This window comes from Pinus tabuliformis, chromosome X (assembly GCF_031772625.1).
Source record: "Pinus tabuliformis cultivar Carrire ecotype Pingquan chromosome X, CPIR1, whole genome shotgun sequence".
NCBI classification, from domain to species: Eukaryota; Viridiplantae; Streptophyta; class Pinopsida; order Pinales; family Pinaceae; genus Pinus; species Pinus tabuliformis.
This window is the reverse complement of record NC_142308.1, coordinates 872,280,262-872,352,350: the sequence shown is the minus strand read 5'-3', so window position 1 is coordinate 872,352,350 and position 72,089 is coordinate 872,280,262. Positions and strand designations below refer to the sequence as shown.

At 38.4% G+C, this 72,089-nt stretch overlaps 1 protein-coding gene and 1 pseudogene across 1 annotated transcript; one reads left to right on the top strand and one right to left on the bottom strand.

Annotated features, from left to right (window-relative positions):
- Window positions 1-16,889: 16,889 nt before the first annotated feature.
- On the top strand, window positions 16,890-52,106 carry LOC149142479 (aspartyl protease family protein 2-like; annotated as a pseudogene).
- Window positions 52,107-68,580: 16,474 nt separating this feature from the next.
- Window positions 68,581-69,177, bottom strand: LOC149142478 (uncharacterized). Its single transcript, XM_089451494.1, has one exon. It carries the CDS (start codon window positions 69,175-69,177, stop codon window positions 68,581-68,583), a length of 597 nt encoding a protein of 198 aa, XP_089307620.1.
- Window positions 69,178-72,089: the final 2,912 nt, after the last annotated feature.

The window sequence follows — 72,089 nt, the reverse complement described above, 5'->3', positions numbered from 1 at the left end:
GTACTTAATCAAATTATTTGCATACCATTATCTGTGATATAATCAGAATTACGTAGATAACGGGGGTTGTCTAGTTCTGGCTTACTGCAATCGGCCATCCTGCAGGGAATTTTGCAGCCTGACAAATCCCTGGTACACTAAAACGAAATACAGCCTGCAATGACAGCCATCCCATGACTGTAAGATCCTGATTTCTCTCGATTGCATGATTTTCACGCCACATGCATGCTTCAACCAATTCAAAGAAACATTTGTATACATTTTTCTCAATTCAAAGTACGTCATAGATGCATGGACGGACTTGAAACGTGGTAGGTGTTTATCAAGTTTCCTAATTAATAAAAATATATATGGAATTATTTGGATTTCTGAAGAAGAAAATTCAGATAGAATTATTTGGATTTGGGATGAAGAAAATTCAGATAGCTATGATGATTTAAAAGATTAAGAAGGAAAATCATGATAGTTTTAATGATTTAAAAGTTTAAAAGGTTAACAAAGTATGTGTTGTGACAAATAGTTTGGTGTTGTAATTACATTTAAGTATGTGTTAAACATTTTAAGAGAAAGTGTTTTTATCTTCAATGCTTTTAGTGTCATAAATATGACATATTTTTACCATAACACTATGTAATAATGATGATTTTCTTTACATTAACCAAAACAGAGAGATACTTTTAAAGATCTTTTACATTATGGTTGACCACCTTCTTGTAATATCTTAATTTTTCTTTTACCCACTATATCTTTATCTCAGTATGATTCTCATTTTAGATTATTTACAAAATTACTTCTTTATTTATTGCTTAATGATTTAGCTCAAACTTGGCATCATTATACCATCCCCACTTCAGCAGATGGTTTTTCTTGGAGTTTGAAGCACTTTTGAGGAACCTCCTGTCATCCATATTGTTAATCTTGTTTTTGTACATTAAGTACTTAATTATATCAATGCTCTCAATGCAAAAGTGCTCACTTTAATGAGGAGGATATGGATTGCCTTTAATTTTGAGATTATAACTTATGAAATTATTTTGAATTGAGTACTCTATCTTTCTCCATGATTCTTTAGATATATTGCACTCCCAAACTTCACACCCATATAAGATAACATGGGTGATGAAAGTTTCAAAGAGTCTAGCTTGTTCTTATCACATAGCCAAAAGTCCTCAAATTTACAATTGTTTTCAAGTCCATAATAAACTTTTCATTGCTTATCATTTTCTCAATGCTATAATTCCAATTGAGCTTGTGATAAATATTGATTCCAAAATATTTGTATGAAGACACTTCCTCGAAAGTGTTGTTGTCATATACCAAAATGCCAACTTTTTGGATTTAATTATCATAACCTTTGTTCTGTTAATGTTCATAGTCAAAACAATATTAGAGTAGAAGTCCTAGTTCCCTACTAAGGTCAGGGACTTCTCAATGTAAGAGCAATAACATCTATATAAAGAAGAAGAATCGCGATTGTTCCATGACTATACTAGCAAGAATAGTGCTAACACAACCTACATCTTCCAAACAATCTTCTAACTTATCAAGATATATGCCAAAAAATGTTAGGGATAGTGGGGAACTTTTCTTGTCCTAATGTTATAAGTTAATTTCTTCCAACCAGCCCTTTGTATTCCTTATCTTAGAAATAACAATATCATACAACTTTTCCATAGCAACACTCAACTTAAAAGGAACTTTTAGCTCTTCTAACCTATTCCAAGGGTTATTCCTAGCCATGGTATCAAAAGCTCTTCTATAGTAAAACAAAACAACAAACACAACTAATTTTATTATTGTGACACCCCTTCATAATGATCCTAAGTATAAGAAGGTGTCCATGGTCGAATGATATCGTCTAAATGTGAATTGGATTTTAACTCTTTTTCAATGTATTTATAGCCCTATGCCAATATTTGTTTCCAAAAGCTTCCATATTGCTTGGCTAAAATGGGGATAATCACAATGATCTTATAATTAGAGGGATTGTTTTTATCCCCAATTTTAAAAATAGGTATAATGGGGGTTTGAGTCCAAGGTTTAGGGAAGTGTTGTAGCTGCTACAACACCCTCCAAATTTTTCCTACATTCAAATTTTGGAGCCTCCTATTGATCATGTGAATTGTCTGTTTAAGTCATTAAAGTTGTTCCATGCTTGTTATTCGAGTTCTATAAGTGTTCGAGTTCCTTTCCAACGAAGCACAAAGTGTCTTCTTTTGTTAGAACCAACCATGGCACACCTTTTAGAGGTATCTCCAACACACTCTCTTTCATTAGTTGATCATATCTATCACAAGAGCATGCACTCGACACACTCCCATGGCATAGTGCATCTTTTGATTGCAGTCGATACTTGTGCCTTAACTGTCACACTTGGAGATTAGTGTCATTTTCTTGTCATTTCAATGTATACATGTTGTTTTTGGTACTTTCCATATCCTTTTCATGTGCTTTATTGTGTATGTGTGTGTGATCATGTTTGGGACCTATTTGTATGCTCTTACTCTCTCTTGCTCGTCCTATTGATCTTACACTTAGTCAAATTTGGAGTTCTTCCTTGTCCTCACATGATGCACAAGTTATGAGAACATTCAACTTCTTGCCAATTGATGAGTGAATTGTGCACTTCCAAGCCTTAGTGGTGAGACTCTTGTCTCCTAAATCTGTGCCTTGCACCTATCTTGAGGATAGCTCCCTTCATTGTGCATTGTGCATCTCTAGAGCACAATCACCCAACTCATTTCTACTTACACTTGCCCTCTATGCAAATATTTGATGATTGTTTCCTTCATGAGCACATTTCACACTCCCAATGAACGGTAAGGTCACCCCTTGACCCTTGTAGATGTGACTTGCACTCAACCTAGAGACTCCCTCTTAGTCATTGTGCACTGTGCATCCTTAGACCTCATGCTTCTAGCAAATAACTCCTGAACTTGTGCTTTGTTCCCAAGATTGTCCCCCTCTCTCTTGACCTTGTGCAATGTGCACCTCTAGAGCCAAAACCTCCACCTCTTACCTCCTGAACCCGCACTCGATGCCAAAGAAAGCCTCTCTCTCAATCCAAAAGTAATTCAAAACCTACTACCTCAAGATTAAAGGTAATACTCCCTACCCCATTCTCTTAATTGAAGCTAGCCTTTCCCCCATTGAATGCATGGACTATGTTTAGGTATCTGATGTATAAGAATAAGTTGTACAACATGGAAGCCAAGAGGCTCCCAAAAATTCTCTTTAACTCTATTCAAAACCACCTTTGGCACAAGCGAGGGTGGCATAAGAATGCCAAGTACTAGCTCGACCATTGGGATATAAAGGAGGAGATCATCATGGAGAATAAGGATAGTATTAAAAACATCATTGCTTCCAAATTTAAGGATAAGTTGTGGAGTGATAAGGAATTAGAGGGGAAAATGAATTTAAGATACTATAAGGAGGTCATAAACCCCACTCTTTCTAACCAGAATTACCTTTTTGTCTTAACCAGTGCTAAGAAGAGAATGCATATTGCAAAGATTAGAACTAACTCTCATGAGCTTTGGAGTGAAACCGAACGTTGGTCTATTCCCAAGACACCTTGGGACGAAAGAATATGCCTCCTCTATGATACTAAGAGAGTCGAAGATGAAAATCCCTTTCTCTTGGATTGTCCGACCCTTACTCACATATGTTCTCATCTCCAAAAAAATTTCCCCACCACCAACCTTCTTGACTTATTCAGCCAGCAAAATTACAATGTCCTTGGAATGCTTCTTTCCCTCCTTTTATATCCCATAAATAAAATTTTAAATAATCTAAATTATTCGCTTCTTTCTTAAGGTGAGAGAGACCATATTGGTCTTAGTAGATGTTAATCATCATCATCATATATATAATTTTGAATTATATATATATATATATATATATATATATATATATATATATATATATGAACATATTATTTATAAATATGGGATGATTGAGTGAAAGCTCTACAACTTAGTATAGGGGTAGATGTGTAGGCGTAAATTTTGTATTTAACATAAACATTTAACATTTATATGTCACCTGAATTAGAAAGAAAAAAAGGTTAAAAGTAATATAGAGTCAAGTATGGTGGAGATGTATTGTAAACTTTTAAATCTTGGCTCAATTAATAATAAGTTAAAAGTAACAAAAATGATAAAATTCAATTTGTTATATTGTAATTTTGTTTTGCACTATGGGAAAAATTGCATGAATATTTTTAAGTTACATTAGTCAATGCTAAATTAACAAGTGTTGCACGACATCATAATCCTACACTAGTCCATGCTAAATTAACAAGTTGGCACATATACACTTTTACTCCTACATGTTAAAGCATTGAAGAAAACATAAATAATGGTAGGTAGTAACTCCTGCTAGGTATATTTATTTTCATCTTCTTCCTATTCATTTTTATGCAAATACTTGCTTAAATTATGGCGGGCCATGGTAAATAGGTTATTTACGTAAGTATGAGATACTTTCAAGGATTTAATTATAAAACTTAACAATAAAAAATCATTGCACAAATATTTAAAAGTCATAGCATACATATCACAATTACATCCAGAAATTATGGAAAAACAATATGAGGTAGCTATTGGCACATGGCACAAAGGCTAAAATAAGACCTTCAAAGTTATGATCAAATCAGATGTTCACAACTACATCTAGAAATTATGGCAAAAAATAATGAGGTAGTTATTGGCACATGGCACAAAGGCTACAATAAGATCTTCAAAGTTATGATCAAATCAAATGTTCCATAATTTTTTCAATAATCTTGAAAAATAACTATTTGTTTTTCAAAGTTAAAAATTATAATTTGGATTGGTCAATTCTAAACTAATAGTGGTCAACAGGAAAATTGATTGTGATAGTCCTACCATGGCAGAGACCTACACATTTACAATTTCACTCCTGCATAAGTGCTAAAGAAAACATAAATAATGGTGGGAAGTAACTCAAGTAAGTATATTTTTTACATCGTCTTCCTATCTATTTTTTATGCAAAGACTTGCTTAAATTATGGTGGGAAGCAATTGATAGTACATATGTTTTTTACTTAAGTATAAGTCATTTTCAAGTATTTTATTTTTGGATGGATTTGGTGACAAACTTAAGAATAAAATATCACTACACAAATATCTAAAAAATCATGCATGAATATTGCAACCATATTCATAAATTATAGCATAAAATATGTAAGGCAGTTATCCGTGTAAAGGTTGCTAATTGTTAATTTTTGCAACTGCAATAAAATTTCACTTTGGACATCTCATATGATGAAGATAATAATTAAAATAGATTCCTATTTGAGAGGACCAAAATCGACCTAAAGATCACCTTATTTGGACAAGAAGAAGTTGGTTTTTGAATTTATTTATTTACTCATGTATATTGGGTTAGGTTGGCCCTAAACACATGTTAAATTGGACAGGTTGGCCTCAAATCCAAGTGGACCCTCATGAAAGACTTTAAATATAAGAGACCTTAAGTTTTTTTGGATACATTTGATGAAGCCATCTTCTCTTCTCTTATTGTCTTGGTTCGCATAGGTTTGACAGAGGATAGCTCACGCAAAGGGTTCGAATCTACAAGGTCGAAGCTCGCACATGTCTAGGATTTCTAGATCTCAAACGCTGGCTCATAACTAAGGTTTTTCATCCCTGGATGTTGGCATAGTATGGTCTTGAGAGCGTCTGGGGAGTCTTGGACGCTGGCACAAAGTGCTTATGGGAGTGTCCAGGAGGCTAGGGTTTCCGCAATCTAGTTTGGTCCCTGGACACACACACAAAATGGTCTAAGGAGCATTTGGGCTATTATATATGCTCACACATAAGCCTTGTGAGAGCGTCCAGGGTTTGAGGTAGATATGAGTATGTTTGACCCCGGGCGCCCTCATCCAATTCATTTGGGAGTGTCGAGATCTGTTCCCGACGCAATCATTCGGTTTTGCAAAGAGCGTTCAAAACTGCTATAGACACTTGCACAACCCCTCCTCCCCGTGTTTGAGACTCAAAGATGAGATTTTAGTAATCTGAAGTTTTCGTCTAGTGAAAAAAATGTTCAGCAGTGTTCAACATAGTGACAACAATATCCAATAGTTGCTACAATTAGTGACAACAGACTATAGTCCTCAGAATTAGGGTTTTGATTATAAGCATGATTAGATATGTTTCATGGATATCATGGTTGTTTTGTTGCATATACAAAATTATGTATCATTGTACTCTCTTTTTCTAAATCATTTGATGGCAATTTAAGAAGAAGAAGATTTGCAAGGGTTTTCCCCATAGTGGGTTTTTCCCTAGTCTCAAACCAATCCTGGTGTCTCTATGTGTGCATGTGTTTCTTCTATTATTCCTTTATGTTCTGCTACATTGATGATTATGATGTTGTTCTTTCTATATAATTTCATATGTTGATGAATAATGGTGTAGATCTGAATAATATAATGATGATATGGGTGAACTTAATGTATGAATGAAGAAATGAAATTATCAAAGCAAAGAACAACGTAGCCCTATGAAAAATTAACACTAATAAGACCTTCAAGTTATGTTCGAGTCAAATGTTTGAAAATTATTTTTTTAATAATATTGAACAAAAAATATTTATTTTTCAAAGTTAAACATTATAACTTTCATTGTTCAATGCTAAACTAATAGTGATCAACAGACAAATGATTGTTATAGTCCTATCATGGCAAGGACTAATAATGATTCCATAACCATTTTTAAATTTAATAAATATGCACATAAAAACTTAATACTTACAATAAACTTACAATATAACAAGTTTCTTAACTATGGATATCCACCCCCACTTTACCATGGGTATTATTAACTTGTAAATCAGCTTTGTTACAATACCATGGGCCAATACCATGGCATATCAATACCACATGCCAAGAAACCATCACTCATCTCAGAATAAAAAATCAATAAAAAATAAAAATGTAAAATACTTCAGACATTACATATAGCATTGATTACATGGATGAAAATTCTCCATCATATAGATGAAGAGAGGGGGAGACAGAAGGAGAGAGGGAGGGAGATAGTGACAGAGATCGAAGGCAGAGAGAGAAAGAGATATTGTTGGGGAGGAGAGAGAGAGAGAGAGGGAAGAGAGAGGAATGACGAGAGAGAGGAGAGAGGGAGGGAGAGAGAGGTGGAGTTGGAGGTGGCGAGAGAGGGAGAGAAGAAAAAAGACATATAGAGATAGAGGTAGAGGCAGAGAGGGAGTGACAAGGGAGAGATGGATAGAGAGGGAGAGAGGGGATGAGAGAGAGAGGGTGAGAAAGGGAAGAGAGAGAGGGAGACATAGAGATGGAGCTAGGAAAGAGGGGGAGAGAGAGAAGATAGGGAAGGAGATAGTGATAGAGTTGGAGGATAGAGAGAGAGATATGGGGGGAGAGATAGAGAGAGGTGAGAGAGAAAGGGGGAGAGAGGAAGGAAGAGAGAGAAGACTTAGGAGAGAGGAGAGGAGGGAGAGAGTAAAACAAGAAGGAAGAGAGAGAGAGGGAGAGATGGATCCAACCAAGATATGGTATGCACGTATATAAAAACTAGCTTAGATCCATCTCAACCCTAGATCTATCAAGTGCTGAGAGGGATCAAATATATTTTCACTTTAAAAGAGGTTTGTATCTCAAGAGACTTGATCCCTCTCGACGCTTGATAGATCTAGGGTTAAGATGGATCTAAGATGGTTTTATTTACTAATACAAGGTTATCTTTATTTCCATAAATGATAATAAAATATGTTATCATTTATTTGTATGTATTAATGTTTAATAAGATGTTATTTCACATTTTTTAATTATTTGCATTGATTTTGTATTTCTAATATAAAATAATTTTCATTTTTATAAATATTTAAAAACAACTTTTTCATTTGTTGAATTTAGGCTTCTGTGATCCATAACAATTTATTTAGAAGAGTTTTCAGCAAAAATCACATCATAATTCATTTGTCGACGCATTTTGAACCAACAAGTGTGGTTCATCGTCAAGACAAGTTGAAGAACCAGATCATGGTTGCAGGATAAATAAAGAGAGCAAATCATCTAGCGGCTATATTTGACTAGGAACAATAACATTTCACCAGAAAACGACTACATTAGTCTGGGTAACAGGACAGGATCGAGAGAACAAGAAAGGGACACATAAATAGCTAATTAATTAATTAGTTAGTTTTATTATATTTATTTATTATTTTTTAATCTTCAAAAACTAGATAAAGAAACGAGCTGTGCACGCTGCCTAGGGTTTCTACTGTGCACAGTTCGGCCTTCAGCCCATCACTCATTGACCATGGCCCCCCCGGAGGCTCCACCGAAGGGGGTCGATACCAAACAAGCATTCTCCAATCTGGTAAACTCACTGCCGCTGCAGCACCCTCGCCCTACTGTTTCAAAATTTATCAAAAAAATAGATGGTCTTCAAGAAGTTATTTTGCCTCCTACCCTACCTCACTTGGTGGCTCTGTTGTTGGTAGAAAAAGGGCTCATCAATCAGTTTATGGGCCTCTGGCCCTCTCCGAAAACCGTCCAGAGATGGGTTGAGAGAAACTGGTCTGATAAAATACAAGGCAAGATATCCATCAGATTCTATGGCAAAGGGTACTTCACATTTCATTTCGAATCCAAAGAAGACAAGGATTTAATTTTCAGAAACGGACCCTATTTCATGGATTCCAGGGGCCTGTACCTCAACAAATGGACCCCTGATTTTGATCCTGAACTTGATGTCGCCAGTGTTGTCCCAGTCTAGGTCCGACTCCCTCATCTTCCCCTCCACTGCTGGGGAGATCATTCAGTCCGAGCCATTGGAATGCAGTTGGTAAATACGTAGATCGAAGTGAGCCAAAAGAAAACATGCAAGCTTGTGCTTGGATTTGTGTTGAAGTGGATCTCAGAAAAGGCCTCCCGGAAGCCATCAAGCTCAAAGTGGACGACTGGAGCCATGTTCAGTAGCTAGACTATGAGCAGATCCCGTTCAAATGCAAGGTATGTCACAAATATGGCCACTTTGCAAATCGATGTACTAAGCTTATTAATGTAGAAAATGGTCCTCAAGAGGAACAATGGGAAGTGGTTAAGCATCTCTAAAGCTGATCCATCTGCCTCTGTAGTAGGTCATCCGTACCCATCTTCTCCTGCTCCCTCCAAATCTCCCCCCCGCTCCCCTCCTCCGCTTCCTTCATCTAATCCCTTCTCTATCCTTTCTCTCCTGGAAAGCCAACCCATAGATCCCCCTTCTCTTGAAAACCTCCCCCAAACCTCTTCCAAATCCTCCTTTCCCTGATCATCTCCTCCCAGCCCCCTTTACATCCTCCCTTAAACAAAATCACCAGGAGCTCTTCCAAAGAACATGGAGGATCTAGTCAAACTTTCAAGAAGCCTGGACTGGGCAGGAAATCTTCCAAACAGCATCGGGATGAGAACGCGCAGAAAGATATTGCTATGGGAACTCAGACACCCATAGAATCCTTCATCCTGGGTCAGCATGACAAAGATACAGACAACAAGGAACAAGGGGGGCGAGCTGTTGGCATTATGATTCAAGTGTTGTCCTTGATGGCAACTCACTCAGAGGTTGGTACAGATGCTCAGAAGTTGGTACAGGAGATGGCAACTTAATCAGAAGACAGATCCTAGTACAGCTTGCCAAGGAAGTTCATACATGCAGGTTTGTTAAGACCAAGTCGCGTGTACATGCAGGTTGGCTTCAGAAAAAGCGCGTGTATGTGGAAAAGTACCTTTGGTCCATGGCGGTTAGTCCTTGGAAGTTGTGCCTATGGTTTCGGACCATTATGTCTCGACGGACGTGTTGATCCCTAGTTTCGGGGTTGATGGTATTGTGTTTCTATGGTTTTGGCTCTTGGTATTGAACAAGGCCTAAGGCTATATAAGGAGAAGATCACTAGGCAAAGGAGCATGGATTGTGGGTGTCTGACGCAGTGAGAAGATCTGGTATTGCTGGTTATCTGTTCGGGACGCTTGGCAAGGGTCGGATCTGACAGCAAAGGCAGAAGTAATCATTTCTAGATCTGCACGCGGGTTGCCTTTGGAGAAAGCGCGTATACACGCGGTTTTGGTACAGTGAAGTAGCGTATGCATGATAAGTGTTAATATTTCAGGTTGCTGCTGATTCTGGTGGTTGTTGCAGAGTTCTAGATTCTGGTTTGGGTTCTGTGTTCTTGATGACAGGGTTTCAGTGATTCAGTATTGGGTTGTTTAATGAATTATGATGCAAGTATAAGTTGATGATTGTATTGCGGTAATGTTTGCTTTATACTCTTGGATCTAGTATGAAAATGTATGAAACGTGGTCCCTGAAGGTTGTAGGGTCAGCACCTACGTACTAGTAAATGGATCAGCTAGTACAAGAGCTGAGGGGGTTGTAGCTCCCTTCCAAAAGTAGTTGGAAAAACGAGAGAGGGTTGTAGCCCTCTGCAGGTTGTAGCCTGCGTGCTGGTAAAGGACTGCACCAGTACATTGTAAAAGAAGTTTCTCATTAAAGAAGAAAGAGACAAATTGCAGCAGGTGGTTTTCACCCACATTGGGTTTCCACCTTATATCATGGTGTTCATGTGTGTGGCTTTTGTGTGATGATCTATTCTGTTATACTGCATCTGTTTACTGTTAATATGCTTAATAATATCTTGATGCATTTACTGAAGATAAGATTAACTGAATCATAAGATCTCTGCATATACGCTAGTTGCTTTAGACACAGTCGTGTGTACACGCGGGTTCACTTAACTGAAGTCGCGTATATGTTTCTGAGTATGAAATTGAAAAGTTTTATCTGATCTGATAATACTGATTCACCCCCCCCTCTCAGTATTATTTCCAACAATTGGTATCAGAGCAGGTCCTTCAAAGAAAGCTTGATCGCTTGAAGGAAAAGATCCATCAAATGGCTAATCCAGAAAGAGAGGCACACATCAGGCCACCAGTCTTTGACGGGAACAATTTTACTCACTGGAAGATAAGAACCACTGCATATCTACAGTCGCTTGGAGCAGAAGTTTGGGGAATCGTAGAAGGAGGATACAAATTCCCATCAGCAACTCCTACAGATCCAGCAGAGAAAAAGCAATATGAGCTCAATGCCAAAGTAGTTACTGTCCTATTGAGTACTTTGACTCAATCAGAATTTATGAAGATCATGCATCTCAAATCAGCTAAGGAAATATGGGACAAAATCGTTACAAGCTACGAAGGAGATGATCAGGTAAAAATAGCAAAGCTTCAAACTCTCAGAATCCGATATGAAACTCTTAAGATGCGAAGTAATGAAAGCGTAGCTAATTATTTCCTGCGTATGGATGAGATTGTGAATTGTATGAGGGATCTGGGTGAAGAATTTGAGGAAGTCGTCTTAGTTCAAAAGGTTTTGAGATCTCTGTCTACTAAATTTGATTCTAAAGTATCTGCCATAGAAGAAAAGGAGAATGTGCGGAAAATTACCATGTCACAGCTTCACGGGATCTTAACTGCTTTTGAAATGCGACAAGAGGTACCACCAGAGGCCGCATTCGAAGTGTCAGAGGAAGAAGATGAGGTAAATTTTGTCAAGAATCTTGAACGGGGATCTGGACGGTTCAAAGATAAGCTACCTTTCAAATGTTTTCTATGTGGTAGAGTTGGTCACTATGCTGCTAGATGTCCTCATAACAAAGAAAAGATATATGAAGAAGATGGTAGAAGCTATTATACCCATATTAAAAGTTCACTAAATGATAGTGAGGATATTAGAAGTCTCATGGCACATAAGAAGAAGAATGCTTCATCCAATAATAGCGAGGATATTAAAAGTCTCATGGCACATGAAGAGACGAATGCAGAAACTGAAGAAGTTGCCAAACTAAAAGAACTATTGGAGACAGAAACCAGGGTAAGGGAGAAATTGCAGGATATAGCAAAAGATCAGAGCACAACTATTCAGAGACTTGAATCAAAGATCCTCTCTCTAAAAGAAGATCTTGAAGATCAAGAACATGAAGTGATCAAACTAAAGCGACAAGTGGAAGAAGGGAGAAAAGTTGAAGAAGACCTAAGGAAGAAGTATCTGAAAAAGGAAGAACAACATCAAGTTGAGGTAAATATCTTGAAAGGTAAACTAGAAGAAAAGGATAAGCTTTTACGATTTCAAGATAGTTCTAAAGTCTTGGATGATATTCTTAATAGTCAAAGATCTCCTGCTATCAAGACTGGTCTTGGTTTTCATGAATATGTTGAAGGTGAATCTAGTTCACAAGGTGAGACAAGAAACTCTAATGAGAAATCTGAAATGCTCAAGGAACAACCAAGGAAAGAAATTCCTCAAGGAAGATCCTTTACTCCTAACTATGGACGTGATAGACGATTATTTCCTCCGCTGAATAATGTTGAATGTTATGTATGTCATAATCTTGGACTTGTTGCAGCCAGATGCAGAAGTAGAATGGTTCAAGAAAGATCATCGCATCCCAGGTACTTCAGAGGGTATTGCTTTGCCTGCAATGCATATGGACACAAAGCAATTGATTGTGATAGAAGGAACATGAAAAATATAAGGTGCTATACATGCAACAACTATGGGCATAAAGCAAGGGAATGCAGGAGCAGATTTCAAAATTCAAGACAAAAGGACCATACATCATCACAATTGCAGGAATTAAAGAAGACAGAGACAGAAAGGTGTGGGATAACTCAGTCAGCTGACATAACAGACACAGGGGAATCTGAAAGTGAAATTCAGTATTCCATCCTGCATACGCTTATATAATGAAGACAAGTCGCGTATATACGCGAGTTACAGGCTGCAAAGTCGCGTATATGGAGAAAGGGCAGCAGAACAGACTCAGGAAATGGTTCAGACATGGTTGGCTTACACTCAGGGGGAGAATATTCTTCAAATAATGCATTGTTGGCATTATGGTTAGAAGGTGTTGATAAAGTCTATGAAGCTAAATGATACATCTTACTGTTTAGGAATGGTATTGCAGGCTGATGCTTATGGTACAGATCATGATGCTGTTGGTGGCTTTCATAAGTCTTGGTCTAGATATTTCATCACTATGTCATGTATCTCTTTTATGATGTCAAGGTCATGTAACGGCCTATGTTGGTTTCCCCACTATGCCTGGGATGAATGATGAAATGTTCATGTATTATCATGTATCTTCACATGGTTAGGTGGATGAGTCAATATTGGTATATCCCCACTAGGTTGGGTGATGAATGTATGTTGAGTCTTTTGGTGATAGGAAGGTCTTCTATGATGTATAAGTCTTTGTTCTTCTTGAAGAACATCTTTTGCAGATCTTGCCTACAGTCAAGGGGAGCATGAACAGCACAATTCAGCAAGAGCAGGATGGATAGATTGGTACACTTTGGCATACACAAAGGGGGAGCACATTTGGAGATTTCAGCATGTACTCAGGGGGAGTATGGACAGCAGTATGGACAGGAGAGGGTATACCAAAGAAGAGAATATCTTGGTCCACCCTTTGCCCTTGATGTCAAAGGGGGAGAGTGACTTGGTGTGGTGGTTGCCATCAAGTCCAAAGGGGGAGATTGTTGGCATTATGATTCAAGTGTTGTCCTTGATGGCAACTCACTCAGAGGTTGGTACAGATGCTCAGAAGTTGGTACAGGAGATGGCAACTTAATCAGAAGACAGATCCTAGTACAGCTTGCCAAGGAAGTTCATACACGCAGGTTTGTTAAGACCAAGTCGCGTGTACACGCAGGTTGGCTTCAGAAAAAGCGCGTGTATGTGGAAAAGTACCTTTGGTCCATGGCGGTTAGTCCTTGGAAGTTGTGCCTATGGTTTCGGACCATTATGTCTCGACGGACGTGTTGATCCCTAGTTTCGAGGTTGATGGTATTGTGTTTCTATGGTTTTGGCTCTTGGTATTGAACAAGGCCTAAGGCTATATAAGGAGAAGATCACTAGGCAAAGGAGCATGGATTGTGGGTGTCTGACGCAGTGAGAAGATCTGGTATTGCTGGTTATCTGTTCGGGACGCTTGGCAAGGGTCGGATCTGACAGCAAAGGCAGAAGTAATCATTTCTAGATCTGCACGCGGGTTGCCTTTGGAGAAAGCGCGTATACACGCGGTTTTGGTACAGTGAAGTAGCGTATGCATGATAAGTGTTAATATTTCAGGTTGCTGCTGATTCTGGTGGTTGTTGCAGAGTTCTAGATTCTGGTTTGGGTTCTGTGTTCTTGATGACAGGGTTTCAGTGATTCAGTATTGGGTTGTTTAATGAATTATGATGCAAGTATAAGTTGATGATTGTATTGCGGTAATGTTTGCTTTATACTCTTGGATCTAGTATGAAAATGTATGAAACGTGGTCCCTGAAGGTTGTAGGGTCAGCACCTACGTACTAGTAAATGGATCAGCTAGTACAAGAGCTGAGGGGGTTGTAGCTCCCTTCCAAAAGTAGTTGGAAAAACGAGAGAGGGTTGTAGCCCTCTGCAGGTTGTAGCCTGCGTGCTGGTAAAGGACTGCACCAGTACATTGTAAAAGAAGTTTCTCATTAAAGAAGAAAGAGACAAATTGCAGCAGGTGGTTTTCACCCACATTGGGTTTCCACCTTATATCATGGTGTTCATGTGTGTGGCTTTTGTGTGATGATCTATTCTGTTATACTACATCTGTTTACTGTTAATATGCTTAATAATATCTTGATGCATTTACTGAAGATAAGATTAACTGAATCATAAGATCTCTGCATATACGCTAGTTGCTTTAGACACAGTCGCGTGTACACGCGGGTTCACTTAACTGAAGTCGCGTATATGTTTCTGAGTATGAAATTGAAAAGTTTTATCTGATCTGATAATACTGATTCACCCCCCCCTCTCAGTATTATTTCCAACACGAGCACCTTCCCGGACACCACATTTACAATGCTAAAAATACTGTCTTAGAACAGTAGGGATTTGGGCACCCCTCCAAAATAGTAGCCCTGAGAGATCTAATTCACCAAGAGAAACCCGGAATTATTTTGCTGCAAGAAACAAAGCAAGGTCAGAGGGAAATGAACACTATCATAGAACAAAAGAACTAGTATAAAGGAAGTATCAGTGAAGCAAGAGGAGCTTCAGGAGGTATAGCCACTATCTGGAACCAGAATATATGGAACTGTAATTCGGCAACCATCAACCAACACTGGATCAAAACAGTCTTGGAAAATAATGAGGACAGGCAAACTGTAGTCATTTACAATATTTACGTGCCCAATCACTACAGGGATAAGGATTGTTGTTGGCATGATCTAAAGTCCAGCATTGATGAAGAAGGGAGCTCCAACATCATTTTTGGAGGCAATTTTAACCTTATCCTCCATGCCAACGAAAAGAGGGGCGGCAGTTTTACTTCTGATCCTTATAGAACATATCTGGAAAACATCATGCAAGAATTCGAACTTGTGGACATTGCACCCCCAAACCGGCGTTACACATGGAGCAACCGCAGAATTGGCACAGGTAATATTATGGAGAGATTAGATAGAATCTTAATCAACATTTCGCTTCTCTCTACGTTCTCTGTTGGATACGCCAGCGTCTTAACTTGTCCTGTCTCAGATCATTTCCCTGTCACGCTAACGCTGGATAAGCACAGCAATATCGGGCCTATCCCCTTCCGATATAACTCCCTATGGAACGACAACCCAGCAGTGGCCAAAATCGTCCTCACTACTTGGAGACAACATGTCGAAGGGTCCCTGGATTCATATGGGAAATCAAACTAAAAAAAACCAAACAGGCAATTAAACATTGGGCCAAATCGAGCTACAAAGAGCCTGAAGAGGTAAAAAAGGAAATTAAAAATAACCTCAACAACACGTAAAGAGCAATTGAGGAATTTGGTCTCTCCCAAGAAAGTAAACAATAGGAAAGTGATCTCTATTCACAACTGTGCCAAGTTAAGAGAGCAGAGGAGCTAAAATGGAGGCTAAAATGGAGGCAATTGTGGCTATAGGGAGGAGACAGAAACTTAGCCTTTTTTCATAAACAAACAATAGCCAGAAAGGTAAGGAACAACGTAAGCTCCATAACAGATGCTGAAGGTAACAGGCAGGTAAGCCAAGACGCCATCCGGAGGGCAGCAACTAAACACTTTAGAGACCTTCTAACTGAAACTAAAGAACAGGAGGATTATACTGAGCTATTGCAACATCTACCTGCAGGGATAAGTAAGCAAATAAATGATAGTTTAATCAGAGAGATTGATGAGGAAGAAGTTTCCAGAACGGTATGGGCCTTTCAGCCTGACAAAGCCCCAAGCCCTGATGGATTTCCAATATGTTTCTATCAAACATTCTAGGGAATCTTAAAAAAATACCTGATAAAAATGTTAAAATGGATCCAGAGAAAGTGTAAAATAGGGGGTACACCAACGCCACTCATCTAGCCCTCATACCCAAAGAAAACTGGCCTTCTTCATTTGCCAGATTCCATCCTATTTCCCTATGTAATTCCTCCTACAAAATCCTGTCCAAAATCATTGCCTCTCGCCTCAAACCCTTCCTTCCTTCCCTCATTTCTGAAAATCAAGGGGGGTTCTTAGCAAACTGCCATATTACTGACTCCATCCTTCTAGTACAAGAAGCTATTCACTCGAGCCAATCCAGGAAGGAGAAAGGATTTATTATCAAACTTGATTTGGCCAACGCTTTTGACAGAGTGAGGCACTCCTTTGTTGTCCTAAAGAAGATGGGTTTTGATGCAAGCTTCCTTAACCTCATCAAAGCCTGCATCTCCGGGCAATGGATCACCCCTCTTGTTAATGGCAGACTAGGTGAAGCTTTCCAATCCTCCCGTGGCCTAAGACAAGGATGCCCTCTCTCACCTTATCTTTTTATTCTAATGGCTGAATCATTTAGCAAAGCGCTGGATTTCCATCGGAGGGTTGGTCTCATAACAGGAATAAAATTTGGGAATGGTGTCAAGAATATAAATCATTCTCATTTTACAGACGATACCTTGCTAAGTGGGGAGGCATCTATCACAATAGCCAGGAATTTCAAAGTTCTCCTGGACAAATTCATGGATTACTCTGGCAGTCTGGTCAATCAGCAAAAAAGTTGTATCTACGGCTGGAATACAACTTTGCAGGCCCTTCATAATATTGCTGCAACATTTGGGGTTTCTTGCCACTGTGATTGGACTCACTTTTCATATTTGGGCATTCCTGTAAGCACAGGACCTTTGAAGGCTGAAGTCTGGGACACCATAATCGATAAGATGAAAAGGAAAGTATGGCAATGGGGCTCAATATGGCTCAACCCAGTTGGTTGCCTCACCCTTCTGAAATTTGGTATATCCTCTTTGCCCTTATATCAATTTACTCTCCTTCAAGCCCTTTCCACCTTCCATCACAAAATGGAAGGCATCCTTTGCCATTTTTTGTGGCAAGGAGGGAAGCAAGACAAAAAGAAGTTTAATTTGATCAGCTAGAAGCAAGTAATTCAGCCCCAAGACTGTGGTGGCCTTGGCATCAGATCTCCCAGATATCTTAACTTAGCTTTTGGAGGAAAAATGGTTTGGACATTCATAACTGGTCCTTCTGCATGGTGGAAAAGGGTACTGGAAATTAAATATTTGAATTTTCCAAGGCATCAACTCCTTGATCAAGACATACCCATCAGAGACTCCACCAAAATCTGGCGCTTATGCAAAAAAGTAATTCCTATAATTGCCCAAAACACTTCCAAAATTCCTAAGGGAGGAGCAAGAATTAATATTGGAACAAACAAAATCATGGGACAACATCCTATTAATATGCAAGCTGGGGTCAATCCCATCCTCTCTTTTTTTGAAAGAATTGGCATCCAACATTTGGATCAGATTTCTCAGTGGGATCCTTCATCCCTTCTATGGTCCGGATGGTCCTTCCCTACTATACCCAATGATCTCAAAGATAGTTTGTCAGCTCTCCAATCTCACTTGCATAATATAGCCCCTATCAAAAAGAATACCTCAGATGGATTCAGTTGGGACCCTTCAGCATCTATGTATACCATTAAGGCTGCCCATCAATTCCTCTGCAACAGCAATCACCCTATGCCAATCTGGAATCATTGGAAGGCAGTTTGGAAGTCTGAGGCCCTTCTAAAAATGAAATTTTTTATATGGACTCTTCTCAAAGGGAAAACTCTTAATGTCGAAAACTTGCAAAAGCGTGGAATTATCGGCCCCTCTCGCTGTCCCAACTGCTTGGCAGCCGAGGAATCCATCCACCACCTATTTATTGATTTCCCCTTCGCCATTGAATGCTGGGGAAACCTGTCCCAGAACAACCAAATTCCGTGGACCAGCCAAGATAACATAGGAGAAATTCTGCATAAGTGGAAAAAGAACTACCCCTGGCAGCGAAGGAAGAATAGCATTGCGAAGAGGGTATGGGATATTCTACCTTACATCATGCTATGGAATATTTGGTTGGCCTGCAATCGAAAATTTTTTAAGGATAAGGGTTCAAACACCAGAAGTATATGTAGCAAAGTAAAGGGTCTCGCCCTTGAAACCATATCAGCGAAAAACCAGAAGGCTGTAGACATCACCGATCTCAGTGTGCAAGAACGAAGCTTTATTGGTCACTTGTTGAACAAAAACAACAGCAGGCAGCTAGGTAGCACTGCTCACAACAGGAAAAATGTTGTCCCTCATAATTGGAAAATCAGACTCAAAGAAAATGAGTTTGCTACTTGGATTCAAAATTGCAACAAGTATTGTCTCTTTTTTGATGGAGCTTCAAAGTCGAACCCTGGTTTTGCAGGGACTGGAGGAGTGATACTTAATGCTAATGGAGACATTGTTTTATCATATGAATGGGGCCTTGGTCAAGCCTCCAACAATAGGGCAGAAGCACTAGCTCTATACCAGGGACTTATTCATCTTGGGAAGCTTGGAACAGATGCAACCTTCGTCTTCAGAGATTCGACAGTTGTTATTAGCTCAATGGTTCAGAGGAAAGACTCCACAAATGTGTTTTGTTGAAAATTTTGCAACAAGAAATGCTTGTTGAGAGTGCAACAAGATGAAGGAGCTTAGTGAAAAGAGTCGCCTTCACTAAGTGGGCCCGCAGGCTATTTTTGGCGCAAGTCTATTTTTAGACATATGGATCATGTCTATGGATTGCAGGTTGCTGTTTATGGATGATTGGTCAAGTTGGGAAAAATAGATGGACTCCTATTTTTGATGAAAGTGTGAGTGATCACAGTGTGAGTGATCAAAGTCTATTTTTAGACTGGCTGTCAAAAATAGAAAAGTCAAATATTATTGTCTCATAATAATATTTGGACTATAAACTTGATCTTCTTCTCTTGGAGCACTTCAGTTTGAGCTACAGAGGTGGCACATGTAGCTGTCAGAAGGAAATATGCTTTTCTTATGAGTCAGTTGAGTTGTTGCATGCATGACTTCAGTTAGAACTCAATCAGTTGAGTTTGGTGAAGTTGATTGTGGAGTTGATGGAGTTGTGTTCAGTTTGACTTGGTTAAACTAGTTGTAGTTAGTCTAACTGCAGATAGACTAATGATGAGTTGTTAAACTAATTATTAACTCATGATGCAACTAATGAATACATCAGTTAACTTAGTTGCATGTCAGTGCATGTTCAGTTCAACAGGGACAGGTGGTAGAGAATCAGATTGCTATCAGTTGTGACTATAGTTGTGCACCAGATCTTGCGCAATCAAGGGATTGAGTATGCCAATGAGTTTGCTCACGTATTTGCCCAGTATTTTAGCCTTTGCTCACGTTCAATAAAGTGTGAGTGATTATTTTGAGGTGAAATACGAGTTTGGGAAGCCATTCTCATCAATTCTTGAGCAGGTATTGAGCTGTGGAGGCAGGCAAGCAGCGGGGGAGATTTGGAGATCAAATCTGAGCGGTATTGTGTGTAGCATGTGGAGATAGTACTGAGTACTTGTGAGGAGTATTGTACTATGTATTGTTACATGATTCAATCACTATAATATACAGATATTTGGGGTTTTTAGCGAGATGCTTTCCCCGGGAAAATACTGTGTTGATATGTGTGATTGATGCTTCTATGTATGCCTGTGAATGTTTCTGCTTCTGTAAATTGATGATCAACGTAGAGGAGGTTATGTATTATGCATGTTCCTCTTATAAGTGTATAATCAGGATAATCTCTGTGAATATGTGTCATATTATTCAAAATTTCTACATGGTATCAGAGCTAGATGATTTGTAGAAAAAGTTTCTACATGGTATCGGAGCTGCTTGATTTGTAGAAGAGATTTTTACAGGATATCAAGTGAGGATTGATCATCGGATCTATTATTTAGAAAGTGTTTACATTTTATTTCTTCAGGCAGAGTCTGTAATCGGGCCAGGTAGCCTCTGGATTCATCCTTCTTTTGGAAGGTGAGATATCCGGTGAATGCCCAGACAGTCGATCTTTGTACAAGAAATACTTTGTTCTCACGAATTCTAGATCAGAAGCAGTTGAGTTTTGAGCTGGTGGAATTCAATTTAATTCCAAAGCAAGAGTGAAACTCAGAAACATTCAGTGTGAGAATGGAGACAGTATGCCCAGGTAACTCACGAAGTTCACCCAATGCCGGGATGAGCTGGTAAGTGTGGGGGTTACTGTCAATGATGAGGATTTGGTGAGCTTGGCTCTCCTTGGTCTTCCGAAGAGTTGGCATTCCTATCAGGACTCTGTCAATGGTCGGGAGAAATTGCCAGGATGGGAAAGACTGTGGTCAGATCTTGTGCAAGAGGAGATTAGACGGAGCACCAGAGATGGTTCTTCATCCATGCAGGATGAGGAGAACTGTGCCTTAGCAAGTAAGGCGAAGAAGGGGAAGGGGAAGGTTTCTCTTTCCGAATCCAATTCTATGATGGGAAGAAAGTTGACAAGGTGAAGGTGAGATGCTTTCGTTGTCATGAGTTGGGTCATTATGCTACTAATTGCCCAAAGAAGAAGTCCAAGAAGGGATCCGAGGAAGGATCTGAAGGTGAGGCACTTGCTTCACAGTTTGAGTTGGATTTCACACTCTTCGCATGCATGGTTTCATCCATGATGGGAAGTGGTTGGTTTCTTGACAGTGGAGCTTCTTTCCACATGACCGGTGACAAAAGTTTGTTCAGTACTTTGGAGGAGAAAGATCTCCAGATGATCATAGGGATGGGTAATGATGAGAAGTATAGTGTCTCAGGTGTAGGCACGGTTATTTTTCAGAGGGATCATGGAGCTCACCTTACCTTGACCGATGTCAAGTATGTACCAGGACTGAAGAGAAACTTGGTGTCAATCGCGATGCTGGAAGACAGAGGCTATGATGTAGTCTTCAGTAAGGGAAAGGTTTTCCTTAGACACATCATCACCAGACAGGTGAAGCAGATTGGTTCTCAGGTCAAGAACCTGTATGCTCTTGAGGTTCAAGATGCATGCAAAGCCTTGAGAAGCGAGGCAATTGATGGAGACTTGGTGGTTGAGAGGGAGCGTATATTACCTCTCAACATGCAGAGCCAGAAGAAGTCTCAGATGATTATGGAGGAGCCACGATTGGTGCAGCAGCTTCAGGAGGTTGTGGAGGAGCCACAACAGGGGAAGATGAGAGGAGATCGAGTAGAGACATCTACTCATCCAGAGACCTCCAATAGGGGGAAACTTCGAGCCAGGTGGGCTGAGGGATCGCATGCAGCCATACCTCCAGGTAGGAGGTGGGGTGATGTGGATTGATTGTCCCAAGGAGAAGGGGCAGGATCCTTGAGGTACCCAACCTCTTGGATGAGACCTTGCTACGGGAGCCCCAGATGTGTAGTAGTAGGAACTAACTGATTGGGTAGAGACAGATGCAGATGGAGCGGCAGAGAGAGTGACAATGCAGGGAATCCCAGGACAACACATAGCTAGCAGGCTGCAGCAATGCGAGAGGCACAAGTGTTTTGCACAGTGCTAGGTGGCACATAGAGGTGTGCAATGGTGCGAGATGCATGGACATGTTGCAGTAGCGCGGATGTCAGAGAGGGAGCACTTGTCAGTAGTAGGTAGAGCTTCAGCATCAGAGGATGTTTCTAGCCCAACAGGGAGGTTAGTTGGGAGGTGCAGTGCGGATGCAATGCTGGGAGATAGAACCAGCAACAGCACGGATGCAATCAGAGATCAAAGTGACAGAGGCTAGAGCAGTCAGATACTGAAAAGCACAGAGATGCAGAGTTTTCAGTTGACAGAGGCAATAGCAGTCAAAGACTTTGATGACAGAGCAAGTGGATCGGCCAGATGTGTTGCATGGAGAACATTCTAGAGTTACAGGATCGGGTTTGAGGGGAAGCCTTTCTTGTTGAGAGGGAGTGTTGAAAAGTGTGCAAAAAGAAATGCTTGTTGAGAGTGCAACAAGATGATGGAGCTTAGTGAAAAGAGTCGCCTTCACTAAGTGGGCCCGCAGGCTATTTTTGGCGCAAGTCTATTTTTAGACATATGGATCATGTCTATGGATTGCAGGTTGCTGTTTATGGATGATTGGTCAAGTTGGGAAAAATAGATGGACTTCTATTTTTGATGAAAGTGTGAGTGATCACAGTGTGAGTGATCAAAGTCTATTTTTAGACTAGCTGTCAAAAATAGAAAAGTCAAATATTATTGTCTCATAATAATATTTGGACTATAAACTTGATCTTATTCTCTTGGAGCACTTCAGTTTGAGCTACAGAGGTGGAACATGCAGCTGTCAGAAGGAAATACGCTTTTCTTATGAGTCAGTTGAGTTTTTGCATGCATGACTTCAGTTAGAACTCAATCAGTTGAGTTTGGTGAAGTTGATTGTGGAGTTGATGGAGTTGTGTTCAGTTTGACTTGGTTAAACTAGTTGTAGTTAGTCTAACTGCAGATAGACTAATGATGAGTTGTTAAACTAATTATTAACTCATGATGCAACTAATGAATACATCAGTTAACTCAGTTGCATGTCAGTGCATGTTCAGTTCAACAGGGACAGGTGGTAGAGAATCAGATTGCTATCAGTTGTGACTATAGTTGTGCACCAGATCTTGCACAATCAAGGGATTGAGTATGCCAATGAGTTTTCTCACGTATTTTCCCAGTATTGTAGCCTTTTCTCACGTCCAACAAAGTGTGAGTGATTATTTTGAGGTGAAATACGAGTTTGGGAAGCCATTGTCATCAATTCTTGAGCAGGTATTGAGCTGTGGAGGCAGGCAAGCAGCGGGGAAGATTTGGAGATCAAATCTGAGCTGTATTCTGTGTAGCATGTGGAGATAGTACTGAGTACTTGTGAGGAGTATTGTACTATGTATTGTTACATGATTCAATCAATATAATATACAGATAGTTGGGGTTTTTAGCGAGATGCTTTCCCCGGGAAAATACTGTGTTGATATGTGTGATTGATGCTTCTATGTATGCCTGTGAATATTTCTGCTTCTGTAAATTGATGATCAACGTAGAGGAGGTTATGTATTATGCATGTTCCGCTTATAAGTGTATAATTATGATAATCTCTGTGAATATGTGTCATATTATTCAAAATTTCTACATGTTTCTCCAACATATATTAATCTGCTGCCACATTCTAATTCAACACATGGAAGATCTGCGCTTTTATCATATCTTACGCAGCTTAAACAGAAACGCTGATAAACAGGCCAACAAGGCATGCGCTAGACCTCAAGGTTGTCTAGTCTGTAATGAAACCAAGACCTATTACCATTTGCCATGACTATGGAAAGGATTCCTCTCATTCAGAGATGCAACAAGCTCATAAATTCTAATATGATAGAAGATTCGATGAATCATAATTCTTTCACCATGACCAAGAATGAAAGAGGGACAGGGCACACTCGGGTAATTCATTTGCACAAGTTATTTGTCAATCGTTTGTCCATTTTCTTGCATCAGGTTCTCCCTCACCCGCTCCCCTACTTCAGATCCCTCTCTCCCTTAATTTTGCCTCTTCCCCTTTCGATCCATTTGAACACCCTGTTCCTACGGGCCTGTCTAGCTCTTAGAACCCATGATTCCCCCTCCCCTGGATCTTCTGGACGCCCCCTATTCATTGATCCTCCCTACAGGTAGCATATTCCACTCGCATCGCTCAATAATTAGAGCCTCATGACAGCGCTCCAGCCCTCCATTTATCAGGATCTGTTATCAACTATTTCATTAATGCGGCCCAGACAGGCGCTACAAGCAAAGATATCACTCAAAGAGTAGATCCCCATGACAGCGTTCCCGCCCTTCCTTTATCAGGATATGTTTTCAACTATTCCTTTAATGTGGTCCAGACAGGTGCTACAAGCAAAAATATCATACTTCTATTAATCCTTTGGCGCAGAACAGTAAGGTGCTTCAAACTAGAACATCAAGCTCCTTTTCACTCTCATAGTCAAGCTTATCACCCTTTCATTATTGATAGATAATGCTCTGCAAATGCCGTCTTTTAGTGCTCCAATTTGTCAGGATATATTACAGTTTAAATTTCATTTCAAAGCCCAAGTGGCGGGAACCTGGAGGACCCTATTGTTGTTAAATCCTTCTTTCCTAGCTTCACTCGGCGAATAATTATGTACTACAGAGGAGCAGTTTCCATCTTCCTCTTTTTTCGAAAAGCAATATAGCAACCGATGATGTTAAAAAAAAAAAAAAAAACTAGATAACGATCTATATTCTTATTCTTATTATAAGAAATAATAAATGATTAATAACTAGAAAACTTAATTAGTTGGTCAGTTCTATGACTTAATTCTAGTTCCAATAAATTTAATTATATTAAATATGTATAATTTCCTATATAAATAAAAGTCAATGAAGAATTATGGAAAAATATAACTATTTTCATTTTCGATTATTAATTATATTTATTTTATTTTTATATGTTTAACCAAGGTCATATCGGTTGGTTTTTATTATAATTATTTTATCTATGATTAGGTATGAAAGATTTTAATTTATTTTAATATTATTTTAGATAATTTAAGGCTTAAAAAAATAATAAAAACAATAAATAAATTTATTTCCTTAGAACCCATTAAAAACATCTAATTCTTAATTTTTCGTTAGGATAAAATAAAATAGAATAATTTAATGAATATAAATCAGAGAGAAGAAAAGGAATAAAATGGAAAATAAACCAAAGGAGGAGGGGGAGAGGGACCAGAGAAAACCACAATAGAAAGAACAACAAAGGGGGCAGGGGCATAGGGGAAGGAGAAGGGGGCGGGGAGGGGGGGTGGGGGCTAGGAAGAAAGGGCAGGGAGCCAACACCTGCTAATTTTCCAACTATTATCCCTATTGAGATTATTCAGCCTTTTTTCAATTTCTAAGGCCTCCCTAAACTTTTGATGATGAAAATACACAATCCTGGTAATAACACTAGCCTCCTCAATACACATGTGATGTTTATTCTTTTCCGCACGTTCTGCCAAGGCGGAAGACCGGGTCCTCCCATGTTTTATGTCAGCTGAGTGCTCATGAATCCTCTGGTTAATAGAGTGACCAGTCTCACCAACATAGGGGGTCCCACAAGAACACGGAATAACATAGATACCTTTCATGTCCTTGGGGTCGACAGGATCTTTTACCGATCTAAGGGATCTATGGATTAGAGTTTCATTATGGCATGTTTATTTTGGAATAGAGTTTCTAGACTTTTAATTAATTATTGGTGATATTTATTTGATGGATGGTAGAGATTTAAACTCTATGCAATATTCTAAAATATTCATAGTAGCATATACAAATCAAAAGTCAACGAAGTGATGTCATTTTTTCTTTTTTAATTAAATTGATTAATTAAAAAAAATGACATATGGACAAACATCATATGAAACGAATTATGGTTTTTAGAGATGTGATATTGATAATCCATGGTATTGTCATAAAGTCTATTTACAGAATTTCCATGGTAAATGAGGGTAAATCTCAATAGATAAGCATCTTGTTCTATGTTTTTTCAAATGTATATATGTTTGAATATAATAATAATGATAATAATAGTTATAACTTATTTATTTTAATTTTAATAATATTAGAAGTTTTTGAGAATGTCTTTCGTATTAATCATATCATTCTTTTATTTCTAATAAATTTTGGAATAATTATAATCCTAGAACTTGAGTTTCATCCTCTTTGACCTTCTATTTTATCATATTAATATATTTAACTTCATAAATATTATGATAATATATAAAATATGAAAATATATAATTTTATACTAGTATAATAATAATTTTAATTTATAATTATAGTTTGTCTCTTTATTCTCACTTATTATATAATAATATAATATTAATTTAGTCTAATTTTTGTTCCCTTTCTATATTTTATATATTATTTTTCTTTCCAAATATATGGTTTTTTTTTTAATTTCCATAACTAATTGGTTGTTTTTAAATATTTTCTCATTAGATAATATAATGACCAGATACTTTGACCCAATGTTCATTAAACAAAAAAAATATTTTATTAATCTAATTTTTACAATGTTTATTTCTAGAACATGATGTACCTCTTCTATTTATACCTAAAGATAGATCGATTTTTTCATCTTTATCCTGAGGATGAACCACATTAGATGGTTCGAAACGTCTTTTGAACAACAACTATGATGTGATTTTTCATCTTTATCTTGTGGATGAACAACATTAGATGGTTCAAAATGTCTTTTGACCAACAACTAATGATGTGATTAATCAGAAAGACGTTCTCAAAACAAATGTGGATCAAAGAAGTTTGAAATAAAACTTGTTAGAAGTACTATACCATAAGTATTTTGATGAGTATTATGGATTGATGCTTATGTGTAACATTCCTTGGTAACCTCGCATGAAAATTAATAGAGTTTTACATAATTTACACATAGGTAGCTATCCAAATTACTATTCCAGATTCTTCATTAACCATTAGATAGAATCTTCATCATTACATAGAGTAACTTTAGTAATGGAATAGTAAATTACATAATCATTAACAACCACTATTGTAGCATATTAACACAAACTTTCTGATGTAACCTTGCATTAATTCCATGATTCTTTTAACTGGATTAGTTAATCATATTCTTAATAATATAAATGTCACATCATGCAAGGAATCATCATCATCAAACCGACACAATAAGCCACCACATCATTAAACACCAATATACCCTAGAAACCCCATAGGACGAAACCAACCACACATTTAATTTTATTATTAAACGCTCATGAGGGTGTTCACCCATCACTTAATGGTTATAATGGAGTCCATCCCTTGACCATTGTTATAAAATATTATAAAGAATATCATTTCAATAACAACATAACTTGTTATAAGCTAGTACAATCATCATGACATCATTTACCCACAAACCCTTGAGCATTGTGTCTTTAGGGCCAAGTTCTTTCCATTAATGGATTATCCTACAACCAACATTCCTTCAATTTGCATAGATCACTAACTTATTTCCCGCCATAATGGTAACTTAATCCATCTTTATATGTCACAGTGTTTTCCTACAACTACTATTGCCAACAACCTTTGATATCATGATTAAATCAATTATTAATCAAACCAATTCATAAATATATACTAGTGGTGTTTCACCGTCTATTCATGTACATTCATGAAATATAAACAAAATATTGCGACATGATTCCTTTAAAAACACTACATATGCATTAGTTATAAGCGTATAACCATCAATGCATTTCTATAAAAAAATACCACATTAACTAATATTCCCCTCGCATAAGCACACATTCTTGCAAGACAAATCACTACAACTGTCTAGGCATTCCTTTAAAGAAAATTAACACATAAGTGATGATCTTTGTGCATGCAGATTACATAAATTTATCAAAATAAATATCCCTTTAACTATTATTTTTGGTGCATGAAAATACGTAAAGAAAACTAACACAACTGGGCCTATGCATGCAAATGCATATACTTTCCAAAAGAATGCTTAACACAATAGAGCATGCAACACATGTTTCATTTTTGAGGAAATCTAGTATAATACGACATGCAAAAATACGTTTTCTTTTCTATAAATCTAATGCAATAAGGCATACAGATACATGTTTTCTTTTTTAAAGACTGTACCAACATTACCCATATATATATTCCAAGGAAACCAACACATTACTATGGTTTTTGTGCATGTGATTCATATTATTTCCCAAAGAATCTTTTCAAATGTAGGCTAACACAACATGCTATCATTTCCCACATACAAATGTATATTCTTTCCAAACAAAAGCTAATACAAATCTTGCATGCATATACATGATGTTATTTTAAAAGAAACTAACATAATAGTTATGATAACATAAAAGTAATCATATATAATTTTTCTAAATAAATATAGATCAATAGTTCTTCTATGTATGTAAAGAACATATCTGTATAGCATAATGAATATTCTTTGTATATGCAAAATCTTATCATAATAACCCTTCTTTAATGTACACAACATATATTCCCTTCTCTAGAATTCTACCATCATTAATTGTTATTTTCGAGTAAACAAATACATTTCTTTTTCAAAAAGAAATTAATATAATGTCATTTCTCTATCTTTCTAGATGCAAGTTTCTCATGCTTCCCTTTTAATAAATTACCACAACTAATGATATTATATGCATAAAACCTTTTTATGCACCTAAATCAAGAAATCAACACATTTCATCTAGCCATACAATCTTTTCAAGAATATTTACATAATAGCTTTCTCTATCTACATGCAAAGACACATTTTCTATATCACAATGATTACCCTTTTGTACATGCAACATGTATTTTTTTCTAACACAATGACCCTTACTTCAATGCACATAACCTTTTCAAGAAACAAGAATGTGTTCTTGTTCTTGTATAAACAAGATTCATATGCATGTTTTAAGAAAACAATCTTTATTTTTCATCAATTCATGCACAAAAATCCTATGCATGTCTTTCTGCACTCAAATCCTTATAGTATTTAAATAAACAACATGGATAATATATGCATACAAATTCATCAAAACCCTTCCAAGAAAATTAATCTAATTAACTTTTCTCATTTCCAAGAATATGATAATGTATGCAAAGACATTTCGCTTCGAAATCTAATACAATGATGCATGCTATTAATAATTTTTTTCAAGAATTAAGATAGGAATTTATTTCTAGAATTCCAACATAATGGATATTATTATGCACATATTCTTTTTAAGATTCTATAGCAATCATGCAAATATCTCCAAGGAAATTAATAATCTAATTTTCTGTCATAATTCTTTGGCAATATTTTCTTTAATCAAATAACCTATTTTCTTTCTCTTTTCATTAAAGTTTACATACATTCTTTCCATGAAAAAATATCATGATTTATTTAATCTTTTTGTGTTCAGGGTTCACGTTTGTCTTCTTTCCAAGAAAAAGACTTCCCTTATCTTTTACCATGCAATTTTTCTTTCAATAAAGTGATATGATTTATTTATTTTTTACCATGCAATTTCCTTTCAAGAATGTAATACGGTTTCTTTATCTTTTACCATGGAAATTTCACATGCATTCTTTATGAAAAGTAGTATGACTTCTTAAATCAATTTGTTTGCAGGATTCAGGTGCATTCTATTTTCAAGAGTAACAACATCCCTGCAATATTTTTTTTTAACAAAACAACATGGTTTCTTTGTTTTTTAATATGTAAAGTTCTCATGCATGTTTTTAGAAAATTATTGCATAGAAACCATGGAGAACCTTCCAATGAAATAATTAATTCCTTCACACAATTTTTTTTACTCTTATTGCCAAATTATGCATAATTATTTATATTGATTTCTAGTTCATATTAGATTTCATTTATATTAATAAGTTCATGATAACATGTAAACACATCTTAACTACATGGATGAACTTATGAGTTCATCAAAGTGGGCAGTTGATCAACCAAGCTATCCTCTACCAGAGCATGTTTCCATGGATTCTCCTCCACCTCATAACACTCATGTGGAGGAGAGTCATTATGCATAACCACATGGACCAACAATTGAGGTAAACCCTTTTATTCCTAAGAAATTAACATTTTCTTTTTTTAAGTTACACATATATGCTAATTAATTCGTAGACTAATTATAATTTTTCATTTCCATTGTGTACACATGCCCATATGAAGAGTGTTGTTGATGTCATAGTTATGTGGACACATGAGTGGGATGTTGGGGATAGAGGCATTAACGATGTGAGTCTATCGATGCAAGCCCTAATCATTGAGCCATAAGTAGGGGAGCATAAAACCCATATCCATCAGACCCCCATCCTATCTAACTTGCATTTAGACTCGACTAAGGTTAGTAGATTCATATATGTAATTAAAAATGTCGTTTAAAATCATATATTTCCATGTTTATTTTGCACAAATAATGATCTAATTAGTTTGAATTTGAATGTGTTATATTGTAGTACCATCTTATGGAAACTTACTTTACATGGCAAAACTCACATAGGAGTTCTAGTGGTACTTAGAGTGGATAATTCATATATTTTCAGGCCCATTCATAGGGCACATTCATGTGTGATACAAACTTTGTATATTTTCATACATGGGCAATTTATGGATGCACATGAACATTATTTCATTTTATGGATTTGTATTAATCTTTAATTTTGTGGAAAAACCTGTGAACAGTTTTGAAACCAACGTTTCGGACTAGCTTAGTGAGTCCATCATCAGGGCAATGAGATTTGTATTTGAGAAGAGAGAGCGTGAAATTACGGAGCTTATTAATAGTTATTTGAAAAATATTTCTGATGTCTTCATTTGTAGTCTGCTTATAAATGATAAATTAATTAATAATTATTTAATTTATTTATTTAGATAAGTATTTATTTTATTTTTTATTATTTTTTATTTATTTAGTTTTAATTTTATTATATTAATGTTTATATATATATAGATATATTATTTTTAATTAATTAATTATTTATTTTTTTGAAATTTATATTATTTGTTTAAGATCCTAACTATATGTTAATTGTTTTACTTATTTATTTATTTTTAATGAATGTGTGTAAATCTATGTTTATTTGAAATTTATATTATTTGTTTAGGATCCTAATTATATGTTAATTGTTTTACAGGAATGTATATAATTTTAAAGATTAGTTTTGAAAATTTATGTTAGCTAATTTATTATGTGATTAAATTATTATTTAAAGGATTAGAAAGGGAGTTAGCTATGATAGGTTATATTTATCAACTTTAATTAATTAAATACTTTTGTTTTTTCCCTTAATATTGATATTTACTTATTTATTTATTTTTATTTTTATTTTTATTTATTTATTTATTATTAATGAATGTGTGTAAATCTATTTTTATTTGAAATTTATATTATTAGTTTAAGAACCTAACTATATGTTAATTGTTTTATCACACAACTAGGGCAAAACTCCTATAAGGGGAAAACCTAATCAATAACTCTTCCTTCAGTGATTCAATTCAAGATGAGGCACTTCCAAATGAACTTGTTGAACTTGTTGATGAGGCTCTCCAAATGAAGTTGAGTTTCTCAATATATAGGCTTCTTGTGAGGTCCAATTTCCCTAATCCATACCGACTAGTTGAGGGTAGGGCTGACATGGTGTGGAGGTGACAAATTATATTTTTGACTAAAAAATAATTCTTTTTACATGATACAAAAGCCCAGGAAGGGTTTAATAAAAATGACAATGACTCTAATGACTCAAGACAAACCCTGTAAGCCTTCAATGGAGGCTTTGACCTAGAAAATATTGACCCAAGCATGAAACCTATGCTTTAATAAGCCATTTTCCTTTAATAATAATTTTTCTTTTGGCAAGTACAATTACGAAGACCGAAGCTAGTTACATTCTTCAACAAAATGAACTATAATATATGATTGTTGAATTAAAAAACACAAATAGGATTAAAATAAATTTTAAATTGAATTTTAAAACATGATTGGTAAACAACAAATAAATTTTATTCAATTTTTTATTTATTTTGAGGTAATCTATAAAAGCTTATAATATGATATAAGTACAATCTTACCATGATGCAAGTCACTTCAATACTTAAAATGAACTAAAATATATCATGTATCAATTTAATATTGAACATGGAAATAATTACAATCATGCTTCATACTGGCTTGTAGAAAATGTCTTTTAGTGCAATCAACATGTATGTTATTACAATTCAATTTTAAAAATAAATTATTTGAATTCTAAAGTCATTCATATTATAAAAAAAGATCTATATATGAATTTTTGTGACCCACCCATATACCATTGCATGGTCAACTTTTTTAAGTATTTCAATCAATTTCTTATCTCAAGCTTCAATTAAAAACACAAATAAGATTGAAATAAGTTTTATTCAATTTTAAAAGATGTCATGTACACAAAAAAAAGTTTTATTCAATAATATTTCTTTTGAGATTATCTACAGGAGCTTAATCATAGCATAATATAAGTGAATCATTTGAAATTTAATATATAGGTCAAAACACAATATATGCCAACATTTCTACAATTTTATATAATGTTATCAACTTTCTTAAATTTACTTAGCTATCCAAGTATTTCAATCAATTACTTATGATTGAAATAAGTTTTATTCAAATTTTAAGAACTCAAATATGGTTTAAATAAGTATTGTTCAATTTTAAAGGATGTGGAGATGTAAAAGTTACAAATATAAGTTTTATTCGATTTTATTTCGTTTGAGGTTATCTACAAGAGCTTATTCATAATGCATGTCATCAATATTTTTTTGTGCTTACACTGAAATCAATATCTAATTACCTTGAACTTGATGTACACTATACATCTAGTTACATCAAATTAGAAATCAACATCTTCACTGAAATCAATGCATCTAATGCAAGCAATCAAATAGGATGAGAAATCAAAATCTACACCGAAATCAATGCATCTAATGCAGAGAATCAAATAGGATTAGAAATCAACATCTACATTGAAATCAATGCATCTAATGCAAGAAATCAAATAGGATTAGAAACCAAAATCTACATAAAAATCAATGCATCTAATGCAAGAAATCAAATAGTATTAGAAATCAACAAATGTACATTAAATCAATTCATCTAGTGCAAGCAATTTTCTTCCCTTTCTGTCCCCCCTCCATCTATATCGATATCTACCTCCATCTCTCCTTCTTTGTCTCTCTATCTCACCCCACCAAACACACATGCTCTCTCTCTCTTGATATCTATCTATCTCTCCCTCCCTCCATCTATCTATCTCTTCTTTCCTCTCTCCCCCTTCCATCTATATCTCTATCCCCGATTGTCTCTCCTTCATCATCTCTCTATATCACCTCAAAAACATATACATTGTTTCTCCATATCTATCTATATCTTCGTATCTCTCTCTCCCTCCGTCTTTGTCTCTCTCTCTCCCTCCCTCTTTGTCTCTCTCTCTCTCTCTTCCCCTTATCTCTTGTTGTCTCCCCTTCTATCTCTCTTCCCTCCTACTCTCCTCTCTCCCTCTCTCTCCATCTCCCTTGTCACTCCCTATCTCTCTCTCCACCTTCTCTCTCTATATTTCTTTCTTCTTACCTCCCTCTCTCCCCCTCCAACCCCATCTCTCTCTTTCATTCTCTTTCAATTCCTCTATCGCTTCTTCATCTCTCTCCATTTCTCTCCCACTTCCCTCTATCTCTCCCCCTCCTCTCTGTCTCTGTGTCTCTCTCTTTCTCCATCCTCCAAATCTATGACTATCTCCCTCTCTCTCTCATTCTCTCTCCCCCTCCTCTCCATCTCTCTTTATTTGTTTTTCTATCTCACCCAAAAACGTACACACACTCTCTCCATCTCTCCCTTGTCACTCCCTCTCTCTCTCTCCACCTTTCTCTCTATATGTGTTGAAATTCTTCCCTCCCTATCTTTGCATTCATCTCCCGAGCTCCCTCTCTTTCTTCTCCACTCTTTCCTCCTCTCTCTCTATCTCTCCATCTTTGTGCCCCCTGTTACACAACATTTTGTCATTGTCCCTATACTCCCCGTTCCTCAATCGTAAAGGACCTCTACAGTGAAATCTATATGCTTTCCCATCATGAATATCATGCCTTTACATCCCTATTCATGTGCTGAACATTCCCCTTTTGCATCATTTCCCAAGAATCTTCCTTCAATCCTCGTTTTCATGACCGACGTTAGTGATCAATTCCTTCACCGCGCCAATTTGCAGAGTTTGAAACCAAACCTAGCTCCGAACGGCGCAAGTGAGCCCTTAACCACTCACATTGATCCTCTTCTGGAAAGTTATTAAAAATGGAGTCAAAGCTTCCAACTCTAGAAGCTTCGTGAACAGAAGTCTAGTAAATGGTTGGGTTGGATAGAGTCAAGGGAGTCTGTTTGGGCTCCTTTCCCCTATAAAGATGGAACAAACCAAAGAGATAAGCCCTCTCCCATCATAAGAGGAACCATATCCCCTCCATCAAAGCTATATAAAATCCTCCTTTTCCAAGCTGAACTAGTCTTTTTTGGAGCTTGAATAACCAACAAAATATCTATAACTTTTTCCTTCTAGTTTATGTGTGTAAAGGGAGAATAGTGTGTTTGGTTTGGTTTGGAACTAAAGGGAAGAAGCCTTAAACTTCCATTGTTGAGGCTAACCATGAGATGCTAGAAGTGGTGTTGGAACCCGGATACGTCGGAGGAGACCTGCAACGTCAAGGCTTTGGTTGTATCTCTTTCTGAGCTTTATATCAATACAACTAATGATTTATTTCCTACATTGAGTGTCATATTACATTTGACAGCTTAAGATTCCTTTTTTTAAGTAAATTGAATGCAATTGCATGCTATTACGTTTGTTGTTGTCTCTTGTGTATTTTTTTCAGGTATTTGAAGGAGAAGAATAAAAAGAAGCTAGAGCAAAGGAGCGAGGTCATCATCAAGTGGATTAGCGTTCTAAGAGGTAGGCTCTCTTATTTTATTATAGTTTAAGGAAATTTTCATTAGGTTGTTTTGTTTAAAGCTAGACCCACTCTAGGGCTATAGGAATCACCTCTATCCGCAGAGGAGATTTACCTACTCCACAAATTGGCGACCATACTTGGGAGCCATCCCTCTCTTTTGATTGTTTTTCATTTTGTGGTTTGTGTGAACTTTTGTTGTATCACCCTTTCCTTTTGGTTTTCTGTGCTTTACCTAGTTTACTACTTGGGTTTTGAAATTTATAGTGACAAGTTTGGTTTTGAGATTTGAAAATTTTAATTTTTTCTTGAAATCCTCAATCAATGCATTTTATTTTTGACAGTCACACCGACTAGCACGAATTGTTCTAAAACAGTCGCGTCGTCCCCCCTTGTGTCACTTGTTGCCAGTTAGGTAATCATGCTGATTCCTGTAGGTGAAGATTAGGGTTTCTCCTGAATCATAACCAGTGTGTCTTGCCCTCATAATTTTTGCCTCTTAGCCTATTTTCCTTTGTTCTCCCTGGCTAGGAAGCTCCATTAGCTTATTGTGTGTGCTTGTTTGGTTTGAGATTTCCTTACTTTATTTTTTGAGTCTTTGGATAGTTTGTGGCCCTAGGGCATCTAGGTCATTTTCCATTCAGTTGTTTGTGTGCTCAACAAGTCAAGTGCTTGGTTAAATGCTTCGTGCATTTTGTGTTTTAGTCCTTTTATTCCTTTGGTTTCAATTGAACAAGTTTGAAAAGTTTCATTTGCTCTTCTCTTGGTTGAACGTCTCTTTTTGAGCATAGATTACAATTGCTCGTCTTGTTTCTATTGAGTCTTTGCATATTTGGTTTGTTAAGAGTTCTCTTTTTCATCTTTTGCACATGATTGATGTTCATTGTTTGAAATTTTTTTCATTTAAGTGTTTATGTGAAAGATTCACTTTATCATTCCATTGAAAAATACATCATTTTAGTTTGCTGAATTGATATGTTGCATTAAGTAGCATCATTGAAAGCTATAATTGCATTATCATTTTGAATTTGAAAGGAAATGAACTTCTTTTACCATTGAAAGGACTAGTTGAAGTGCATTTGATAGGAATATAGGAAGTGGAAAGAATTTTTCATTATTTTGTTTTAAAAAGCGAAGTAGTGAAGACTCATCTTGCTTTCAGTTGCTTGTTTGTTGCATTGATTGTTTTCTCTATTCCCATTAGTGTAAACATTCATCGAATTGAAATGGTTTTGTCTAATTTAGATGCATATAGGAGTTTTTCAAGTCACATTGATACGGCCTGAAAATTGAGACATAATTTTAAGATAAACTTTAAAATGTATTCAATTAACCTAAGCCACATTTGAAACCTAATGCTCACATTTTAGAGTTCTAGGCTAGAGATGTGTTTTGGCATATTTAAACCTAGTAGTTGTCTTTCACTTCAACACTAGAAAACGCTAGTACAAACTTGTGCTCCTCGTACCGCCATGTATATAAAGGGAGACACCACTAGGTTTTCAATCATTTATCCACAGGAAGCCAAGTTTTCCACCTTGTAAACGTGATACACCAAACACAATATTCGGGGAGATTGCCTGCCCATACTTCTCGGTTCACCGAGAGGTATTCTGTAGTTCACGGTTACCTAGTAGTCCTTGTGTCTAGATTATCTTGAGTAGTCGTTTTGGTCTTTTTGACTCTCTAAATTTAAAATATCATTAAGCACTTGTCCTTTCGAGCTCATTCAAACCAGAAGTGATAGAGTCATCTTTTCCTTTTTCTCGACTCTTAAAACATGAAAAGGCACCAATCTATTTTAACGTCTTAAAAAATTGTTGCCCACGATCACATCACATTCCTAATAGTCTTATTCTGGACCACATTGTGAGTATACCTTTAATAGATTTTGAAGAAGGCCTGAAATTAATCTCTTTTCTCTTGTTGTTTTGAGACAAGGTCATCATGGCAGAACCATCAGGTTTACCTAGTTCCTCTTCCACTCATCCATCTGAAAGATCATCTGAAGAGCCTCTTCCCGAACTCCCACAGTCACTCGAGGATCAAGATGTTGAACTTGGAATTTTTTTTAGTATTCAACCTTTGTCATCTTGTCCTCCTCCATCAGTTACTGGGTCTCCTTACGAATCTGGCCCGGAATCTCCGATAATCCTATTTAGACTCCGGAGAGTCTGCAAACCCCTGAAGGTCAGCAAGGACTGGTTGTTTTCCCTTCGAATCCTTTGTTCGATCCTATTGTGATATCATTGTAGCATTCATACATTCCATATGATCAACTAGGTATTCCTTTGGAATTATCCCCTCAAACATCTTCGATTGATCGTCACCATTTATTTCCACCCGTGGAATTAGAAGGCGATATTCCAGTCTCCTCTCCGGGTCACTCGAAGGTTTCTGCTACACACACTCTTCACGTTGTTGATGAACAGGGATATCAATTCCCCCCGAAGGTTTCCCTTACATGGGAAGCATTCTGACCATCGTTTACCCTAAGTATAGCAGGCCTTCATTGTTGCACGATTATACCTCTCTAGCGCAGTTGGTTTTGGGCACTCCTAGTGCTTCGTCATTTTATCACAACCATATCTGTTCATCTGGTGCTATGCCTACCTCAGGTCCGTTCGTTCAGAACTCGAACTCTCAACCGATTGTGCATACTATAGTCACTTCAGTTCCGGTGCAACCAACCATTTTGAATCTATTCGTTTTGTCATTTCAACTGAATCTTCTGGTTCAACCGACAGTCTCGAGTCAAGTCTCTGTAAGTTCTTCGAACCCTCCAGTAAGTGGACAGGTTGTACCAATGCCTGGGGGCAAGATACAAATATCTCCATGGTGTCTAGCACAAACAATGTGAGTGGCTCACAAACTCACATGGTTGGAATGAATCAGCCCTCTTATGGTGCTATTCTGAATCCTGTTGGTCCTTCTGGATCGAGTAATGCCCAATACCTGCAATCGAACCCTATTGGTCTGTCTGGTCAAGTAACGTCCAGTACAACAACCATATGTGGCTCAGGGTCCATTCCAACCTCCTTATGTTCCATATGGTTCACAAGTGATGGTAAATCTGCCTTATGTCCCTCAAGTTGGACCTTATGTTCAGCTTGGTCCATCCGTCGTGCCTGGTGGATATGGCCAGATCCAATTTGGGAACTTTCAAGGTATTGCTCTAGGAACTGTCCAAGTACCCTTGCTGCAACATGGCCATACTTGCAACAGCAAGGGAAGACAGTGCAGCTGCAAGGACAACTGCAACAACCGCATGGGAAACCCTTGCAATAGTCGCAACAAAATTTGCAGTTGCAGATGCAGTTTGCTCACCAAGCTTCCGAACCTATGCCTTTGCAAGGTCAACCTTTGCAGCTGTAGGGACAACCTTTACAGTAGCAATGGCCAGCCCTTGCAGCAACAAGGTCCACCCAGGCAGTAGCAACACTTGTACTCATATCAACAGGGTCAACCTTTTCAAGGCCAAGGTCAAGTCCTGCAGTAGCGAGCTGAAAATCCTTATGTCCAAGGGAAACGGGTTCAAAATTCTTATGTCCAAGGGCAGCAGGTGAAAAATCCTTATGTCCAAGGGCAGCAGGTTCAAAACCCTTATGTCCAGGGGTAGCAGGTGCAAAATCCGTATGTCCAAGGCCAACAGGCTCAACAACCTTTTAACCTGTATGTTGCTTATCAGCAGCCTATGGCCGGACAGTATCAAGGCTACCCAGGTCAAAATCCTCCCTACGGGCAAGGTAACCTATAGTGGGGGCAAAATCAAATGCCATATGGACAAAATCCTCCACTATGGGGACAAAATCCTTACCAACAAGGATGGGTTCTGCAGTTCGGGCCTGCTCAGAGGCCCCAAATGCCTTTTAATACACAATTGTCATTCTTGGCCATATTGGAGCTTCCAGATGTTTCTAGACTCACAAATGATCCCATTCTTCATTCGTCATACTGACCTCCAGTCTCGACCAAGATTCTGAGTGATTTTTTGAAGCTTGAGGGAAAAGCGAAGGAGGATCCACAAGCCCACGTGATGACCTATCACCTCCGGTGCTCCTCTAATTCATACGTTGATGATTCTATTCATTTTTGAATTTTTAAATGAACTCTCACAAGTGTTTAGGCAAGTGGTACATCGAATTATCTCGTGGTACCTACAATAACTTTAACACTCTTTCTATGGCTTTCCTCACACATTTTCAGCTGTCAGTTCGCTATGAAACTGGCACCCATATGCTTACATCCCTTAATCAATACATTGTGACCCATATCTCTGATCACATCCATGAATGGAGGCATTGACATCGCCTGATCAAGTTTAAAATTGTTAATCTGTTGTTGACAGAATGGTTTACCAAGTCATTTTTCAGCAAAATTACTAAAGAAATAGCTATGGGTGGATATGTCACTGAGGAGCAAGCCATCGTTCATGCCCAGTATTTAGTCCTCATCTACTCGCAATCTGGCATGTTATATGATATGTTATCTGATGCTCCAAGACCATCATTCAATTTAACAGCATCGAAGTCTCTGACTATCCCACCCATTGATGGAGTGATTGGTTCCATGTCTTAGACCCCCGTGAAATCTTCTTCCAAGTAGAAGGCAGTCTCAAACACTGGTTCCAATGATCCCTCTCAAAATTCACCTGGTCTTGGTAAAAGCTATGAGGTTCACGTTGTCTAGTCTACCGCAATGGATAAATCCTTTAAATGTAAAAATAAGAGCAAAGGCAAGACCAAAGCCAATGCCCCAAAACAGGGCCCTCTTAAGTCATCTGCTGGTGATGCTTCTCAAAGGAAGCCCAAGTATCCATGCCTCATCTATGAGGAGGATCACTATACTAAATATTGTCCCTGATGGTCTGAAGTTAATCGTTTGCTCAAAGGGACCCCAGTTGTCTTGAAAGAGCCCTTTCCATCCTAGAAAACCCAAATGGTAGACCAGCCTCAGTCTTCTGCTTCCTCGGGTTCCTAAGTGTTTATGATGAGTACACCTATAAATGTGGCTACCAGATCAAAAGATTATCAAACACCTACTTCGACAGTAGGGAAAGAGAAATAAGGTGCCCCTTCCTCCTCTATCTCGTCTACCTCTGGTCCTCTCCATATAGAGTGACCTAATCCTAATTCCACTATTCGACCACCCTCTTGGGGTGTGCTGCGAAAGTCCTCATATAATCCGAATGCTCGAGCCGCTCAGCATTATAACATTATTGAGGATTTAGCTCAAGAGCCATCAGCTATGTCTGCTCTCGAGGTCCTTCAAAGTTGTCCTTCTCAATGGAAAGCATTGCTGTCAACTATTGGAGGTATTGATCCATCTGAGTCCAATCTCATTTTTTTTGATCTGGAAAACCACGTTCCGCACTTACCTCATCAGATTGCTTTCCTCATTCAGGTCACCATTAATTAGAAGACAATCCACATGACCATCATTGATGAAGGTGCTTCCACATGCATCATGTCTGTCTCTTGTTGGAAGGCAATTGGTTCTCCTACCTTGAACCAATCACCTAACAATTTGGAAGCCTTTGATGGGTGTGATTCTCGACCATTTGGTGTCCTTCCTAATCTTGCCATTACCTTGGAAGGTAAGACAGTATATGTCGAAGTAGAAATTATGGATGCCAATCTTAATTATAATCTTCTACTCGGACAGAGTTGGACCCATTCTATGCACGTTGTGGCCTCTTCTCTATTCTGCGTGCTCCATTTTTCCCATCAAGGGAAAGTTGTCACAGTCGACTAGTTGTCTTTCTTCGCATCTTCTTCCTCAGATGGAAATGTTCCATACGTGAAGCATACTGGTGCTCCTTATGAGAGTGTGGGGGCTGGAATTTTCAAAGATCCTACCTTTATGGGCATTTTTCCTCTCCCACCTCTGCACGTTGGCTTAGTCAACATGATCTCAATTAAGTCTGATCCTTGGGTCATTCCCTCTCTTGATCTTGTTGATACATGGGGTGATGTCATGCCATTAAGCCCTACCGAGATCAATTATGTGGAGATTGTTTTGGCTTCCACTCCGGTACCTACTGATCATACTATTTCGAGTGCCTCTCTTAGCACATATTCTCAATCCTCGTGGCTTGGTTCTTCGGATTCTCCTGACCCCTTAACCAAGACTTTTCCTTCTAACGAAAGTATCATGGAAATAATGTCTCTGGAGGAAGCATCATGGAATGATACTCATCATCATTCCTCGTTCATCCCTAGCCCAGTAGTCATGTCTACCTGTCTTGAGAATTTCTCTTCTCATTTCCCAACCCAACCACTTCAAATGCCTTTTATGACTCATGAAGTTTGGTCCGAAGGAAACATGGGTAATATCACCCAAATGATGCCCATTAACATTTCTGTTAAGCCGGGTATTGTTGAAAACGTTCATGTTGGGGTGATTTGTTCTCCTGATGAGATCAAGCTCTATAATTATCTTTTTCAATAGTTTCAAGATGTTTTTGCATGGTCATACGAAGAAATGCCCGACATTGACCCAATTATAGTCGTGCACGAGATTCTGACTTATACTAATGTGAAGCCCATTCAACAACGACTTCATCTAGTGCACCCTAGAAAAGCGGGTTCCATTAAAGGGGAAGTTGAAAAACTTCTCAAAGTTAGATTTATTTATCCCATCCCTATGACAGATTGGGTGTCAAATATCGTACCGATAACCAAGAAGCAAGGCACCATTCGGGTCTGTGTTGATTACCGTGACCTTAATCATGTCTATCCAAAGGATAATTACCCCACTCCTTTTATAGACTAGATCATCGATGAATGTGCTGGGAGTGAGATCTTTTCCTTTATGGATGGTTTTTTTGGTTACAACCAGATAAACATTACACTGACCAATCAAGATAAGACCTCCTTTATCTATCCATGGGGGACTTTTGCATATAAAAAGCTCCCTTTTGGCCTTAATAATGTTGGGGAAACTTTTCAAAGAGAGATGTCATATGATTTCCATGACATTAAAAACATCGTTCAACCTTGTTTGGATGATCTTCCTACTCATTCACGTAAGCACCATGACCATCCCGTCCATCGTCAACAATTTTTCTTCATTGTAGACACTATAACATTCGGTTGAATCCGCATAAATGTGTCTTCTGCATTGAATCTGGACAACTCCTCAGTTTTATTGTTTCGAAAGATGGAATTCTTCTTGATCCTCTTAAATTCAAGGCTATTGCCAATCTAAACCCTCCCTCTTTGTTGCATCAATTACAGAGTCTGCAAGTGAAAGTGAATTTTCTTCGTCGTTTTGTGCCTAACTATTCTGAGCTAGCTTCAGGGTTCACCTAGTTTCTTAAGCAAGGGATTCCATTCATTTGGGAGGAGGCTGCCCAAAAATCTTTCAATGACTTAAAAGTTATCCTCATTAATGCTTCTTTGTTGCACCCTTCGAACTATCATCACGATTATTTCCTCTATCTAGTTGTGGCCTCTAGCACCATTGCTATGGTGTTGGTGCAAGACGATGACGAAGGTCATGAACATGTTATTTACTACCTCATCCACAATCTCCTCAATCCTAAGATGCGTTATGCTCATGTCGAGAAGTTGTCTGTGGGTTTCGTTCATGTTGTTCAGTGCTTTCGACATTATATTCTCCTACACACTACAATTGTGATTTCTGAGTGTAAGCCCATGAATTACATTCTGACTCATCAGTTACTTGGGGGAAAGTATTCTAAGTGGATTCTCATCCTCCAGGAATTTGATTTGGTATTTACTATTTCCAAATCCAAGAAATCACTCATATTTTCCGAGTTGATTTACTCTCTTCCCTCTGCTTCTCTTCCTGCTAGTGTTGATGAGCATCTCTCGGATGAGACTCTTTTTCTAATTAGCACTCTCGACCCTTGGTTTGATGATATCATTGTGTATCTCCAAACCTCTACCTTCCAGTCTGCATTGACCAAGGATGATCGCTGATGCATTCGGCATCAATCCCAACCTTACGCATCATTGGGGATACTTTATACTGCATTGGTGTTGATTCAATTCTTCACCGATGTTTAACTCTCGAGGAGGTTGAAAGAGTCTTGAATGACTGTCGTTCTGGTGCATGTGGAGGCCATCTATCTAGCTATGCCACTGCTCAAAAGATACTCTGTGCAGGTTACTTCTGGCCCTCCATCTTCAAGGATTGCATCCTTGTTGTTTGCAAATGCCATGAGTTATTTATCAGTGAAAAATGTGTGCCCCACCCACTCTCCTTCACCCCGTTATTACCATTGGTCCCTTTTCCAAATTGGACATCGACTATATGACATGTAACCCTTGTTCGGCTAGGGGGCATGGTTATATTATCATTGTTGTGGATTATTTCACCAAATGGGCTGAAGTGATGCCTACATATTCAGCTGACGGTAAAACGGTGGCGCAATTTCTATTCAATCATGTTATTTCTAGGTTTGGTGTGCTTCAATCCATTGTCACCAACCATGGCTCCCATTTTTGTGATTACATGATGGTTGAGCTAACTTCTACATTGGGCTTGCATCATGATGGCTCAACCTCATATCACCATCAAGCCAATGGCCAAGTTGAAGCTGTAAACAAATTTTTAGTTACGATGCTTTAGTGCACCATTGGTATGCACAAATCCAATTGGCATCTCATGATTTTTTCATCTTTGTGGGCCTACTGACCCTTGACTAGAGACACAACTCGTTTCACACCTTTCTAGCTCATCTATGGTCTGGAAACAACTTTACTGATTGAGTGTGAAATTCCCTCATTCAAATTGGTTGTCGAAATACTCCTTGAAACCTTGCCTTAAGAAGAGCATCTCTTGTATTTGGAAATAATGGATGAAACCTATCGTTTCACTGCTTTAGTCATTGAAGCACAAAAAGTGGGTTAAGTCCCATTTTGATCAGTTAGTTTCTCCTCGTGCTTTTTTTGAGGGTGATTTGGTCCTACTATATGACCAAGCTAATGATAAGTTGGGGGCAAGTAAATTTGAACCCATGTGGCATGGGCCCTATATTATTAAAGGTGTGTTACAAAAAGGGGCCTATGAGCTGATTGATTATGAGGGCAATCCCTTAGACAAGCCCTGTAATGGGTTGTATCTCAAGAAGTACTATGCCTGAGTCATCTTGCATGGCTACTTTTGCACATAAGTGTGTCATTCATTTTTGTTCAAGTTTGGTTTGGTGTGTTTTTTCAAGCAACTTTCCTGCTTATTATGTCTTCACCTACTTTGCAGATGTCTGTGACTCCTTATGTTGGTTTCGCTGATGGTGCTTATCGTAGTACTCAGAATCTATCTTCCATGGCATGGGCTATTTACTCTCATAATGGTGAGTTGATTGATCTTCAAGATATTTGTTTGGGCCAAATAACTAATAACATTGCTTAGTATGGCGCAGTTATCGAACTCTTGTCAGAAGCTATCGCTCTTGACATTTAGGAAATGGTTATTAACCTCGATTCATGGCTTGTTATTCTTTAGATCAATGGGCAATATTCCGTCAAAACCCCTCACATATTGAGAATGTATTTGCATATTATTTTATTGGAAAGAAATTTTGATTACATCACATATCGTCATATTCCTGTACATATTCTGGCCCCCGCCGGTTTTGGGCATCAGTTCACTCCATTAGACCATCCATGCATCTCATGGCAATGGGGGTTTTATCTCTTCCAGCTGATAGTGAAATAGTGGGATCCGCTCCAAAAAGAAGGTCACCAGAACATAACCATATCCAAACTATTTTCAGGTTCTCTGCCTTGGCTTTGGATAACTGACGCTTCATGTTCACCTTCATGGCTTCCGCCCAATTGAAGACAATGGGTGTCGTGTAGTCTATGGCATACATTAATTTGGACTTGTTGGACTCATGCAATGCCTAAGCCCTAGCAACTCTGTTTATGGTCAAGAGCAACATTTTCAATAGAAGGTCATTAACACTCTTGATATCAACCTTGCCACTTTTTGATTTCAGTGCTTTTGGGTAATGTTCTTGCCAGTAGCATGTTCACACTTGCCCCAATGGGCCTTGACCCATACAGATTGACTGGTTCCCCTTTTTGAGACAGTCCAGTGATGAAGTATATATATGAAGTCTCTAGCTCTAGCTCTTAGTCTTGGATCACAAATACTTCCTGGCCAATTTCCTAAAGACTAATCAAGTATTGCAACAGCTTAGGTTGAGCCCGAAGGGTAAGGAAGAATTTGAGAAACCCACAGTTCCTCAGGGCATCCAGATAGTTTTGATCTGCCAATGCCTATGCATCAATTTCCTCATGCTCACATTCTTTCCAGTCAACCATTTTTTCCACTGTATTTTTCCTGCAAACACCAAATATTCAAGTCAACATTAGTCTTAGACCAAGAACGTTCAGATTTGCGGCAAGGAATTTAGGTGGAAATGAAAAATTTTCTCCTCTCTGTGGTGGTGTGTCTGTTTTAAAAACAGTAGTGCGGACGACGCAAGTGACTGTGTTAAATAACCCTCGATTGGTGTGATCCCAAGCCTGGATCTCGCACCAACCGAGGGAAAATTTGTTTTGCCAAAATCTCCTCAAAAAATCGAAAAAATGGCTAAAAACAAGAAAAATAGTTATGGAAATGAAGCTAAGGGTCTCAGCTATTACCTGCAACTGACGGTTCGTCAATCGGCCTCCTGGATTTGCCAAAATCTGCTCTTGAAAATCTAAGGCACAAATGGGTAAAAATTGCTCCACACAAGGCAAAAAGGTAAATGGGAAAAAACAATTTACTTTTCCCCTTTTTATTCACTTTTTCATGACATTTTAGGGTTTGGAAAGCATTTTTTGCCTATTTTTACCTTAGAAATCGGATAACGCGTTTGCTTCTTGTGCAATGACAGGTGATGGATTGTTGATGATGGTGTTGAGTCGTGTTTAAGCTCTTTTCTCAACTCATAAAAACTCAAATGAACAGATCGCCAGGTATTTTTCCGTTTTTGACTCGTTAAAGAGAATAAAAACAAGGGGTCTGCTTTCATCTCTTTTTTGACCCTTAAAACACTAAAAGATTGTCAAGCTCTTGTAGTTTTGAACTAGTTAAAGGCTGCAAAATGTCATTTACCCAATATACATTTACCCCTTTTTTAGACGGGGATAAACTATTTATGAAAAAGGTACTCCTTGACTGATTGACTGACATGGTCAAGCGGTTCTCTCAAGTATTATTTTCTACCTTTTCGGGCTCAAGAGACATAAATATATGAAAAGGGACCTTTTGGAGTTTTATTTTCTGTGTCTTTTTAAAACTCTCTAAATATGAAAAGGATACTAAGTTACACCTTTGTCAGACTTGTTAAACTTAAACGACATCATATTCATCACCATGATGGAAATGAGCTTCTCCTTCCTAGGGCTCATTAATCTTACTAGGTTGGATTCATCTGAAGGATGGACTTACAATGTAAGCACATGCTATCCCCTTCAAGTTTGCAATAAAAAATAATTGGGGTACCTGCCAGAAATGGTGGGGGAAAATGGGAAATTCTATCAGTTGTGTCGGCAGCTCACTCTTGAACATGACACTTTCTGCTTCGTGTCGGGTTGGGATATCCACACTTCATTGTTGACTTTCCTGGGTTGGGCCATTCATTTTTCCTTTCCATTTGATCTCTACCATGTCATCATGACCTCCGATCCTATGGATCCAAAAGCCGCCAAACTCCGATGTCGTGTCGCCTGTATGTTCAAGAGTTCTCCTTTTTCAGTTACACTCATTCCTGATTCTCTGTATCATCCATAATCATTACATCCCTTTGACTCGCATCGATGATGTGGGATACAACATGGCCCTCCTTCAACAAGGTCACTCCCTGTCGACTTCAGCTCATTATCTGGGAAGTTGGCCGAGAGACTCCCTTCTAGTACCTTAGAGCTTGCATGCCCTAATGGCAATTTCTTCGCATTCAATGACAAGTTCACATCATTGGCTTTTGATCAGCTGATTTCACGAGTGTTCGACTTCAATTCCTTATTCACATTGCGTGTATTGTGTTGCTAGTACCTTGAGTGCCATCGTCATTATTGGTGGTTTCTTTCGTGCTTGTTAACAGTTCACTTCATTGACCAATAATCAAGCAAATTTATAGCATGTTCGATTTCGACACATCTATTCACATGTTAGAATTTGTACTTTGATCAAGTCGTGTTTGAGCGCAAGACCTTGGGCTTAGATTACTAAATTTCAGGTTGCAAGGCGATGTGACATGAATTATGATGTGATTTTCATTGAAGACTCTTCTCATAAACCTAATATGGATCACAAAATCCTTAATTCATCAATGACATGATCATGCTGATATACATGTCTCTTTTAGATGGATGGTTGAGACCATACCATGAGTTGTTATATGTGATCCTTCTCATTATCGGATGGCTGCGATCATACCTTGGGTTTGATATGATCCTCTTTACTGAATGGTTGTGCCCATACCTTGGATCCATTTACATGATCTTTCTCTAGATGGTTGCATCCATACCATGATTCATGTATCATTTATCAGAGTTTTCAATGATGTATATGTATTTATGCTTGATTGTAGGTTTTTTGACGGCTGTCTCCGGTTCCACACATCTACATGTAAAGCATTTCACCCCTCACTCTAGTTTGGCTTCACGCTTTAGGGGGAATCTATTACAAATAATTTTGTCACTATCCCTGTACTCCTCGTTCCTCGATCCTAGAGGGCCTCTACAGTGAAATCTATATGCTTTCCCATCATGAAGAACATGCCTTTACATCCCTATTCATGTGCTGAACATTCCCCTCTTGCATCATTTCCTAAGAATCTTCCTTCAATCCCAGTTTTTAAGACCAATGCTAGTGATCAGTTCCTTCTTGCGTCAATTTGCAAAGTTTGAAACCAGACCTAGCACCTAATGACACAAGTGAGCCCTTCACCACTTGCACCGATCATCTTTTGACAAGTTTTTAAAAATGGAATCGGAGCTTCCAACTCTAGAAGCTTCGCGAACGGAAGTGTGGTAAATGGTTGGGCTAGATAGAGTCGAGGGAGTCTGTTTGGGCTCCTTTCCCCTATAAAGATGTAACAAATCAAAGAGATAAGCCCTCTCCCATCATAAGAGGAACCATCTCCCCTCCATCAAAGCTATATAAACTCCTCATTTTCCAAGCTAAACTAGTATTTTTTGGAGCTTGAATAACCAACAAGATATCTATAGCTTTTGCCTTCTAGTTTATGTGTGTAAAGGGAGAATAGTGTGTTTGGTTTGGTTTGGAACTAAAGGGAAGAAGCCTTAAACTTCCATTGTTAATGCTAACCATGAGATGCTAGAAGTGGTGTTGGAACCTGAATACGTCGAAGGACACCTGCAACGTCAAGGCTTTGGTGTATCTCTTTCTGAGCTTTATATCAATACAACTAATGATTTATTTCCTAGATTGAGTGTCATATTACATTTGATGGCTTAAGATTAAATCTATTGACTATCTCCCTCTCTCTCTTTCATTCTCTCTCCCCCTTTTCTCCATCTCTCCTTCTTTGTCTTTCTATCTCACCCTAAAACATACACACTCTCTCTCCATCTCTCCCTTGTCACTCCCTCTCTCTCTCTCTCTCTCCACCTTTCTCTCTCTATGTCTTGAACTTCTTCCCTCCCCATCTTTTCCTCCAACTCCATCTCTTGAGCTCCCTCTCTTTCTCCTCCACTCTTTCCTCCTCTCTCTCTCTCTCTCTCCATCTTTGTGCCCCCCTCTCTCTGTTACCCTTCTCTCCCTATCTCTCTCCTCTCCTTCTGTTTTTCTTCACTCCTCTTCTTCTCTCTCCCTCACGTTATCTCCATATCTCCCTTGTCATTCCCTATATGTTTCGACCTCTATCACTCTAGGTCTTTGTTCTTCCCTCCCATATATATTTAGAGATAATATACATCCTAATATAGTAATTGCGTCGTAGGCGTGATCTATACTGGAATTGGGCTTGACGAATTTTGATTTTCAAATAAATGAGTGCACAACATTTGATTTCAAGAGAATATTCTTCATCTACTACATCATCCAACACATCATATGAAAAGTATTTGAACAAGTTTTCAGTCTCAAATGAAAAAATAACATATTTAATTTAAATGTCATTTATATCACCACTTGTCACATTGGATTCAAATGGTATTATTTGGTTAATAGTGAGTCACAACAACCGTAGAGGCAATCCATACCACTTCTTTCCTACATATTTAAAAAAGACACCACAGACAAATCATTAAAAAATTCCACAAAATTTAGCACATGTCTTTAACCAACCTCCACCTCTTGTTTGAATGTTTCGGCACTATTTTTTTTCTAAGTAAGAGTAATCTATTAATAAAAGAAAAAGTATTTATAGAGTGTCCTGGCCGGAAAGGGACTCGGCTTGAATCAACATGTTGTCATTAACAAGATCTGAGACTGCCCCAACAGAGGGGAAACCAGTCTGAAAGAGAGGAAGAGATACAAAAAGACACCATTGCAAACCCACAGTTTTTTGAAGAAAACCAAAAAGCCAACATTGCAAACCCACCCAAAAACTAGCAGTGTGTCTGCACTGGACTACCAACCTGGACAAAAAAGGCAAAAAAGACCAAGAACTAGGTGAAGTGCCACCTGGCAGACGTGATTTGCACAACAAATTCCTCCGTGGCAGGTTCCTCCACAATCGGGCAAGCCTAATCATTTGGGTTGTCTGACTCAGCATTGCCCACCGCCTACTGAGTGCTTTCCTTGCTGCAGGCCCGACGTGTCCGCCATGAGGCTGTCCACTGCCTGCGTGTCGCTCTGCATGCCCAAGTCCTCATGCGAGCAGCGAGCAATAGTCTTCCCAAGCATTCTTTTCTGACCATCATCACCACCTTGTTCTTCGTTGTTGCCTCTATTTCGACTAGGACCAGCTCTATGTGTCTCCTCCATGGATATTATTATGAAACCAGCTCAAGAAAATATAGAAAAGATAGATCAACGCCTTAGAATTCAGCCTCTTTGAGGGGGAAACCTCTTTACATTACATAAATGAACAATTCTTGGATGATACAAATGACAAAACCTCCTTTCTATATATAGGAGTTTAAGGAGTCACAATATAATCCAGCAGACCTAACAATAATAATATAAACCCACAAAAATAAAAATAGAGGGATTCTATGGGGCACAGAAATAACAACATGGGGGTAATAGGGGCACAACAATATAAATAAGGGGTATAACTACAGTAGTAATGGGGTAATCACTAGTATTATAGGGACCCAACATGCCCCTCTCCTTCAAAAAAGTGTTGTCCTCAACGCTTGAGTAGTTCTGGATACTTCTGCATAAAATTCTCATCCTCCCATGTGGAATCTTCAACGGATAAGTTCTTCCACTTGATAATATACTTTGAAATTGATCGATTTCGTAGCTATCGAGTTCTTGTTTCTGTGACTGCTTCCGGTTCCAATGTAATTTTTCCTTCCTTGTCAAGTTCTGGCAATATTGTTTGAACTGGGAGCTTGTCGCCTATAACCTTCTTTAAACATGAAACATGGAAAACTGGGTGCAATCGAGAAGCTGCAGGAAGCTCCAATTTGTATGCCATAGTACCAATCTTTTGCAACACCTTGTACGGACCATAATACTTTGGTGATAATTACGCTGTAAGGCGTTCCCTCTGAGAAAGACATCCCTAAAATGTGACGTGTGCGATCCTGAGCCATTGATTCTGTGTTAGACGATTGGGGTGTTTTTAACCGTTGATTTAATATGTTTTTTTAGTTTAAAATGTCTTTTTTTCACCGCGCCACACGAAACGTGTCTTTGTTTCTTCCCTGCATGATGGCCGCGTAGCTCGCGTAGCGTTCTGCTTCCTACCAGAGCGGCCATCTAGCGTAGCGTTCTCTTTTTTTCCACCGCGCCACATGAAACATGTCTTTGTTTCTAGGATTCTCTGTTCCAGCCTGCGGGATCGACTACCTACAAGCCCTTGCCCTGCAACTCCACGACTTGCCAGCAACTCTAGAGCTTCAGCCACTCATGCCTGAATTCCTCCTGCAATTATAGGGTTTCTTATGGAGACAAGTCCACCACAAGGGGGGATTTTGCTCTCGAGACATTAACTCTAAGATCCGACGATACAAGCCTTCTGACAGTGAGCAACTTCGCTTTTGGATGTGGACATGACAACAAAGGTCTCTTCAATGGCGCTACAGGGCTGCTGTGTTTAGGGAAAAGCTCTATAGGATTCCCAGCTCAGACATCTGTTGCCTTTGGGAAAGTTTTTTCTTATTGTCTTCCCAGTGTTTCTTCCACTATTCCTTCTAGAATTTTGCATTTCGGAGAGGCAGCCATACTGGACTACGATGTGCAATTCACGCCTCTTGTGGCTTCCAGATCCAGCCCTTCTCAGTATTTTGTGAGCATGACAGGCATCAATGTGGGTGATGAGTTTCTTCCCATTTCTGCTACTGTCATGGTCGATTCAGGCACTGTTATTTCTCGGTTTGAGCAGTCTGCATATGGGAGATTGAGGGATGCATTTACCCAAAACTTGCCTGGTCTCCAAGCAGCCCTCTCGGTTGCTCCCTTTGATACTTGTTTCCATGTTTCTTCAGCCGTTAATATAAATATTCCTCTCATTACCTTGCATTCCAAAGACGATGCAGAACTTCATCTGAGCCCTGTTCACATACTCTACCCAGCTGATGATGGAGTCATGTGCTTTGCCTTTGCTCCCAATTCTTCTGGGCACTCTGTGTTGGGGAATTTCCAGCAACAGAACCTGAGATTTGTGTATGATATTCCCAAATCAAGGCTGGGTATCTCTCCCTTTGAATGCAATTGATGACTTCTGGCTGTACTCAAGTAGCTTAACTGCTGTATGTATATTTAAGCCTTGGCTTACCAAGGGTGCCTGAAAATTCTGATCTTGTTGTATGCCAAGGCATTACAGCATTAAACTAGTAGAAAAGTAACTTAAATGTGAAGCTGCAGCTGGATAGTTTTGTTGAAGCACCAAAAGGGGGTGCATGCCAGACCAGCTTTGGAATGTGTCAAAATTGGCATATTGTATGGATGCTGATTTATAGAGTGATAGTTATCCTATGCAGGCCTTTGTGATGCATGAAGCAGACCCTTCACAAATATGTTTCATGGGTCAAAATAATAGCTATGTTGTATACTTGTGTCCAAATATCTGAAGATTCAAGAAGTTCATCTTTTGTGCAGTTGACAAAGCTACCGACCGCTGGTTATTTGGGCATCACCAAATGTGACAACCATACATTACAGGGCAGAGCATATGAACTTGTTATCCAAAAAAAAAATTTACATTTACAGACATGTATACTTTTTCTTTACCTTTATTCTACAAGCACAGGTCCTTTCGATTCCTTGTTATGTCAATATGTAGTCTTTTATGAGGTCTCCTCACGACATTTGTAGGTGAGTTGTTCTAGCTTGGCACAATTTTCTTAGATTCATAGATGCAGTTTGACATGTATGTTCACTCGAGGTATTCTCATGAGATTTTGGGCAATCGAAACAGATACAGTAAATTTATACATTTCTTAACATTTTAAGGCATAGGGATATCTTTCATAAAGTTAAAAGGTCATTTTCATATATAGGCAATAGACCTGATTGACTGGTTCCTCAGCGAGCACTGTAATATCCAAGTCCCCAGCTCTTAACCCACATTGACATTGTAATATCCCATTCCCCAACTCTTAACCCACCTTGACATTGTAATTGTAATTAATTACGTTATTGATTCTTGTATGGGAATATAATCCCCAGCACTTAACTCCCATTGATGTTGCTATTATAATTAATTATGTTAGTGATCCCTCTGTATGGGCATGTAATTGTAATTATAATCTAATAACAACTGATGAAGAGGTGAAGCCTTGATATGAAGACATATATAATTATAATCTAATAACAACTAATGAAGAGGTGAAGCCTTGATATGAAGACATATAAGTCCCACTATGCCATGATCTTTATGCCAATGAGGGTGTTCAAAGTGGTATGTTAAATAACACTGCAACTACTTAGTGGATTACTGAAAACTGAAACCAAATTTACTTCACAGTGGTATGTTAAATAACACTGCAACTACTTAGTGAATTACTGAAAACTAGGCAACTGAAAACTGAAACCAAATTTACTATACCATGATCTTTATGCCAATGAGGGTGTTCACAGTGGTATGTTAAATAACACTGCAATTACTTGGTGAATTACTGAAAACTAGGCAGCTGAAAACTGAAACCAAAGTTACTATACCATGATCTTTATGCCAATGAGGATGTTCACAGTGGTATGTTAAATAACACTCCAACTACTTAGTGAATCACTGAAAACTAAGCAACTGAAAACTGAAACCAAATTTACTTTCACCAAGATACAGAGTAACTTTACTAAATTCTTGTAATCTGTTGCATAAATTCAACCACATTTCTTCATTTCTTGTAATCTGTTGCATAAATTCAACCACATTTCTTCATTTCTAAGGTAACTCAGAGTAGACCCTGTATTGATGTCAATGCATCATCCCATAATTTTATCTTCTTCCCATTGTTTACACCCCAAAACACATGATTGCCCAATGTCAACTAAATGTTTGCTGCTCATAATGTTATATCGATGAGCCCCTTTAGGGAGAGTGGATTGGCCTTCTAATGATGTTAGGCTTTTGTTACCTAGATTGATTTTTAAGATTCCGATCCAAAGCTTCTCACCTTCCACTAATAGCCTCCAATACACTTTCTTTTTAATTGAATTCTAGAATACAGGGTGAGAATGTGAGTTTTTGAACGTGAGTTGTCGACTTTGCAAGCGCTGCAACTTGCCACTTCAATACACTTTTGCACAAAGGGCTTTCTTCATTTGCTCCAATTTTCTTATCCCTGCACCTCCAACTCAAATGGGGCTTGATACCGATCACTAATTTAAAAGGTGCAATTTTTTCTCGTTGGATGTTCCTTATCACGGGAATTGTTGAAGGATGCCTTCTATTTCATTGATCACTCTCTGTGGTGCCAGAACACTGGAGCTTTGATAAATCTGAATGCCTTACATGTCAGGTTGAATGAGGATAGTTCTACCTACTAGGGAGAGGGAATTGTTTGTTCATACTTCTACCCTCTTTCTTATATTATCAAAAATATCTTTCCATTTTTTGCAAATGTCTTCCATTTGCTACTGAAGAGTAAACGGTAGGAAGAGTATCTTCCTTAATTCCCATCATTGTCAGGATTTTGTTCTCCAGCCCCAGGTTTACATTCAGGAAAAAAATAATTTATTTGTCTTTATTCATGTCAAATAATCTGACCTGTGGGTGTTTTAAATACTTTGATGGCGTGTCTATTGCTTTGGCTTTTTTCAGACTAGCAGATCCCAGAAGTAGGGGATCTTCTTCATTTGTAGATGGGAAATAGGGCCAAAACTAGCAAAGGAAATGTTGAAGTGAGTTTGGGTGGATATTTTGTTTGAGCATCTGAAACATGCACACCATCAATTTGGAGAAGAGTTAATGGTCCACACAGTGTTGCTGGATCTAGAGCCAAAAATAAGATAGTGAAGATTCAAGAAGTTCATCTTTTGTGCAGTTGACAAAGCTACCGACCGATGGTTATTTGGGCATCACCAAATGTGACAACCATACATTACAGGGCAGAGCATATGAACATGTTATCCAAAAAAAATTACATTTACAGACGTGTATACTTTTTCTTTACCTTTATTCTACAAGCACAGGTCCTTTCGATTGCTTTTTATGTCAATATGTAGTCTTTTATGAGGTCTCCTCACGACATTGTTAAAGATTCGTCGTCCTCAACAGAACAGGTGTTGCTTTATCTTTATCAACGTGATGCACACAAATTTAGGAACTTCGGCTTATTACTTCTTGTACACAGAGACCCAGTCTTTAGACTTGGTGCTGGCCGCTTTCGCTATTTTTCTTTTCACACACTTTCCCTTACTCTACTTCTCACAGACCAACATGCCTTGTTAAAAACTTCGGGTGCCATAGATTCGCCAACAAGTTTGCGGTAGGAAATACATTTGGTTTTTTGTTTGGGTGGTTTTGGTTTGCAATGTTCTCGTAAAACTGCCGACATCTGAACCAATTTCTATACCATAGAAACCCCAGAAGCTCACTGCCGTCATTGACGTCCTGATATTCAACTAAAGGGAGCCTGCATCTTCATCACCTTATCGTGCGAGAGTCCCCATTATCTCAAAGTACTAGGAAACCCCCACTATGTCAGTTGAACAGAGGAGAGGCACCTAGTGATCAAAAAAGAAGGGCAGGTCTTAATTTCATTTAGAAGGGCACACATTTAACATTGAACTGATTTACTTCCTCTGTAGCAGGCGACTGAACAACACGTCTAGAAATGGTCCTTGTCAAGGTCATTATCACCGATAGAGATATTTTGACAAAGGAAATTTGACACTGCACGCAATCTACAATCACAAACAAATAAGAGATGGATTAAAAATAAAATTCCTATTTCCCACAGCCAAAGTGATGATAAAAGATTTTAGTCGATATTTTCAATACAGCGTAACAACACTAAACATTGATAAATCATAAACAAAAAGAGGCATACCTTCATTGCAAGTTCCTGATCGATGTTGCAACGATATCTAGCAACACCTTCTAGGGGACAGTTTGTTCCTTTATACAAAAGATTGATATTACAAAGAGTTGAGAGCTGCATAAGAGCATCAGCCATAGGCCCCAAACCATTTTCAGCAGCTGCAGATATATTGTCAGATTGTAGATTTTCCAATTCTTCATTTGCCACTGCTGTGATGCATTGGAAGATTGCAAGCAACCTCTCCAGAGGGAAACTCCCTGGACCTTTAAGGAACTTTTCTTGTTCCTCATGTTCCTTTCTCTCTGTGGATTTTACACTCCTATTCACAAACCAACAAAAGAGAGTATACAATAATTACTCCCAAACTGATGATTGGGATTGCATAATTATATGGAGGAAACGTTAACTTCTTGCTGCCATGAAATGGGAAAGAGGGCATGAAATGGGAAAGAGGGCATAGTATTCAGATGAGCTGGAACTTCTAGATAAAAGAAATCAGATCCTTCCTTCTCTTGATATCGTTTTGCACACCTTTAGATTAGTCATCCATTGGTGATTCACCAACATTCATTTTAACTAATTCCAGGAGCTTACTTCTCATTGAATCAAAATGTACAGTTTGGCCATAGTCTTGTACTATAAGCCTTGATCATTGTAAAAGAGGCATCTCTGTTTAGCTGGGAATTTTTTTTTGTTTATTTAGTTGTCTAATACCAAATATTCAATAAGGACTTTTCTTGCAAGGTGTGCTTCTAGTTAGTATAACTTGAATCCCCTGTTGTCAATTAATTTGCTGATTCATTGTGGTCAAAATTTTCTTGGGCAGAATTTGGCAAAAGAGTAAGATTGAGGCAAGCTATTCAACGCCTTTATGAGAACAGGGCACACCTGAATTCAATATTCTACGCACCTTGGAGGAAGTGTTGGTAATTTTTTCTTTACTACTTGTTCTCGGATCATCTTGCATGCAATTTAATCTCTGTTTTGTTATTGAATTTTGATGCTATGCGTAATTTGGAAAAGGCTTACAAGGTAACATTTCCCCAATTTTTTTTGAAATCATGGTATATATTCTGAGATTTTGAGGAGCCATTTACCTGAGGCATTATGGCTGTTTGTGTTCTTAGTGTCACTGCTAATCTAGATAGTATCATAAGGAGAATCCTCACTAGTGCATTGAACAGAGCTGCCTTGTTGTCCATCACATAGAAATATGTTGGCTTCTTGGAGGCCGTCCTCAATAATTAGAGCTGAGAGCACCCTTTGAACCAAAGCCACCATTGTCTAACTACTAATGCTTTCAAGCCTAACTGTAGCTAACCTTAGCATAGAAAAATTAATAAAACTTGAGATAAATATAATGCCTCAAATAGACCTGTGTCATTCTTGTATCTTATGATTTGGTGTATTTAACTTGGAAAGATACACCTTCAAAACAAATGGTTACAAATGCCATTAGATGTATCTATAACATTGCCTTCACGTTAGAACTTATTGATTGCTTTGTTAACATCTTTCTTTCTTAAATTCTTGAAATTGTTGTGACTCAAGCTTTGGACGACTCCCCCCAACTGTATTCTCTGTATCTGGGTGGATTTTTCTCATTGACCAAATCAGGTACAGGTCCCACCATAACATAATCCGAAGGATTTAAAAAGAATGGGATAGGGATCCTTTCCTTCTTGTCATTCACCACCACCATATGTTCTATACTTTCATATTTGTCTTTGCTCCAAACCTGCACAACACAAAAAAGGCATGTTTCTATGAAAACTGTAGGGTGCTTAAAACAAAATAAGTTGCTTCTAAGGCAGCACTGACAGAATGAATGCAAGCTATATATGGCCATTCACTCATAGATCAATATATTTTATTTCCAGGCTAATGCAATGTACATAGCCAAACATATATTTCCTTAACCATTTTGTTAAAGCTTGTTTCTTCTGGCTTCACTTGTAAATAAAGAAAAATATCATTTCATTAACAGAGACAACTGATTATTTAAATTGTACAATCTATTTCAATTAAGAAACCAGCAAATTTTTTTGTTTCAGTCCTAGGAAACTAGACAATTACATCATACATGGCTTTGAACATATCAGATTAAAGATATCCCGAGGACTATTCTGCATACCATGAATTTGTATGGGCAGGAGTAAGAGAATTTTGCTCCAATTTACATACCCCACAAACCCATCCAATAATGTCATACATTCTGTCATGTGATACCCCAGAATATAGTTATGGATTAGCTCAAGCATCCAAGGTTTCTGATTTTCCAAGACTTGAGTTTGCCTTGCTCATACTTACACTTTCTTAAGAGGCAGTACCACTGCAGGCACTGCTGTGGGTGGGATGATTCTTATAGCATGCATTCTGTTTTTCAAGCAAAAAGAATAAGATGATATCCATGCCTGTAAGATGACATCTTTGAGGTAAAAAATCTTTGTCAATGTATCATCAAAGGAAACGCAAAGGAAACCTTATGCCTTACTGCGTTTTCTTTGGGCATCAAAAGGAGGTTCTTTCACACCATTCCCTCCCTCTGTTAGAAACCTCTCTTGCAGATAAAACAAAAACAATTTCTGCAGAGCAGAGATCTCTCTATCCTTGCCTTCCAACTCACCTACTCTGGTTTCAAGCTCTCCTGCTCTTTCATTCATTTTTGTATCCAACAGCCTTATGAGCTCATCTTGAATCACCTTCTGTATCATCTGGGACCTCTTATACTCATCCACTTCCTGAAGCCACAGGTCTGCGAATTGACAATCTTTCCAGGCCTCGAACCAAGGACCTCCCATTGTATAATGTATAGCTTTGGGAATTTTTTTTTGTTTATTTAGTTGTCTAATACCAAATATTCAATAAGAACTTTTCTTGCAAGGTGTGCTTCTAGTTAGTATAACTTGAATCCCCTGTTGTCAATTAATTTGCTGATTCATTTTGGTCAAAATTTTCTTGGGCAGAATTTCTCAAAAAAAATTGTAAGATCGAGGCAAGCTATTCAAGGCCTTTATGAGAACAGGGCACACCTGAATTCAATATTCTACGCACCTTGGAGGAAGTGTTGGTAATTTTTTCTTTACTACTTGTTCTCGGATCATCTTGCATACAATTTAATCTCTGTTCTGTTATTGAATTTGGATGCTATGTGTAATTTGGAAAAGGCTTACAAGGTAACATTTCCCCAATTTTTTTTGAAATCATGGTATATATTCTGAAATTTTGAGGAGCCATTTACCTGAGGCATTGTGGCTATTTGTGTTTTTAGTGTCACTGCTAATCTAGATAGTATCATAAGGAGAATCCTCACTAGTGCATTGAACAGAGCTGTCTTGTTGTCCATCACATAGAAATATGCTGGCTTCTTGGAGGCCATCTTCAATAATTAAAGCTGAGAGCACCCTTTGAACCAAAGCCACCATTGTCTAACTACTAATGCTTTCAAGCCTGACTGCAGCTAAACTTAGCATAGAAAAATTAATAAAACTTGAGATAAATATAATGCCTCAAATAGCCCTGTGTCATTCTTGTATCTTATGATTTGGTGTATTTAACTTGGAAAGATACACCTTCAAAACAAATGGTTACAAATGCCATCAGATGTATCTATAACATTGCCTTCACGTGAGAACTTATTGATCTACACTGCCTGCACATGTTTCTAAATGTATTTTTCCCACATCAATACCACTTGAGACTATATGGACTACATCTTGGTTACTCATGGGTTCACCATTCTCTTGATATCGTTTTGCACACCTTTAGATTAGTCATCCATTGGTGATTCACCAACATTCATTTTAACTAATTCCACGAGCTTACTTATCATTGAATCAAAATGTATAGTTTGGGCATAGTTTTGTACTATAAGCCTTGATCATTGTAAAAGAGGCATCTTTGTTTAGCTGGGAATTTGTAGCTAACCTTAGCATAGAAAAATTAATAAAACTTGAGATAAATATAATGCCTCAAATAGACCTGTGTCATTCTGGTATCTGATGATTTGGTGTATTTAACTTGGAAAAATTGTATCCATCTTTTACAAAGATTCAACTGCACCACCCCAAATTCCAACATTTGTTGTCGTAGATTTCCCCAAATACATTGGGCCTTCTTGGGATGAAAGAAACCCCACTCACTTGCCTATTCCAGCAGTAAAAAAAAATGGTCATACACAAATTCCACTGAAGATGGCTTGGGCTTTAACCATACATAAATCTCAAGGTATGACACTTCCAAAAGCAACAATTGACATTGGAAAAACAGAACGTCAAGGTCTCACATTCACAGCTATTTCAAGAGTGCCTTCTCTACAAGATCTTCGGATTAACCCCGCATTCGGTTTCGATCGTTACAGTAAAATGAAGGACAACAAAAACATTGCTCGCAGAAAAAATGCCGAAGAAATTCTCCGTTCAATGCCGCCCCTAGATAATCTGCTCCAACCCATACTTTGACTTCACCAAAAGGTTTCCTCCATTTATTTACCTCATTCTATTTCATAACATACTTTTCATATCTTTCAACAACAACCAACTTTAATCAATATTAGTAAATAAGCAAATATTTGAATGTCTTTATATTATTTGTACATCTCATTCTAGCCTTCTCTTTCTTTTGCAACAGGCCACATGAACTCAGAAATAACATACCTGCACAACTACAAGTCGCCTGGCAAGCAAAAAAACTGCATCTCCAGCTGCGCATTAACCTCCAATGGTGTTCAATATGTCGTTATTCACCATGCATCTTCCACTAACAATATATAAATCCCCATAGCAAAGGTAACTTCATTTCCATTCATTCCAGATTCATTTTAACACAACTCACCTGCAAAGTATTACTAATAAATTTCCGCAACTGATTTACATATTGCTAAGTCTAACTAAATATACATTTTGCAGGTCCATTACTGCTTCTTCAGGTCTTCACTACCTCCACCATTTTTTCATACAACTTCAAATATGGAATGACAAGCACAGTGTTCTTTAGACTATTATATTCCTTCTCGAACCTCTTTAGACTATTCACATTTCAATATTCTTCCACACGCTATGCCTTACGGCGTCTTCTTTGCAAGATTGGGTGCAAATGCTAGTTTATTATCCTTCTTAGCTTGCTTTTGGGACATTTGCTTATATGGTTGTAGCCATAGGAATACCCAATCACCTACATCAAAACTTCTTTCACTGCGATGTTGATCTGCCTGTTGTTTCATTCTATTTTGTGCCAACACGAGGTTATCCTTTAAGAGTTGGAGGACTTGTTGTTGATGTTCGATGTGATGTTCCACTGCCTGAACCTTAGAATTTTCTCTTAAATATGATGTGATGGATGGTGGTTGATACCCATAAAGTGCCATAAATGGGGTCATTTTTGTTGCTGTATGGAAGGAAGTGTTATACCACCATTCAGCCAGAGGCAACCATTTGACCCATTGTGTCTGTTTATCAGATACAAAGCAACGAAGATATCCTTCCAAACATTTGTTTACTATCTCAGTTTTCCCATCAGATTGAGGATGATAAGATGAGCTATGAGCTAACTATGTACCAAGACAAGAAAATAATTCTATCCAAAAATTTCCAGTGAAAATGGGATCTCTGTCACTTACAACAATCTTTGGGTTTCCATGTAGCTTTTGAATTGTTTCCATAAATGCAGTAGAAACTGTATTGGCTTTAAATGGATGTGATAATGCACAAAAGTGTGCATACTTGGTAAGTCTGTCAACTACCACCATGATGACACTCTTTCCCTCAGACTTGGGTAAACCTGTGATAAAATCCATTGAAACCTCCTCCTAACGTTGGCTTGGAATGGATAAAGGTTGTAATAGACTTGGTGTCTTAATTGTTTCAACTTTATTTTGTTGGAAAACCAAACATTCCGCCACAAACTTTTGAATATCTGATTTAAAGCCATCCCAAAAAAATTCCTTCTTAACCCTGTGGTAAGTTTTTAAAAATCCTGAGTGCCCTCCTAAGGGAGAAGTGTGCAATTCCATAAGAATCTTTTGTTTTAGCTCGGAATTCTTACAAAGGTATAAGCGATCTTTGTACCATAATGAATCATTTTACCAGTTAAATGTATCAGACGTACTGGAATCTTGTTGTAGCTTTCCAACAAGTGCCCACACTTCTTCATCATTCTTCCATTCCTCCCTTGCTTCGTTTATCCAATCTGGTTGGATAATAGAAATGGCGCACAACAATGCTTCCACATCCTCATCCTTTCTTGAGAGTGCATCTGCCACCACATTTTGCTTCCCCTTTTTATAGATGATTTCAAAGTCATAACCCAACATCTTTGTGACCCACTTTTTCTGCTCTTCAGAGGATAATCTTTGTTCTAAAAATTATTTAAGGCTATCATGATCCGTTTTTACCTTGAAGTGTCTTCCCATTAGGTAGGGTCGCCATTTCTTAAGTGCATGGAGTATTGCGAACATTTCCTTCTCATAAATAGCTTTGCTTAAAAACTTTCCCTTGATTGGACGACTTTCAAAAGCAATGGGTCTTTCATCTTGCATTAGAACAACACCAATTCCATTTCCTAAAGCATCACATTCCACAATAAAGGTTTTTGTGAAGTCCGGTGTAGCTAAGACCAGTGCTTGGCACATTGCCTCTTTAAGATGTTCAAAGGCCTTTGTTGCTTCCGGAATCCATGAAAATGCATCTTTCTTCAATAATGTTGTTAGAGGTGATGCTATTCTCCCATAATTCTTAAAAAACTTGCAATAATACCCTGTCAACCCAAGAAATCCTCGCAGATGCTTTATGGATGTGGGGATTTTCCATTCCTTAATGGCTTTAATTTTGCTAGGGTCTACCTTAACTCCTTCATGAGATACAATATGACCCAAATATTCCACCTCCTGGACTCCAAAGAAACATTTGGATCTTTTTGCATATAATTGTTTCTCCTCCAATAGTTGTAGCACCCTGTCAACATGTTCAACATGATCCTTCCAAGACTTGTTGTAGATTAGTATATCATCAAAAAATACTAACACAAATTTTCTAAGGAATGGTTTGAAAATTGAATTCATCAAACCTTGAAATGTTGAAGGTGCATTAGTAAGGCCAAAAGGCATGACCAAAAATTCATAATGACCCTCATGAATTCTAAATTCCATTTTCGGAATGTCTTCAATCTTCATTCTGATTTGATGATATCCCGAATGAAGATCCAACTTGGTGAAGTAAATTGATCCATGCAATTCATCCAGTAATTCATCAATGACAGGAATGGAGAACTTATCTTTAATAGTGAGCTTGTTGAGCTCCCTATAATCTGAACACATGCGCCATGATCCATCCTTCTTGTGCACCAATACTACTAGAGTAGAGAAAGAACTTTGACTTGGTTGAATTATACCAGCCTCTAGCATTTATGCAACCATACGTTCAATTTCACTTTTTTGGACATAGGGATATCTGTACGGCCTGATGTTTGGAGGAACACTTCTTGGAATCAGATGAATAGCATGATCATGATCATGCATAGGTGGAAGACCTTTGGGAGTCTCAAATACCTTGGAATGATTGTCCAGGGCTTTTTGGAGATCTGGAGAAATAGATGATTCCGATGTGGAAACATCTAGCAAACATAATTGTGCAATTACACCTCTTTGCTCCTTTTTTAGAAGCTTTGTCATACCATTAGAGCTGATTATCTTTCCTGGTTTCCCTGCAATACCCCTTAATTCAACTTCCTTTCCTTCCATAGAAAATTTGATGAAAAGTTCTTGAAAATTAAAAGCTATTGTACCCAAGGATTGTAGCCATTGGACTCTTAGTACAACATCAGCACCTCCCATTGGAATGGAAAGCATTGGGCTAGTCAATACATATTCTCCCATGGATAGCTTGATATTATGGCACCTTCCAGAGAAATTTATTGTTCCTCCATTTGCAATCATCACTTGACACTCTGGTGCTGGATATAGGAAGCAATTCAATTCTTTTGCTACCCTATAATGAATAAAATTATGGGTGCTTCCTGAATCAATCAACACTATTACCTTTTTCTTCTTGATTTGTCCTTCTATCTTGATGGTTTGAGGAGTGGTAATTCCCTCCAATGCATTACAAGATATGGTCGTATTTATTTGTTCTTCATCTAGGCTTTGTTCCTAGAGTATATCTTCTTCTTTTGACCTTTCTTGCTCCTTTTCTTCTCCCTCTTCACAATCTATGTAGAATAATTTCTTCTCAGCACACTTATGACCTTTTGTGTATTTGCTATCACAACTGTAACAAAGCCCTTTTGCTCTTTTTTCTTCCAATTGTTGTGGTGTCAACCTTATAGGTTGTGGAAGACTAGGGGCAACAACACTTCCATCTTTATAGTTGTGAGTGGTATGCTTCCTGGTTGCCATAATTTTGCTTTCCATTTTTCTTGCTAACTTTAATGCCTTCTCTAATGAATCAGGTTCCCAAAGGCAAAAATCATGTTGGATATTATCCTTTAAAGACCCTATGAACACATCAATCCTATGCTCTTCTGGAATATCTTTTACCCTTATGTTCAATTTTGGAACTCCTCAATGTGCTCCATTACTGAACCCTTTTGTTTGAGACTTATCAATTGGCTAAAAAAAGTGTTGCTTTTTGTATCTTCATAATGTGCTATCAATTCTTCCGTAAAAATTGCCCAAGTGATAAATTGTTTACGAGAGAAAATCCATTGATACCATACAAACTGATTTGGTTCCAAATATACAGTTTCCACACGTACCTTTTGTGTGTTTTGCACATTATTGAGATCGAAGAACTACTCCATCTGTAATATCCATGTGGCGGGATCATTGCCATCAAACTTCCTCATATCGATTTTTGGAATATGGTGGGTCTTCAATCCAACATTAGAGTCTATGGAATCATGATTAACATTACTTTTTTTCACATCATGAGTTTCCTTTACAACCTTTTCACCATTAGTAAGTATTTCTTGTAGAAAATTTGTCAAATCTGTGTTCAAATCTGCCATGTCTGTCTTCAAATCTATCTTCAAATCTGCCATGTATCTCTTCAAATCTGTCTTCGAATCATCCATCTTATCTTCCATGCCCTTTATCTTCGATTCCACGCCATTTATCTTAGATTCCACGCCATTTATCTTAGCTTCTGTTAGCTTTTGTGAGCATGACATTTGTTGCACTTGTTCTTGTAATTTTGATATATCGTGTAGCATTTCTTCCTCTTCTTCATGAGTCATGCTAGAGCTTTCAAGTTCCTTACTAGTTGTTTGCATTTTCTTTCCTTGGGGCATCATTTACTGATAATAATGCTTTACTATGCCCTTTGAATTCCGTTAAGCCAAACGTACACAAAAATTAAAAAAAAAAACTACACACCTTTTTTCACTTTATAGAAGCCTGATATTGAATCTGATGTATCTCTGTAATTTCGGATCATCCAGTTCTGAAATTGCATCCTGTAGTAGCCTTCTGCGTCCTCTTTCCAATGCCATAAGTCTGACCCAAATTGAATTCTCCAAGGAAGAGTTATGTGAAATCTCCCACAGTGACTTGCTTTTAGACTAGTTCAGTAGAGCGAACTTGTACGACGTGCCACGAGTCACTGTTTCAACCTTTGGATCTGAAACACGCATACAAGAAACTACAGTCCGTCCTCTTTCTGTAACTTCTTACGAAATTTCAATCCAATCCCCAGAGAGAAAGTTATGACGATTTCCCCCAGGTCACATGTTTTGAATGTAATTCAGGAGTCTGCAAAAAGACCAACTTCCTTAGATCATATCTCCGCAAATATAGCGTGAAAAGCTCTGAAATTCGGACCCAAGGTTTAGAGCGATTTCTTCTCAAATGGTTTTTTTTGCGACTTCTGAAACGTCACAGAAAAAAAGTTATAGCAAAAATGCCACGATGACCTGTTTGGAGCAGCGAAACCCTAGAATCCAAAGCTCAGATACCAAATGTTATGAAACCAGCTCAAGAAAAGATAGAAAAGATAGATCAACGCCTTAGAATTCAGCCTCTTCGAGGGGGCAACCTCCTTTACATTACATAAATGAACAATTCTTGGATGATACAAATGACAAAACCTCCTTTCTATATATAGGAGTCTAAGGAGTCACAATATAATCCAGCTGACCTAAAAATAATAATATAAAGCCACAAAAATAACAATAGAGAGATTCTATGGGGCACAGAAATAACAACATGGGGGTAATAGGGGCACAACAATATAAATAAGGGGTATAACTACAATAGTAATGGGATAATCACTAGTATTATAGGGACCCAACAGATATGGTCATAGGGATGTTCTGCTCAGCTTCTTCAGAAATGGAGATGGAGACGGTGGTGACAATGACCCAGCAGTTCAGAGAGCTACGAAATCGGAATTGCATGGTATGGGGGACCTGGTGTAGGGGCAGAGGGAAGGGAGCAGTGTGCACAACCACCTCATTACGACCAGAGCGGTGGAGGCCTGCTCTGCCTCATCTGCTTCTAGTGTTCGGATAGTGGGGATTTTCCGTCGAGGAAGTCAGGGAAACTGAAGTATTTCGTTGCCAAGCCTGAGACCGAGAGCTACCACCACGCGTGCTGCCGTGTCTGCTAAGCATACGGTGGCGAACCATGGTGGTAAGAGGAGTAGAGAATGAGTCAGGGCAAGTTGAAGGGGAATAATCAGGGGAATTTTTCACAGTGGAATCAGAATGATGGAGGAGAGGAGCTGAATTGCAGATAATTGTTTGGGAATGGTGGTAACCATTGCCCAAATCAAGACAACAGACAATCCAACAGCGTCGCCCTGTGTTGGTTCTTTCAATAGGCTCTGCCGCCTGTAGAGGGCAAGTGCAATGGAACAGGGGTAGAATGTCTGGATTGTGATCGGACACCATGGTTAAATAGGACATGGCTCTGCCTCGACTGTAGCGGGCATTTAATGCTGCCTGCAAGTTACCCTGGGGATTATTGACTCTGGTCTTGGGAAGATTGCTGAGGGCCAAGTGGCCAACCCAACCGCCGTCATCCTGTCTCCTCACTATTAACACATTAATGGTCACCCGCATCCGGGGAATGTTTCGGCACTATTACTTGGCTCATGATTATATATTTATATTTATGTATCCCAAAAAGAGTTGATTATTAACATTGAAATTTTAATTAAATTTATGCTAGTATTAAATTTTTAATTTAGAGATTAAGAGCTTGTATGTTTTTTTATTTAAATTCAATAGATGATGGAAGTATATTTCTAAACATTTTAAGAATTAAATTATTTAATAAAAATATGTTTCAAAAAAATTAAAATACCTTGACAATTAAAATATTATGTTTAAATAAATTTTTATTTTTATTTTGTATTTTGATGTTGTACAACAATTTTATTTTTTATATAATACATATATTTAAAATGCAAGATTTCAAATGTGTGTTGTACATTCAACTGGAGGGAAAATGATAAATTTTCACAGAAATATTATTTAAAAATCTCCAAAACATTAATGTTCCAGCTACCTCCATCAGAGATACATAGAGTGATTCATGTCTTCCAATTGAAACTGTTTAGTTTTTATTTCTTTAGTTAACTTTAGGTTATGATTACTTCAAGATTTTAAAAATATTATATTTTATTATTTTAGATTTATAAAAAAATTAGGTTAAATAATATTAACATATTGAGTCAGCTTGTATGACTCTTTTTGTGTTAATGACTGTTTGGTTGACGCCTATGACATATATCAACCACATTTATTAATATGGTTGTGCTAGTATATATTATAACATAACAAATTTTATATTATATTAAAGTTAATATTATATTAATCCAAAAATAATAATATTAATAATATTTTTTTTTTTTTTACAATGTCGGCTACTCATATATTAAAAAAACTTTCTGAAAGTAGAGCTGTTACATGATGGGGAAGAGCATGAGAGCAGAGGCACAAAATCGGGTACGCAGACCCGCATTCCTCGTAGCTTCTCTTGATTGAAAGCAGAACTGAAAATAAACGACTATACTGCCTTACATAGGATCCTCCTAACCAAATACATTTGCAATGCATAAAATCTCGGAAAGTGTGGAGTAACCGAGTCTTCCTTCTGGGCGCTGGCTCTGATCGATGCTTCTGCCTGATGACTTTCGGGTGCGAAGATGGTCGATTACTGCCTCCATGTGGATGCAGCGGTCCTTCAGGTCTTCAATCTCCTTCTTTCTTTTTCCCAGCTTCTTTCGTTTGGATTCTCGGTCAGCATGGTAGTCCTCTGTTAAATCCTTCAGCTGTTTTTTCACACTGTTGATCATAATAGTATGTGCCATGCACATATTGCAATCTTTGCTATTGAAGAGATTTCCCAGAGGGTCTTTGTTTGGGCCCTGTTTAGATGGCTGCCCTTTGTCCTCCATCGACGAGGCCTGAGGGTTGAAGACAGAGAGCGCTCTGCTGAGAAGAGAGCTTGAAACCTCTTTGAAGAGATTTGCAGAGTGCAGGGGCGTTGAATGGTGGGGAGGAGTTCTCCAGAGCTTCGGGAGGGCGCTACTAAGGGAACCAAAGACACTGTTAGTTATGAACAGGATCACCAAAGAAGGAAAGAGACTTACAGCAGAATCAAAACGGAAAAATAGAGCGTTCTGAGGAGAGGGGACTCCCGATCTGCTCCGAGGATTTGCGGGGGCTCTTGCAGTTTGATCTCTGAGTGCAGAGAGGATGGAGAACAGACCACCTTTTATAGAAGGAGGGAGGCTCGTAAACCGGGAGGAGAGGGGTTGGATGGGGCCAGTCTGAGGATGGGCTCGGTCCAAATTCATGATTGCGTTGATGTCCCTGCGCGTGCCAGAGACAGAAGCTGAGCTGTTGTTACAGAGATGGCCTGTTGTGGAGGAGCTCGAGATCACGCAAGCTCTGAGGATGTTGATACTCTTTGTGGCCCGAAAACGAGGAGATCTCCCAAAGTACTCCCCGGTGTAGCTTGGGGATTTGCAAGGAGGATCGATAAGATGGCCTAAGTGCATGAGATGACTGCGCCCTTGGGGAAGGTCGAGTGGAGGCGATGGATTACGGGATATCTCTGACATAGATTTTGTCATTCTCTCGGACCTGACCAACTCTCCTTCTGACCGCTAGATTAGCTTGCTGATCTGCGTCCTTATTATTATTTCTGAGAACATGTTTGAATGTCACTTCACCAAGCGCTTTGATTTTCTCCATGGTTCGATTCTTAATATTGTTTAAAGCCCATTGCTTGTAATCTCTACCTTTGATCATGGCTGTGATAATAATAGCTGAGTCTCCTAGAATCAGAAGATTCTGAAGGCCAAGATTCTTTGCAATGTGAGAGCCCAGAAGGAGGGCGTAGGCTTCTGCTTTGTTATTGGACATATGGCCTAGTCCCCATTCAAAGGAAACCATGAGGTTCCCTTGAGAATCCTTTATGATCCCGCCAGCACCAGCTTGGCCTGGATTCTTCTTGGAGGCCCCATCAAAATACAATACAGGCCTGTTTTGGCTTCTGATCCAGTTGTTCACTTCCTCCTCCGTGCCTCGAAGCTTCCAGTCTTGGCTGCCATTCTTTTCTTTCGTTTGAGTTCTTGGATTTGGGATGAGTTTGAACTTACCTAGCCATACCCTATGCCTCTCCTTCACAGCCTCCATTTCTGACTGGGGGACCCCTTTTGCCTCTAAAGACTCCGCAATGAGGGCGATGGAGTTGGCCACGATGCCTGATATGGATGGCTTGACATTGTTGAAGATACAATTATTTCTCGCCTTCCAGATTTGCCAGCATACATTGGAAGGGATGCTGCTCCAGATCCTTTTCAATATGGACTTGCCTTTTTTGGGCTGATAGAGTCTTTTGTCCCAGCTTTTATGGAGGGCCTGAATCTGGGAGGGGAGAGCTTCCAAGGAGATAGTATCAGAGAGAAGATTCCAACATGCTTTAGCAATCGGGCACTCAATAAAGAGATGAGAGATGTTCTCTTCAGCTAGCCTACACATGCAACATATTGAAGGCCCCTGAATACCTCGCTTTCTGAGGTTTTCGGCAGTTAGGATTTTACCATGAAGGAGAGTCCAATTAAAAAGTTTGATCTTTGGGAGGCATTCGGGACTCCAGACAGCTTTGTGAAGGGGCCAGTTGTTTGCCGAAGATATGTCTTGGAGGGCTTTATAACCCTCTTTCACCGAGTAGTTGCCTCCATTTGGGATCCAGACAAACTTGTCTTCTTTCCCTCTGTCTATTGGGGCTGAGCCACTAAGGGAGCATTTGAGTTCTGCCCAAAGCTAAGCAAGATCATTAGGGAGGTTGAGGGGAATCCACCCTGCCCAGCGGTCCTCATCCCACATAGAGATGTCTGAGAGAGAGTTGAGGTTGGCTTCTGCCATCCACCTGTGGAGGGGATAAAGATGGGGAATTGAGTCTCTGGCCTGTGATCCCATAATACAGTCTTTCCAGATGTTTATATCTTTGCCATTTCCAGGAGCTCTTGATATGAGAGGTTTGCAGAGAGGGAGCGCTTTCTTGATGAGATTCCAGGATGGGGTACCTTGTCTCTCAGTGATGTTTTCCATGAGGATATTTTTGTTTGGACCATTCAGATATTTCTTCTTTATAACAGCTGCCCACCATGCTTCTTTTTCATTGAGGATTCGCCAAATGAGTTTGAAACCCATTGCTAAATTGGCTAACCTAGGGACCCTGATTCCTAGCCCACCTTTTTCCACTGGAAGGATCACTTTCTCCCACTTGACCAAACTGAACTTCTTCGTATTTTGTCTACCTCCTTGCCACAGGAAGCTGCGCATTATTAGCTCCATGTGCTTATGGATGCTTGCTGGGGCTAAGGTAATGGCGAACTGATAAATAGGGAGAGAGGCAAGAATGGACTTGATTAGTGTCAAACGGCCTGCTAGATTTAACCAATGCATTCCCCAATTTTGCAGTTTGCTTCTGAGTTTTTCAATGATCTTGACCCAGATCACTGATTTGATTTTTTCTTTGGCCAGAGGCAGCCCCAGGTACATGAAATATGACCAATTTAGCTGGGCTGGAATTTCCATGATGCGGGATATGCGCTGAATGATATGGTTAGGGATGTTCCATGTATATATCATACATTTGTTGTTGCTAAGTTTTCCACCAGAGGCCTGAAGGAAGAGGTCCAAGACTTTTTTGAATCTCCTCGCCATAATGCAAGAGGCGCCACCAATGAGGAGGGTATCATCAGCGAACAAAGAGTGGTTAATGCCTTTCGAGCCTCTTATGATATCTATCCCCATTATTTCTTTTTTCCTCCTCATGTCTTCCAATTTGGAGCTAAAAGCTTCCGCCATGAGAATGTAGAGGAAAGGAGAGAGAGGGCAACCTTGTCTCAGGCCTCTAGTGCTTTTGAAAGCTGTGCTGGGTCTCCCATTAATGAGAGGAGCTGTCCAATTGCCCGAGATGCACTCTTGCACCCTGCTGATGAAGAGTTCTGATAAACCAAGCTTTTTGAGGACTGCAAGGAGAAAGGAGTGGTTTACCCGATCAAAAGCATTTGCCATGTCCATTTTCATTATCATACCCTTCTCTTTCCTGTTCATACTGCTGTGAATGGCCTCTTGGATGAGGATTACGTTGTCTGCTATTTGCCTCTTTGGGACAAAACCACCTTGATTTTCAGAGATGAGGGAGGGGAGGATAGGTTTAAGTCTGTTGGCAAGGATTTTGGTTATGATTTTGTAGGACACATTACAGAGGGAGATAGGTTGGAAGCGGTTGAAAGAGAGAGGGTTGGGCTCTTTGGGTATTAGGGCCAGAAAGGAGGACTTCATACCACTACCCATCTTGCTTTTTTGGAAAAAGTTCCTAACCACTCTAATGAAGTCCTTTTTAATGATGTCCCAATGAGCTTTGTAGAAGTCTATCGTGAACCCATCTGGTCCCGGGGCCTTGTCTGAGGCCATGTTGCGGATTGTTAGCTCTATCTCTTCTTCAGTAAACTGTTTGTCCAGCTCAGCGTTTTGTACATCAGAGGTTTTGCTTTCCAATGTGTCAAGGATTTCCATGCCTCCTCTGTCGTGTTGATCCTCCGTGAGAAGATTTTGGAAGTGGGAAGACGCTGCCTCCATGATTTCATTTTGCTCTTTTAATTCTGAACCATCCACTGTAATCTTTTCAATATTGTTTGCAGCTCTCCTCATTTTCATACTGTTGTGGAAGAAGGAAGTGTTCCTATCTCCCGCCTTAAGCCAAAGACACCTTGACTTTTGCCTTTGTTCCTCCTCCTCTTTTCTATTTAACTTGTACAGCTCTTTTTGAAGTTCCATCTCTTTGATCTGCTCTTCTTCCGTGTCCTGTCTTGCCTCTTTCTCTTGATTCCATAGCGTTAACTTATCTTGGAGCTCTGTTTTGGTTTTTTCCTCTTCAATTGCCTTGAATTTGGCCCACTGTTTTATGGCCGATCGGAGGAGTTTAATCTTGGTTTCCCAAACGAAATGCGGGGACCCTCTGATCTCTGATGACCACTGATCTTTAACCAACGCTCGGAAGTCCTCCTGATTTTCCCAAGCTCTGTTATACCTGA

Bases quoted from the DNA above. Each gene is read 5' to 3' on its own strand.
- LOC149142478 (XM_089451494.1), bottom strand. From the start codon at position 69,177: ATGGAGGCTGTGAAGGAGAGGCATAGGGTATGGCTAGGTAAGTTCAAA.